At 41.0% G+C, this 55,775-nt stretch overlaps 1 protein-coding gene across 1 annotated transcript; it reads left to right on the top strand.

Moving 5' to 3' along the window:
- The first annotated feature begins 13,362 nt into the window (after positions 1-13,362).
- On the top strand, positions 13,363-52,515 carry SLC26A3 (solute carrier family 26 member 3). The gene is given in 21 exon segments (XM_006161142.2): positions 13,363-13,563; positions 14,071-14,210; positions 16,569-16,679; positions 17,195-17,367; positions 20,158-20,322; positions 21,640-21,792; positions 23,663-23,745; positions 27,328-27,475; positions 27,589-27,672; positions 27,674-27,730; positions 27,836-27,913; positions 33,322-33,417; positions 34,396-34,502; positions 35,666-35,735; positions 35,828-35,920; positions 38,811-38,906; positions 39,213-39,443; positions 42,380-42,434; positions 49,003-49,145; positions 49,275-49,340; positions 52,492-52,515. Coding segments are annotated over 21 exon segments (2,304 nt in total). The 5' UTR covers positions 13,363-13,432.
- The last annotated feature ends 3,260 nt before the right edge of the window (positions 52,516-55,775 follow it).

Genomic DNA, 55,775 nt, shown 5'->3' on the forward strand with positions numbered 1-55,775 from the left:
TTTTGGGGTGGGACCCAGGCCATATAGCAAAAACCCCTCAAATTAAAAAAAAAAAAAAAGCCAAAGAAGGAAATCCTGCCATTTGCAATAACGTGAATGAACCTGGAGGATAGTATGCTAAGTGAATTAAACCAGACACAGAAACGCGAATACTGCATGATATCATTTATGGTGTGAAACAGAGATCTGTGTTTTATTTGTTCCATGTGGACAGCCAGTTGTCTCAACACCATCTATTGAATTTTTTCCTTTTGCTAATGCCATGTAATCTCTATTATACATCAAGTTTCAATAGCTGTTTCTGGGTCTTTTGTTCTGTTACTTTGGTATATTTATCTCCAATAGCACAAATACAGCACTGTCCCAATTACTGTAGTTTTATAATAACTCTTTATATCTGGCAGAGTAAATCTCTCCATTTTTTTTTCTTCTTCAAAATTGTCTTGACTTTTCTTACCTCTTGGTGCTTCTGCACAATTTTTCAGTGAAATTTGTCTAATTCTATATATGTAAAAAAATTTTAGTCTTTTTTATTTCAATAGCATTTAAATATTAGATTGATTTGAGGAAAATATCCTTACAATATTGAGTTTTCACATTCATGAAGAATTATGGCTTGGGGCCAACAGGTTGCATGGTGGTTAGGGTACTGAACTCCCACAAGTTCAACTATGGTTTGATTTCCAGAAGTAGTGGCTTGCTTTCTCACTTTCTTGCTCTCTATCTCTCCTTAGTGAATGCACACACTCTATAGCAAATTACAGAATAATAATTAATGAGAAGAAATAAAATAAAATTAAATAATTTTAAAATAATTGTTTAATTTCTTTTTTAAAATTTTGATCAGAGTGAGACTGAGAGAGAGGGAAAGTAAGAAAGCAAGTCACTAAGTCTGGGACTTGAACTATGGTTGGCCAGGCGGGAGTCCAGAGCCTTAACCATTATGCCAACTGTTGGCCCCAGATAGATAATTCTTTAGAAAAAAAAGAAGTATGGCTTTATATTTTTCTTAGGTTTTCTTCTTGTCCCTTAATCATGCTTTGCAGTCTTATCCATAAAGTTCTTATATATTTTTAGATAAATTTTATTCCTACTAATCTTTGTAACTTTTGTTGCTGTCATCAATAGTATCTTTAATCCTATAACATTTTCTATTTGGCTATTATTAGAATATGACATGCAATTAACTTGTCTTTCTTCAGCTTGCATTTATCAACCTTGAAAATCTCCCTTAGTTACTCTAAAATAAATCATTTTCAGTCTGCTCAGTGGTTCTGAGAATCTATATTTATATATAATACAATATTTTTCAGTTCTTTTAGTGACCAAAACTATGTATACAATTTGATCAATGTACAATGATTCTGAAAAAAATGTACTGCACATTTGTTAAAATAATCGAAAGCAATATAATATGATAAAGACATGATAATAAAAGTTAAACTTCTGGGGCTCTAATTGGCTCCACCACTTAAAGCAATATTTGCATTTGTAGTCTAGGAATAAAATTCTTATGCTACATATGGTTCTTGTGAGCATTAGCACTGCATTAAAAGGAGCTATTACTGGCCAAGCAGGCAGTATAGCACCACTGAGAGATCCACATGTGAGGCCTGCGTCCATATTCTGGATCAACCTGAGTATGCCATGTACCAATTATCTTGGCTAACTGGGAGGCTGGGGGAGGGGCTGTCTCTCATTCTTTCTCAAAAGTAATAAAATGAATTTGGTTATGACTAATTAAAGCATAAGATAAATAAAACCTTATCTATTTTAATCATATTGATAGTATATGTGTGAGCCAGATTTTAAAACCTAAGTGAGATTACTTTAGAAAAAAGTCTGGTGACCAGTCCAAATTCTTCTGGAATTGTGTTATATCAAATACAATTCATTCACATAGTTGTCATTCAATCACTATTTGTTGAATGATTCTTCTGTGTTAAATTTATTCTAGGTACTGAGGATACGATAGCAAATAAAAGTTCCTGCCTGCATGGAACTTTCATTCCAATGAGGGAGCTAAACATTAAATATGTATATAATCATGCATTTTAAAATTATGATGTGGGCCAGCAGGTGGCATGGTGGTTAAGGCACTGGACTCTTACATAGCCAATATAGCTCAATTCCTGGGCCCAGTGGCTTGAGAATCACACTAGGTATGTGTGTGTGTGTGTGTGTGTGTGTGTGTGTGTGTTCCCCAAATCCTGAGAGAAGAATGGAGAAGGGACTGCAACAATCTCCCCTGGACAATCTCCCTGGCAATCTCCCCTGGGGGGTGATTTCTCACTTTCTCTTTCTGTCTCTGACTCTCTCCAGAGAGCACATGCACCCTATGGAAAAAAAAAATAAAAAAAAAAAAAAAGAATTTGAGTCAGCTCCTGACCTGGTGGTTAAGGCAGCTGGATCCCACATGGTCAACCTTACAGTTTGAGTCTTGGATCAGGCAGCTTGGGAAACACACAGGGTACAAGTGCATGTGTGTCCATAATCCCAAAAAGAGGGGAGAGATGGAGAGAAGGGATTGTGGTGTGGCCATTCCCCATGAGGGATGCCATCTCACTTTCTCTCTCTCTCCCTCTCTCTCTCTGTCTCTGTCCCATGAGCATGTGTGCGTGCATGCCCCAAATTTCAAGAGAATAGAAGAGAAGGGATTGCAGCAAGACCATCCCCACTAGGGGGTGATTTCACACTTTCCCTCTCTCTCCTCTCTCTCTGTCCTGTAGAAACTGGACTTCTCTCTGATGAGCATGTGAGCCCTACAGCAAAATTAGAAAAAAAATAGAAAAAGAAATTTAAAGAACAGTAGTCAGCAGGATCAAAGCTAAGAGATTAAGTCACATGAGGATTGAAAGCATTTACTGGCTTTAGCAATTTAGGGATTATTGCTTTTAGCAAGAGCAGTGGAGGGGTCAGAAATTCGAGTGCAAATAGAGGTTTGTTGCTGGAGTTGAGAGGGCGTTCCCAAAGAGGGCCTTTATCATACTAAGAGTTAACCTGTACACCACTCTTTTGCAGCTCATAAGAATTCTGTAGTCATCCAGTCAAAAAACAACACCTCTGAACTCTCATCTAGATAGGTAGGTAAAATGTCAGAGAGACAATCTCTGCAAAGATTTTTGTCTTGTTTCATCTTCACGTGCATAGCTGCTGTGTAAATCTCTGCAAACCAATGAAATACACACACACAAGTGCCACGGGTGGCTCCATCTTACAAGGAACTTGAGGAAGCTGTTGTCATCATCACTTCTGCAGATCAAAGTCTCAAAGGTCAAGACCACATTGGAGCCTTTCCATTGTTGTAAAAGTTAATGAAAGTTAATTATTAAAACTGACAGAAAGGTAATTTGCTCAGTGCATCATATAGCCTATATATAAACATCCCTATACATATGGACACACACCGAACCTACAGACCCAACTTGATGGACACTGTCTCTTACAACTGGGCTGCTTTACCTCAAATTTTTCCTACTGTTGCAGAACCTTCTCACTGAGTGTGGCTCAGGTAGGAACCAAATTTATTATCATTTCACTCAAATTGGCTTTCTATTTCTTGAAAATGGTCATTTTTCTGATCAAAGCTGATTTAGAAGTTATTGTATTCTTGAGTTTATTCAATGAGCATGAATATGTTGAGTGATTCTACTAATATGCTAAAAATTTATGTCTGGAACACTAACAATATGAAATCAATATTTGAGCAGCTTTAACTCATCAAGTAAATTATTATATGCAGTAAGGCTTAAATAACTGTTTCAAACATAGCAGTGGTTTTTGCCTTAATTATTTACATAATTCCTTGAATTTTCCACCCAACTTTGACTTTATAGGTAGATCATATCCTCTGAAGGTTAGTAAATAAAGCAAACTTTTAGGAAAAGCTTTCTCCAAGAGATAGAAGCATCTGTTAGAAGGAATTTAGAAAGGCCCTCTGGTCCAGATATGAGGATTTATCTGCCAGACACTCCAAAAAGACCATGACTAAGGGAAGGAGGTGAGAAAAGGCAATAGAAGCAAGAAGGATAGAGAGAAAAAAATTAATTTTCCTTTACTGTAGGGTTTTCCGAGCCTTTACTGGAGGAAAAAAGAAGAAGAAAGAGAAAAGAAAAAAGATACAAAAATGATTGCCAATAAAGTAACAAGTACAAAAATAGAACGAAAGGAAGAGAGAGAGGAAAAAATTGTCATTGGGAGTAGCCAAATGTCCTATGCTATAAGTAGTAATACATGCTATACAGGGACACCCAACCTTATCAAGATAAAATCTGTTTTACTATTTAAAATGTCAAGAAAAGGACCAGCTGGTGGTATGGTGGTTGAGGCAGCTGGATCCCACATGACCCACTGCATGGTTTTAGCCCCAAATTGGTGCTTTCAAAAACACTCTAGGCATGTCTGTGCACGTGCCCAAAATCCTGAGAATGGAAGAGAAGGGTCTGCAGAGTGGCTATCCCTGCCGCCCCCCAGCCCTCTGCCAGCTCACACACCCTATGGCAACTTAAAAAACATAATAATAATAAAGTGAGTATACAACATTCTTTACAGATGTTAGTGAGAAACAACTTACTAAATCATTGGACCAAATAATCCTCTTCTCTGAAGTAAATTTATCATTTGGAGAAACAGTGTAATGAGCATTAGGCACAGGAAGATAATTTTTACTAAGAAATTAGAAAGCAACTGTTTGATTTTAGAAACAAGTCATTTATAATGAGTTAATACATACTTTGCCTCTTCCTACCAGATAAATGAATAAGTAAATCTATAAATGCACAATAGCTACTAAATAGCTCGTATTTATCTAAGACGCAAAACAGTTCACAAAATGAGAAAGGGTATTTTGAAATTACCGAAATAAGTAATGACATTGTCAAGCTCTTCTCCACAATGAAGATCTTCAAGAAGAGCCCCCTCCAGCCTCTGTTTCACTTCATTGAGGAACAAAGGGGAGAATAAAGCAGGTCACTTAAAGGAGCCTGAGCCCCGGGCTTCCCAGGCTTGCATTATGTGTGTATGTGAGTGGTGTCCCGAGCAGAGGCAAGGGGTGAGGGGCTCTTAAGCTCATGGGCGAGGAGACCAAGGGTGCCTCCACTGGAGCGTTGTTCTCTTGCCCTGTCTTTCATGGCGATAGAGGCTAATGGGGCCCTGGTCGACATGTCAGAATGTGCTAGAGAAGAACACGTAGTGGAGAACCAGCTGTTCGCCAGACCTGGCTTCTCATTCTGGCTCTGTCACTTGCTAGCTGTGAGAATGGGGAGAGTTACTTATCCTCTTCAACCTCATCTTTTTTTTTGGAGAGATTTTTGCTATAGGGCGCGTGCGCTCGCCAGACAGACAGAGAGAGACAGAGAGACAGAAAGCGAGAAATCACCCCCCACCCAGGGGGGATGGCCACGCTGCAATCCCTTCTCCTCCGTTCTCCTCTCGGGATCTTGGGCACACACGCACACGCGCCCACCGTGAGTTTTAAGCCACGGGGTTCGGATGCGAACTGCGGTCGACTACGTGGGAGTCCAGCGACATAGCCATTACGCTAATTGCTGGTCCCCTCTCAATTTCTTCTTCTGTAATACCAATCTTCTCTGCCTACCTCTCAGGATCATGCTCAAGGAAGAAAAGTGAAAGTGCTCAGAGAACCACCAATCCTTCTTGAAATGCCAGGGGTTCTCTTTATTCTTCAGACAGTGATCCTACAGTCTGAAATCCTTGCTGTGGTGCATCTAACATCTCTCTAACAGTCCAGCCCTGTAGCCAACCGTCTTCTGCTGAGTTTTGGGGGCTCTCACAATCCTTTGGACATCATTCACTCATTTCCTGTTTTTTTCTCATTATCCCTCCCAAACTCATCAGCATTTTAAAATCTAAGATAAGACCGACAGCTCTTCCCTGAAACCTTCCTAAACTCCAGCATACATTCATGCCCCTCCTTTTTTTTTCTAATTTATTATCTGTACCAACCATTTTGGGCACTCCTGCTATGTATGTATACTTTGGAGTTCAGGATTACATCACCGTCATTTATAAACCTTTAGTTCATCGTTGAACTTACTTCAGCAAGCCTTTCTGTGCAATCACAATGTGACAGGACCGATGCAGAAAGGGGGAAGTGTTAAGATTTGGACCTTGCCCTGGAGAAACTCAGTTTTATGGGGGAAAGGAACATAAATAATGACAATACAGTACGATATGGAATGGAAATATGTACCAGGTACTTACAAGAAAGAAATGATTAACTCTGTCTAGGGGATTCTGTGCAGATTTACGGGGCCTTCTTATCTTATACAACTATCTTAGGAACTGAGTTCCTGACAAACAATAGGCTGATAAATGTTTGTAAAAGAATGAAGAAACAAATCAATGGTCAGGGACAGCTGAGTATTTTTAAGGATGAATTAGAATTTACCCGGCATAGAAGGAGAAGAATACAGATAAAGGAAACAATGCACAAAGATGTAGGGATGTGAATTATCATGAGGTATTAAGAACTTACTCTAATTGTGAAGAAGGAATTTGAGGAAGCTTCTGAGACAGGTAAGAGCCAAAATATGAAAGGCCATGTTACCATGAGAGCAAGCTCGGATAGACAGATAGATGCCTAAAAAGGATGTCAAAATAAACATAGCGGAGGCCGGTTCTATGGCACAGCAATAATACAGTATTCTGGAGAAACTGGGTTTCACATGGCAATTGCAGCTTGAATCCCTGGCCCAGTTGGCCTGAAACATGCCAGGTACAGATGCAAGTCCCCAAAATCTGACAAGTTAGAGGACTAGAAGAAGGGAATTGCTGTATGACCAGCCTGACCAGGCCCTGTGGAGGGTATCTCTCTCTCTCTTCCTCTCTCCTTCTCTGTCTTTCTCACACATATGCACATGAGCTTTATCCTGAATCAAATTTTAAAAATCTAATAATATACTGAGACAAAGAATGGAAAACTATTACTTTTGGAGATAAGCTCAGTATTAACAAGAAGTCCTAGGAAAGTTGATTGGACCCTACATTTTCTGACAGGTGTCAGCTGACTTTTGGCATATAGGCGTAGTTATAAATTGAGCCAATACAGACATTATTCACTTCAGCCCTGAGACTGTTACGTATGAAATTAAGGCTAAGAAGTCCTCTTCACATGCCTTGCCTTCAGTCTTGCCAGTGACTCCATGAGGAAGACTATCACCTGTAGCTGCTGCTGTGAGAAAAACTAAGGCTTGGGTCGGTCCTGTGATCTAGTGGTTATGGGAACCAGATCCCACATGGTGACCTCATAGTTCAAATCCCATCCTTGGTTGCTTGAAAAACATGACAGGCCTGTGTGCGTGCATGCCCAAAATCCAGACTGGATTATGAAATGGAAGAGAAGAGATTACAGCATGATTGTGCTCCATAGGGGGATGCCCTTCTCCTTTTTCCCCTATCTGTCTCTCTGGCAGAAGAAAGAAAAACTAAATCTTGAATCACTTGCTTATAGAAAACACAGTTAAGCAATGGCAAAGCAAGAATTTGAAGTCAGGTCTTTTTAGTTTCCAAATTCTCACTTCTTTCTGCTGCACTTTCTAACTAAACTAGATTTGACTTAGTTTTTTAGCATGGGCAATGTGATAATAGAATTGACTAAAAATAATCACATTGGTTCATTGGGAAAGTCAGGACACATTTTTGCACAGGTAAATATGTCATGACTTTCCCGACAACCCAATAAGTTTAGCGCCTGAACTGAAATTAAAGTAAAACTGAGCTAAGTTCCTAGAACATGTTATAAGACCACTATAAATTAAATAAGACAGAAAAACAGCCTTTGGAATCAGCAGAGCAATATGTTATATTCTTGCCCACTAGGGACACCAACTAGTGTTGAATTGTGTGAATTATCTACATAATTTTAGCCAAAACAACACACACACACACATCAACAAGAACTTTTTGCTTTAGCTATCTTGCCTTAGAAATCTGGAGGCACTATCTCCATACCTTCAGGATCCTCATTGCAGTCCCAACCTTCTGTAAGAGTGTATCCCCTTTTTGTTTTTGGCTTCAAAACCAATCTGGAAAAGTTTGTGAGATGCTAATAACTCTCAACCTATTATCACTAAATGGTGGGAAAAAGTATTTTTCATGGTCTAAATGACAATGGACCCATTTCTTTATCCCAAAGAAATAGCTTAAGTCCGTAACTATAACATAGCTTAATTCTTAGGTCATTGGGAAAGTCATGATGCCTGTTCACATAGTAAAACATCGAGACTCTCTAGACAGCCTACTAATTCCCCTCCTGTGTTTCAAAAATGATTGGTGCACACAAGACGCACGGCAGCCCATCTGGACTCCTCACCAGCATCAGTGCTGAGCTGCCCTCCTCTGCCCCACCAATTACTCCTAACCAGCACTCTGGTTCTCTGTGATTCTGACACCCTCATCTCCTTGCTGCCACCCAGTTTGAACCAACCCGAATGTGGGGCTCTTTGTGTCCTTGTATCTGGCTCCTCTTGGCTGGTTTGGATCCGTCTCAAGGTGGTCACTGAGCAATCGCTCTGCTTGTTCTCCCATCTCTCAGCCACACCCCCAGTGGTTATCAGGACACTGCTGTTTCCCATTGTCCAAGGACAAATTCTGAAACAGGACTGGCTTACCTCTGGTTTTCACTGACTGGCCTAGGGGTATTTTGAGATCCATGAAGGAGTAGTGTTTTCTGCAGATTTCAGCATAGTACGGCATTTGCGGTGGTATCTGTGAAGACGCTCCTCGTGTAGTATTGAGGGGTGGTGTCATTGAGAGTTGCTTGTGCAAGAGTTGAAGCCTCTGATGTGATTAAGGAGGGACTGGGAAATGCTCCACACACCTGTCTCTCTCCTAGTTGGTTTCAAAATACCACTATTTAGGGACCAGCAGTTAGCGTAATGGCTATGTCGCTGGACTCCCACGTAGCCTACCGCGGTTTGCGTCCGGATCGGGTGGCTTAAAACTCATGCCAGGCGCGTGTGCGTGTGTGCCCAAGATCCCGAAAGGAGAATGGAGGAGAAGGGATTGCTGCGTGGCCATCCCCCCTGGGGGGGGTGGTGGTGGGGGGTGATTTCTCGCTTTCTGTCTCTGTCTGGCGAGGGCATGCGCCCGATAGCGAAAACCTCTCCAAAAAAAAAAAAAAAACAACCACTATTTAAAGACAAATCCTAGCACTGCTTGTGAGCATCTGGTTCAAATTACTTCTTTCCCAGCAGAAAGAACAGACCCTAAAGGATTAGAACGTGTAGTCGATGAATGATAAGGGGTGGAAAATTCAAGGTCATCAGACACTTCTCAGTGCAGTGGGATCAGTGGGGTAGAGGATCCCAGAAACCGGAGGCCAGGGGTGACACTCAGTGTGTAGGTTACAGATTCAAAATGAACGAAACTTGGAGGGGCGTGAGAGGGGTGAGTGCATGACAAGCCCTAGAATTATCCAAAAGATATTAATAAACCAGAATAGTTAAATTGAGAAACTAGAGGCCAGACGGTGGCAAGGCTGGCTTTTTAGTGATTTCCCTCGTACCTCTGATTGGATCAAGAGGCTGACTCTGGCCATCCTGCTGCCAACTGAGAAAGCCTCCTGCTCACACCAAGTACTGCTTACAAGGGGCATGCTCAAGGGCAGGAAGTAGGACAGCTTAAGAAATCTTTGCAGAAGTTAGAGAAAGATCTGGAGGGCCACAGTCTAGTCTGTCTTCTCTTGCTCCCATCCCTACCTAGAACAGCTAAAGGAAGAAAAGTGCCTTTAGGAGCCAGCCCTGTGACCTAGTGGTCAAGAGAGTCAGATCCCCTTTAGCTGACCAGGTCATTTGTATCCTGATGCCAGGAACTTGAAACACACACTGACTGTGTGTGAGCAAATGCCCAAGATCCCAACCAGGTGATCAAATGCAGGGGAAAGGACAGTGGCAAGATCATGCTTTCTCCCTCTCCCTCTCTGTCTCTCTGTTCTTTCTCTGGAGAACGTATGCTCTCTCTGGCAAGTTATTATTTTTAAAAAAGACTTCTTAGGGTCTTTTTCTGAGGAAAAAACTAATGAGTGTTTGTGAACTCTTTGTTGAAAATGTGAGTACAGCAACTGAATAACAGAATTTTTTAATTTCCTATCCATGACACCATCTGACAAAAGTAAAAATATGTAACACTTGAGTCTTTTGTATCCTAAAATTGGCAAGGCTGGATTGTTCACAGGATTAAAGCTGTTCTTGAAAGACACTCCAGACAGTCTTTGCAAGAAATCCATGATGTCAGGAGTTACTGACCATGCATTTGATCTTAAAGGCTAATGCCCCAACCACATTGCTGATCATTGACAATAAATAAAATAATTAATTAATTAATAAAAATAGGCAAAAGGCTATGCTATGCACACCAATGAGAATGAGCTCCTCTTCATGAGCATACGCCGAAAATGAGAAAAATTACATAGCGGGTGGGGCATGACACCAGGAACTGCAGGTAGAGAGCCAAGGGCATACAGAAAGGAGGCAGAGGGGAGGGTGGGGAGACTCAAAAACAATAGCAAAGGAAGATCTGAAAGTCAGAACCAAGCTCAAAGATACTCAAATTCTAGGACTATGCCAGACGGTGGTACAGGAGCATCGGGGCCAGAGGAGGCTAGTACGAAGGACGTTAGAGGAGATGAGGCAGTGTGGTGAGGAGAGAAATAGGTGCTCAAAGAGAGTCCAGGTAAGGCCCAGAATTTTTAGCCAGCATCTGATTCTTGGTAATAACTTGAGCTCTTCTCATACATGGTGGAAAAAAAAAAAAAGTGGGGGCTTAGTGGCACAGGGGTAAGGTGCTACTCAAGAGACCCTGGGTCCATATGGAATACTGCAGGCTCTGTTTCCCTGTGGACTTGTCCACATCAAGTACATGATCCTGGTGGCTGGAAAGGTTGGGGCCAGATCACAGTGTAAGACCCTGTTGAAGATGCTTGTCTCTCTCTCTTCCTCCCTCTCACTCTCATGAAAGAAATTCTTTTTTAATTGCTGAACATCACTTTGAGGTATGAAAAAACACCATGTCACAAGATAAAGACACAGGCTAAAATAAGAAAATTTAATTAATCGCTATGATTAAAATCAGGGAACAAATTCAGGGCACTATGGTAATTACAGAACCAAGACTGGAAGGGAAAATGCTAGCAACTGAGACATTCTTTAATTATGTTCATATTGGACAATAGTGATGCTGTATTTAATAGAAGAAATAACAAAGAAGTTTGAAAATGGCAGTCCCATTTTTGACACTCTACCGGCTTTATGACCTGAGAAATAGAATGTCAATTTTGGCAGGGGTTGGAGTACACACTCCTTGTGATGTGTACAACTATTTTCTCATTTGGAAGAAGAGAAAAATAAAAGTAATAATAATGACAATGATAATGGTGAGAACCTGAAAGAATTGTGAAGATTAAACTGGTAATGTACATAAAAATATTTTGTCAAGTGACCAGCAGATGGCGGAATGGTTACATTGCTGGACTCCCACGTAGCCAACCAAGGTCCGAGTCCCAAACCCGGTAGCTTAAAACTCACACTGGGTGCATGTGTGTTGTGCATGCCCAAAATCCCAAGAACAGAATGGAGGAGAATGGATTGAGGCCTGGCCATCCTCTCTTGAGGGTGATTTCTCACTTTCTGTCTCTGTTTCTCTCTGTGTCTCTGGCGAGCACACACCCAAATTGATTAAAGTATGAGATATAAAATTGAGATAAGAATAAAAAAATTAAACAACTTGTGTAGAAAATGCTAATAGTTAAAATAATAACTACCATTTAGTGAATGACTATCATGTGCAGGCATAATGCCAGATACTGGGAACACATTCTCATTCCGTCTTCACAGTCTGAAACTTGGCATTGTTATCCCAGTTAGAGCAGGGAGGTTCCAAAAGATTCAATTACCTTGCCCAATATCTTTCCTTAAGAAAGACTTCATCAGCCTAGCTGTGCTGGAACAGGGTGTGGAGCACAGCTGCACAAGGCTGGGGCTACTTGGGAGACCAGTGTTTGGGTCCTAGATCAACTTAAACAGGCTGGGCATGGGAGCATGCACCTGTTTTTTTGTTTGTTTGTTTGTTTTTGGAGAAGTTTTTGCTATAGGGCGCGTGCGCTCGCCAGACAGACAGAGACAGAGAGATAGAAAGCGAGAAATCACCCCCCAGGGGGGATGACCACGCTGCAATCCCTTCTCCTCCATTCTCTTGGGATCTTAGGCACTCAAGCACACGCGCCCGGCGTGAGTTTTTTAAGCCACTGGGTTCGGGACGCGAACCGCGGTCGACTACATAGGAGTCCAGCGACATAGCTATTACGCTAACTGCTGGTCCTAGGGAGCATGCACCTGTAATCGTAGCTAACAGGGAAAGGTCGTCAAAATTGGGAGAACTTGTCAAAAATATCTATTTCAGCACACCTTCATAGCAGTCAGTAGTGGTGGTAGTATTGGTACAGGTGGTTGGGGTACCATGGCATGATGCTGGGGGGGGGGGGGAAATAAGAAGGGGCCCCGGGTCACGGGGGGGTCATATAGAAGGGCTCCTGGTTCACTTCCCAGGTATACCTGAACACATGGGATGGAGTGGGCACATTGGTGATCTTCGGCTGGGAGGAGGATTATTACAGCCGGAAGACCTGTCAACAATACCTGTCTCTCTCTCTTTTACTCTCTCTCTCTCTCACTCACTCACTCACTCAATAAATAAATAAATACTGTAAAGGTGGAGAATACTTTTTTTTTTAAAAAAAAGAGCTTATTACTCATGAACTAAATAACCTAACAATGATTCATTTGTGCCGTAGATTCTTCAACTAAAAACAATAAAACTCTAAGCCCAGAAAAAAACTAGAGAATAACTTAAATGGGCAATGTCCTGCACTTCACAAATTAAAAGCATTTTATTAGGTCATATAGAAAGTCTAATGGGTAAATTGGAACAGCTTTGACTGGAGGTTGGGGCAAAAAAATCTCTTAGTACTGCCGTGCCATACCTTTGGAAATATTTCTAGGGGAAAAAAAAAAAAAACTGATGAGAAACTTTCACTTTACAAGTGAAAAATGGCTTTACTGGTTAGTAAACAGAGTCCATTTTTATTGCTTTGTGGCAATCTTGAAAAAGAAATCAAATAAAAGCTCTTGTTTACCTACCCCAAGGAGGCACGTTTGACTCATTGAAGTTTAAAAGTGATAGATAGCACTGTCGCAAAACCCAATCTAGGTCCCTGAATCCTGCCTCTTTTGATCTCAAAAGGTGGTAACATTCAGTTCGGAGCTCACTCATCTGTAAATTGCATCACATTATCTCTGAGTTATTTAAGAAGCAAGCTCTGTTCGGTTTCAGGCATTTTTACCCTGCTAAAAGCAAGAAGTGCTCTACACCTAGTTCCAAAGGTCTTCCACTTGCCTCAGCCACCAGAGGAGGCAACATGATTGAACCCATCGGGAATCAGTACGTTGTGGCCCGGCCAGTGTATTCTGTGAATACTTTTGCAGAAGAACATAAGAAGAAAGACAGATATCACAAGACATTTCTGGATCATCTCAAGCACTGTTGTCGGTAAGATATCTTTTAAGGTTCTGGCAATAGGAATAAAGGAAGCACTTTCTCTTAAATATTCGAACTTTCAAGCTCTTCTTTCTGGCTCTAGTCCATAAGTTACGGCGTCTTTTCATCTAGAGTTTCCAAACCTCCTCCTACTCCCTGCCAGAGTCAGAAGGCAGTGTCTAAAATGAACCCCATTGCAGCGATCAACATAGTCTAAGTCACACAACAAACAGATGGGGGCAGAGGCAGGTTCTTAACTGAAATGCTGCATAGGCAAGCTGTGGGTGACACATGGGCTCTGTTACGGCTAAAGATGAGCAGGAACTTTTCTATAAAAATAATATTTGGGTGGTGGCCAGGGGGCAATAATTATGGGTAAAGAGATGAATGTTAATGAAAATGCAGTTGCTAGGTGATTTTGTAATATGTTGCCACCTTTACCAATTTCCCACCTACAATTAGGTACTACATTTAAAATTTGATATTAATTGACTGACCTGTGTCTTTCCATGTTTTTAGCTGCTCCCCACAAAAGGCCAAGAAAATTGCCCTGTCTCTATTCCCCATAGCATCTTGGTTACCAGCATATCAGCTACAGAAATGGCTGCTCAGTGACATTGTTTCTGGTATCAGCACAGGGCTGGTGGCTGTACTGCAAGGTAACTTTTTCAAAAGACAATTCACATATCATAAAATTCACCCTTTCAATGTGTACAGTTGGCTGGGTTTTAGTATATTCACTGATTGTATGTCTTATCATCACTACCTGATTCCAGAATGTTTTCACTATGGCTACTCCCCCGAATCGATAATGCATTAAGAGTCATTTCAGTCTCCACTTCTCCCACCCCTTTGGCAATAACTTTCTGTCTGTGCATTTGCCTGGAAGCTGGGTATTTCATATTAATGAAATTATACAACTTGTGGCACTTTGTACTTGTTTTCTCTCACTTAGCATACTGTTTTCAGGGTTTGTCTATATTGTAGCATGTAATAGCATCTCACTGCATTTTACAGACAAAAAAATTCTATCATAGGGCTATACCACAATTTGTTTATCCAGTCATCAGTTGATGGACATTTAAGTTGTTTCCACTTTGAGGCTATTACAAATAATGCTATCCTCCACATTTGTGCACAGGGTTTTTTATTTTCTTTTTCTTTTTAGCTTTGTCATAGGGCATGTGTACTTGCCAGAGAGAGAGAAAGAGATGGAAAGTGAGAGTTAATCTCTTAGGTGAGATGGGCATGCCACAATCCCTCTTCCTTCACTCTGCTCTCAGATTTTTGGCTATGTATGCAGACACACCTACTGTGATTTTCAAGCCACCGGATACAAGACTCAACTCACAGAATCAGCCATAAAGGATCCAGTTGCCTTAACAACTCCACACAACCTGCTAGTCCTGTGTACATGTTGTTGTGTAAACATATATTTTAATTTTATTGAGTCTATCCCTAAAAGCACAATTTCTGGGCTATATGGTAACTCTATGTTTAATCATTTGTAGAATGCCAAATTCTTTTCTTTATAAAAAGGTTTTTGCCATAGGGCATATGCACTCTCTGGAGAGAAACAGAGAGAGACAGTGAGAAAGTGAGAAATCACCACCCTCCGGGGAGGGGCATAGCCACTCCACAATCTCTTCTCCTCCATGCTTGTCCTGGAATTTAGGCACACATGCACATATGCCTGGTATGAGTTTCAAGTCACCAGGTTCAGGACCGGAATGGCCATCAGTCATATGAGAGTCCAGCGTTTTAATCACTACGCCAAGTGCTGGCCCTACTGAATTATTTTCTAATGTAGCTGCAGCAGTTTGCATTCCCACTGGCAGTGCATGAGGATTCTAATTTTTTCACATCCTCAACACCTGTTTTTGCTCACCTTTTATTTACCTGTTTTGATGGTGTGACACTTCTCATTGTGACTTTGATTTGTATTTGTCTAATGACTAAGGATGTTAAGCAACTTCTTTCGTGCTTGATGGCCATTTGTATATCTTTGAAGAATTGTCAACTCAAATCCTTTGTTCATGTTTGAACTGAATTATTTGTCTTTAATTATTTGACTGCAAATGTTATTATATATTTTAAATTTTAGATCTTTTTCTGAAATAAAATTTGCAAATAATTTCTTTCATTCTTTGAATTGTCATTTTGCTGAAGTTTTTAATTTTCTTTTTTTTAAAGAGGTCTTTGCTATAGGGAGCATTTGCTCTCCAGAAAGACAGGGAAAGACAGAGAGACAGAAAGCAAGAAATCGCCCCCCAGAGGGGATGGCCACATCACAATCCCTTCTCCTCCATTCTCCTCTCGGGATCTTGGGCACTCACACACATGTGCCCGGCATGAGTTTAAGCCGCTGGGTCCAGGACTCGAACTGCGGTCAACTACGTGAGAGTCCAGCGACATAGTCATTACACCAACTGCTGGTGCCAATTTTTAATTTTTTTAAAGAGAGATTTTTTTGCTATAGGGCACATGAGCTCGCCAAAGAGACAGAAAGGGAGAAATCGCCCCCCCAGGAGGGGATGGCCACATCACAATCCCTTCTCCTCCATTCTCCTCTCAGGATTTTGGGCAGGCATGTACATTTGCCTAGCATGAGTTTTAAGACACTGGGTCTGGGACTTGAACCACAGTCAATTATGTGGAAGTACAGCCATGTAACCATTCTGCCATCCGCTGGTCCTGAAGTAAATACTTTTTAATTTTGAAGAATTGAATGATAAAGTCCAATTTATCTGTGTTTTCTTTTCTTTTCTTTCTTTTTAGATTGCTTATACCATAGGTGTCATTTCTAAGAGACAATGCCCTAATCCAAGGTCACAGAGATTTATACTTACGTTTTCTTCAGAGTTTTATAGTTTTAGTTTTCACATTTACATTTTTGATATATTTTGGGTTAATAAGGTAACTCGTTTTTAAGGGATCTTTCACTCCAGAAGAACCTAATGAGAACATCTATGACTCTTCTTGCACAAAACAAGAACACTGCTGTTATGTGCTTACAGGTTTGGCGTTTGCTCTCCTGGTCAACATTCCCCCAAGCTATGGCTTGTATGCAGCCTTTTTCCCAGTTATTGTGTACCTTTTCTTTGGCACTTCTAGACACATATCTGTGGGTAAGTTTGTTTCTGGGCTACTTAATGTTCACATTGCTTTTTCTTTATGAATTATATTAAAAAGGAGGAAGCCTGACCGTGAACCAGCAAAGTGCAACAGTCTATCAAACTGACCCATCGGGGAATGTCTAGGTTCAAATCTGGAGACCTCCTTCGCTAAGTATGCAGGAGCATGTATGCCCAGATCAGGGGTTAGCTGAGGTTTGGGGTGGATTGCTGAATCGAGACCCTTTCAGGGGTGCTATCTCTCTGACTCATTCATAGAAGAAAGAAAGAAAAAGAAAAAGAAAGAAAGAAAGAAAGAAAGAAAGAAAGAAAGAAAGAAAAAGAAAGAAAGAGAGAGAGAAAGAGAAAGAAAGAATTCTTTAAAGAAAGACTTAAAAAAATATTTAGGCCTGGGATTTGGGAAGAAGGGTAAAGTGACAGATGGTTTTTTTCTACACTGCCCTGTGGTTGAAAGACCATTATATACCAGGAAGACACGTAGTGACCACAATTCACCCTCTGCTAATCAGGTCCATTTCCAGTCCTGAGTATGATGTTGGGACTAGCAGTTGAAAATGTAGCCAGCACACTCCATGTCACTACCACCAACTCCTCTGACAGCACAGTGAGTAATGCTTCAGTGTCGATGGAGGAGAAGGTGACGGTGGCTGCGACAATCACGATCCTTTGTGGGCTCATCCAGGTGAGCACTTACTTATTCCTGTAAGCTACCAGCTTGCTTGTCTGACTGGCAAGCATTTTTCTGGTTTTTCTCTTATCTTGCCTCTCTTTCCTTTGATTTGTATCCCTCCATGGGCGGCCCATAAAAAATCATCTAAGAAGGATCACACATCACAACTCAAGGTGGAGGGCAGATCCATGTTGCAAAACTGAATGAATGTGAGTCTAGCTGGAAGGAAAAATGAGAACAGGGAGGCACCAGTGGTGAGGAGTGAAATGCTTAATTCAAATAAATTCCTGGGAGGGCCAGCCATTGCATGGTGGTTAAGGCAACTGGATCCCATGTGGCCAAGTCCTGAACTGTGTGTGTTTGAAAAACACACAGTGTGTGCGTGTGTGTGTGTGTGTGTGTGTGTGTATGTGTGTGTATGTGTATGCTTGAAATCCCAAAAGGAGGGAGAAATGGAGGAGGATTGCAGCATGAACATTCTCTCTAGGAGATAACTTTCTCACTTTCGCGCTCTCTCTCTCATGTTCCCCTGGTGAGCACATGTGCCCTCAGGCAAATTAGAAACAAATACTTAGGAACTACTACAATCGAGTAACTATGGTCACAAGCCACATAATGATGTTTCAGTGGACAGCAGACAACTTATGTGATGCTAGCCTCTTAAAATTATTATAGACCAGAGTCAGCTCATGGTCTATGACCATGCCCCATGGAGGGATCTTTTTCACTTTCCCACTCTCGCTGTCTCTTTGTCTCTCTCGGGTAAGTATATTCAACCTCTGGCAAATTAAAAAAAAAAATAGTACAAGTGGCCATATTGTATAGCCTAGGTGTATAGTAGGCTATACCTTCCAGATTTGTGTAAACACAATCTGTGATGCTCACACAATGACAGTCAATTGCGTAATGATGCATTTCTCAGAAGGAGCCCTAGTAAGTGACACATAACTGTCTATTAAAGTAACAGTGACACTTGTGGCTTTGGAACTTTTTTTTCTTTCTAATTCGTCAGCAACTATAATATAGTTGGAAGGGATGGAGACTTTACACTTTGAACTGTTCATATCGAAGATTGGGGAAGAGCTGAAGAGGATTATCATGGAGTCTAAATCCTCACTCCCAAGCCATACCCCTGACACTGCTGCTGAACAGTGAAAATGTAATGGACTTTTCACATCACAGCATTGCCTAAGTTTATTGTCAGTGATATCATTGGTGAAGATAATTTATTGAAGAGAGAAAAAGTTTCTACAAGAACATAAGTGTGTGTTCTAATGACAACGTGGTCAGTTGTTTCTAATACATTTCTGAATGTGGTACAGAAGTGGAATACAACTGGACTTTGTGTACCTACAGGTCTGGCTGCATTCTGGAGACATGAATAGGAAGACAGGCCACATGTAAAAGAGATTAATAATCTATCCAATTCTCTCTTGGTTTTTTAGGTTTTTGCCATTGGGTATATGCATTTCCCAGAGAGAGAGAGGGAAATCACCCCCCAGGGTGATGGCCATGACACAATCCCTTGTCTTCCAGTCTCCTCTTGGAATTTTGGGCACATGTGCACACACATCTGTGTGATTTTCAAGCCACTGGGTCCTGAACTCAAACCATGATCAGCTATGTACCTTAACTACAATGCCACCTGCTGGCCCTCCAATTCACTTTATTACAAAATGCTTGGGGAGGTGGGTGGTAATTAAACACCCTGATCCTCCAGGTAAAACCAAGTACTTATGATATTCAAGTACATAGTGGTTGTATACTTTCTTTTTTTTTTTTTTTTTTTTAGAGACAGATTTTTCTCTATATGGCATGCATGCTCTCACCTTAGAGACAAAGAGAGACAGAGACAGAAAGCAAGAAATCACCTCCCAGGGGGATAGCCACACCAAAATGCCTTCTCCTCCATTCTGCTCTCAGGATTTGGATTTTAGGCATGCATGCACATACACCCAGAATGAGTTTTAAGCCACCGGGTCCAGGACTGGAACCACAGTTGACTACATGGGAGTCCAACAACGTAACCATTACGCCAACTGCTGGCACCAATAGTTACATATTTCTTAAGGAAGGTGAACAACTCATTTGAAGGAATATGGATACTCACCCATGCATGCTATAGAAGCTAGAAAACATAGCTTAGAATTACATCAACCTGGGCCAACTGGTGGTGTGATGGTTGAAGCATCTGGATCCCAATGGTGGACTGTGCAGTTCAAGTCCCAGCCCCGGTGACTTGGGAGACACGCTCAGTGCATGTTGTGCATGCCAAAATCCTGCGAAGAAAATAGAGAAGTGATTGCCATGTGGCCATCTCCCTGGGAGGTGCTTTGTCACTTTGCCTCTCTCTAGATATGTATATATCTCTCTCCAAAGAGCACCTGCAGCCTGTAGCAAATTTTAAAAGTAATTTAAAATTTAAGAAAAAATTTTAAAAAATAATTGCATCAGTAAATTTATGAGGTCTAATGTTAGATAAGATTCTGCTATGAAAGGTGTATACGTGAGCCTTCTGAAGGCACCACACCTAAAAATAAAGGAGGAGAGGGATTATGCCTGCTACTTCTTTGGGTATACTAGACTTGCATCCTATTTGAACACCACATAAGGGGTAGAATGGGAGGGAAGGGGAAGATGAACCCTGCGTGGAAGGTTCTCCAGATGGCAGAAGCTCTGCCTTGCTGAGGTATGTATGTGCAGACGGAACCTTTGTACTGGAATCATTTCAGTTGCTGATCCTTGAGCTTGCTGTGGTGCATTCCTAATCTGCACTAACAAAGGCTTTTGTCCTCTTTCCAGTTGATTATGGGAGTTCTGCAGATTGGATTTGTAGTGATCTATCTATCTGAGTCCCTGATCAGTGGCTTTACCACTGCAGCTGCTGTTCACGTTTTGGTTTCCCAACTCAAATTCATGCTTCAGCTCACAGTCCCACCACACACGGATCCATTTTCCATTTTCAAAGTAAGTATTCCTTTCATTTAAAAAGTATTAAACTACATGAACTCACTGTTGTGTTTCTTGGGGAGCTTCCTTTTAATGCCCTCATGGCAAGGCTTACCTACAATTTCCAAGAAATCAGTGAGTTATAAAATGTATTCACATCAAGAAAAAGTTAGTAGAAAAGAGAGCACTGAATACCAATCACCCCTACCACACAGCTAATGTGAACAGAAATGAAGTAACACTTCTCTTAGATTTGACTATTAAATATTTAGGGGAAAAAAAGTCCAGTGCAAAGGGACTTCAAAAACTTGTGGAAAGTAGAATTAAAGTTTATTTTGATGTAAAAAAAGTGATTGAACTTCACGCATAATTTTTTAAGCATATGTATTTTTCCATGAACTATTTGAAGACTTCTCCCTCATTGATTATCAAAAGTCTTACTATTTTTTCCTCAAGTTTTACAACTTTTCTCAACATCCTTTTTTAAAATTTACTTATTTCTCCCAAGAGCAAGAGAAAGACAGAGAGACAGTTCTCCACAGGGTCTCGACGCAGTGATCCACCCCAGGTCTGTCAGCCTGTATCATGAGAAACTGGCTTAGCCAAGAAACTGCTTTTCCAAAAGTGCCCTGGGGAGTCAGCTCAGAAACATGAGGGAGCTGAACCTAAACAAGCCCAGGGCTTACAACTAACCAAAACTACCTGGGGTTAGAAATTACTCCCTGGACAGAAAAGTAGGGATGACTGTGAAATAAGAAAGGAGGCCAAAGAGAAGAGAAATCAGTTATAAATGTAAAAAACTAGGAGCCAGCAGGTGGTGTGGTGGTTAAGGTGTTGTATTCCTACACGGTTGACCATGGTTCAAGTCCCAGACCTGGCTGCCTGAGAATCACACCAGGTATGTGTGCATTTGTACCCAAAATCTGAGGAGGTGAATGGAGAAAAAGGAATTACTGCATGGCCACTACCTCCCACCCCCAGGGTAATTTCTCACTTTTCCTTTCTGTCTCTCTCCAGGGAGTGCACATGCCCTATAGCAAAGACAAAAAAAAAAAGTAAGATATACAAGAAAACTTGACAATAGCCAAATAGATTTCCAGAAAAAATGCTGGAAGCATCCCTAAGCCAGCGCATTATCTTCACTTTGCTCACTTATCCTCGAACCTCAGAACTAGTCTATAATTTCACAGCCATGGTTAAGACAAGCAGAACAGAGAATCTCTATCAATCCATGTCAGTTCTGTGGCTTCCACGTTTGTTTTCATCTATTTGGAGATACGTATTGTCCCTAAATTATACATTAATGTAGGACTTCGGTGTTTTTTGTTCTTCTAGGTTCTACAGTCCATAGTCACACAAATAAAGGACACTAATATTCCAGACCTGGTGACATCCCTGATTATACTAGTGATTGTGTCTGCGGTTAAAGAAGTGAATCAGCGCTTCAAAGCCAAACTTCCAGTGCCTATCCCAATTGAATTCATCATGGTAAATGATCATCCTAAGCCTTTATTTCATAGTTAAGTTAGCATTTTTATGGGGGTGGGGATAAAAAGCCCTTTGCCATCTGTAGATCAGGAGGTTTTAGTGAGTAGGTACCATCTCTACAGTTTCTGGGTATCGCGTTTAACGTAGTTTCCTCTTCATTCAGAAGTTAATAACTTGAGCTTACGATGTAGGGTTTATTCTTCCCATGTAAGACAAGGGGAGCAAGACCTAGGGCAACGTGATGATAGACCCATTTAAAGTAAACTATGCTTCTCAGCCCTGCCACTGCATTGGAATTGTCATAGGACTTCTTAAGAAGTAACAAAATCTGAGCAGAAGTGGGGACTTAGACATAGAGGTGGCAGGCCCTGGACTGGGGAGGCCACCTCTGGTCTCGAGGTTGCAAGATCCATGGCCAATTGGCTTTTCCTGGTTAAAGGTGGAATTTTCCGGTTGCTGCTGCAGGAATCCTATAGCTGGATTTGTTACAACATTATCATTGGCTAACAAGAAAAACCCTGAATGGTTCAATAAGGGAGGTAAGGTGGGACCAGCAGTTGGCGTAATGGCTATGTCGCTGGACTCCCATGTAGTCGACCGTAGTTCGAGTCCCGGACCCGGTGCCTTAAAGCTCACGCCAGGTGTGTGCATTGCATGCCCAAGATCTCAAGAGGAGAATGGAGGAAAAGGGATTGCAGAGTGGCCATTCCCTCTGGGGGGTGATTTCTCACTTTCTGTCTCTCTCTCTGTCTGTCTGTCTGGCAAGCGCACGCGCCCTATAGCAAAAACCTCTCCAAAGAAAACACAAACAAACAAAGAAAACAAAACAAAACAAAAGTAAGAGAAATAAGGCCACAGCCGCCTTACCAGAAAGTGGGTCTTCCCCTGGCCTTGTGAGCTCCGGTCTGGGATTCCCATTATGTGTGGTATGGAGTTGGTGTGAGCAGCTTCACAGTCTGGAAAGCTTTAGGCACTCACAGTATAAAAGATTTTTGAAGTAAAATGCAATCGATATTTCCAACAATTCCCAGGAACACTGAGGCGACTGTTGAGTGGGAGGAAGTATTAAAATCCAAATGAGATGTGCACGAAGGCATTGCAAAACAATTGTTACAGAAAGGGTAGCTTTGGAGACACCAGGACCACAGAGGGACCGGGGCCGGGTTTTCCTGGGAACATGTGCAGACCATGAGGGAATCCACAAGCATCGGCGGACTTCTGGCATCCTCAGTGGCTGACATGAGGAGGGTGAAGTTTTCCCAAAGTTAAGAAAACTATTTAAAAATAATAATGACAGAGATACCTTTCCTGTGTGAAGGAGACCCTGGAGGAAATACTTCTGTTTGTTTCTATACAGAGGAAACCCAGTTTTGTACCTGAACAAAAAAGTTTAATGAAAGTATGATAGGAATTTTTTTTAAGAGAGATTCTTGCTTATAGGGCTCGTGCACTTGCTAGAGAGACAGACAGAAAGCAAGAAATCACTCCCCGGGGAGATGGCCATGCCATAATCCCTTCTCCTCCAGTCTCCTCTTGGGATTTTGGGCATGCACGCACTCACGCACTCATGCACACACGCTGGTATGAGTTTAAACTGCTGGGTTCCCGGTGTGAGTTTAAGCCACAGGGTCCAGGACTCGAATCGTGGCCAACTACATGGGAGCCCAGCGACATTACCATTATGCCATCTGCTAGTCCCAAGGTAGGAAATCTTAATTAAACAGACCCCTAACAGCAAAGGTAAAAAATCTGAACTGGAGATTCTTATTTAACAGGCTCAAAGGTGAGTTTTGGTCATTTTTTTTTTTTTCAAAGCAAAACTTGTAGTTGCAGCTCACAATTCTAACTTTGGCAATTTGCAACGTTGCAGACGGTGATTGCAACGGGTGTGTCCTATGGCTTTGACTTCCAACACAGGTTTAACGTGTCTGTAGTCGGGACTATGCAAAAGGGGTAAGTACATCTTCTATGACGGCATCTCCAAGCCCTGGACAGAGTAGGTGGTAGTTACAGTAGATATACGGCAGAAATGTACTATCCCTTGTCAGAGCCCTCCCTGCACCTCATCTTTCAGGAAAGCTTCCTGTTCTTCTTCTAGGAAGAAGTGACAAAGAACACCAGGATTCACAGTTCTTAATATCAGAAAGTTTCTCCTGGGACCAGCATGTGGCATAGTGGTTAAGGCACTGGACTCCCACATAGTCGACTGCAGTTCCAGTCCTGGACCTGGCAACTTAAAATAACAGCAGGTGCATGTGCATGCATGCCCAAAATCTCAAGAGGAGAATGGAGTAGAAAGGATTGCGGTATTGCCATCTGTCCTGGGGGGTTATTTCTTGCTTTCTATTTCTCTCTTGTGAGTTTACGAGTCCTATAACAAAAAAAAAAAAAGAAAAGAAAAGAAAGTGTCTCCTTGTGGAAAGAAAGACTAGACAAGCAAGGCTTCAGACCAGGATTCACACAAAAGTAAAAGTTTAGTAAGGTAGTGAAAGTCTAAAAATAGGCAAAATGGGCCCAGCTGCAGAGGTACATACTGATAATTGTTGCTGGCTGAGGCCACATGAGAGGACTGAGTTCGATCCTTACCTAACCTGAGGGCCAGGCACAGTGGTGTGTACAGGTGGTCCCAGCTTCTTAGGAGGTTGAAGCAAGAGGATTGTGACATAGTGAGACTCCATCTTTAAAAAAAAAAAAAAAAAGGCAAAATAAACCTCTTTTCCTCGTAAAAAAAAAAGCACCAAGTAAAACGAGATTTCCTTGTCTATAAATTACTATAAACACTATGTACTGCTTTGTTTAAGATTACTGGAGCCAAGTTCTGAAAGTTCAAAAGGGACTCTGAAGGAATAGCCACACAGCGCCTGAACCACCCAAACAGGCACACCCTGTCCTTTCTCATGATCAGATTCAAAACAAGGCCAGGGCAACTTTTCCTACCACAAGAAGAGGGGAAGCCCAGTTTGTACAAGGAATTTGAAAAATCTATCCCATCACATGTAGTGAATTGAGAAAGGAAATCCAATTTTCCTTTTTTTTTTTTTTTTTTTTTTTAGGATTTCTTTCTCCCTATGCTATTTTGCTTATGCCTTAAAATGCCAGAGGGTATATATACAATCCCATAACGGGGGAGAGAGAGACGGAGAGAAACACCCTACAACAGGGCCCAGTCACATCACAATCCCATCAGGATCCTGGGCAAATGAGCCAATGGGATTGAGACTCAAAGGGTTTGACCACCAGAGATCGGCTTCCTCTGCACAATGTGTAACCACTGCACTACTGGGTCAGTCCAGTCCCCAGTCTGCATCAGCTTCTCCCAACTTCCCAAAGAAAGGTAGTTTTCCCATTGACAGAGCTCTTTCCCCTATGCTTACCAACTATCTGAGAATTTCAGAAATCAGCATTTAGCAGTATTATTTACTTAAAAATAGATAAATTAGTAGTAGTAGGTTTTTGCTATAGGGTGCATGCACTTGCCAGAGAGAGAGAGACAGAAAGGGAAAGTGAGAGATCACCCCCCAGGGGAGATGGCCATGCCACAATCCCTTCTCCTACATTCTCTTCTTAGGATTTTGGGCACAACACGCATACACACCAAGTGTGATTTTCAAGCTGCCAGGTTCAAGGCTCAAACCACAGTTTAGCACCTTAACCACCATGCCACCTGCTGCTCCTATACTTCCACTTTTTTCTTGATAATGATAGAGTGGACATTCTAAATTGCAATCTGCTGATTGCAAATGGATTATAACTAGAAGGTAAAGATTAGTCATTATGGTTAATCTTTTGTTAATGAGGATGTCACCTTAGAAGTTATTTCGTGAATTCACACACTAAATGCAAATAGTTTGGCTGAAAAGAAGAGGCCATTAATACAGTAAAGGAAACACAAAACATACATTGAGATTCCAGAGGTGTCCAATATTGAAAGCTAACAGGCAAGCCAGCAGGTGGCAACACTTTTAGAATATAAATCTCCAATACACCTCTCTATGATGTTCAGAGGTCAGGACAACAGAATAAACATAGAGTCTGGTTATGATGGTACAGAATGCAAAATGTAATTTATATCACTGGTATTAGATTTTTTTTAAAAAAAAGAAGCAGTGTACCAAACTAACTTTCCAATTTATGGTGGCAGGAGAGTATAGGATAATAAAACTTCAAAATTAGGGTGGAAAATGTATTACCATATATATTCACATAACATGGAACAGCAATTCGGAAAGAGTTGGTTCAGTCCATCAACTCACTTCCAATAAGTTTTACGTCAGAGATACATGTTTATAGGAGCTGAGTATTTTAGTAAATTGATGTTGAGTAGGAGATACATGCATCTTATATAATACAGTTAGTAAATATAATTGAACTATTGTAAGTTCATTATGCATGATCACACAATTATCCCATGTAAATTGAAAGTTTCTCAGATACTATAGCACTTTTTCTTTTTCTTTCTTTCTTTCTTTCTTTTTTTTTTTTTTTTAGTTTTGCTATAGGGCACATGTGCCCACAGAGACAGACAGAAAGAGGGAAATGAGAAATTACCCCCCAAGGGAGGATGGCCACACTGCAATTCACTCTCTTTCATTCTCCTCTTGGGATTTTGGGCATACATGCACATAGGCCTGGTGTATTTCTCAAGCTGTAGGTTTGGAACTCAAACTACAAAGTTGGCCATGTGGGAATTCCACTGCCTTAACCACCAGGCCACCAGCTGGCCCCTTCAATAGCACTTTAAATGGAAACTTTTGGGGCCCTCGTTGATTCTAGCAGTTTTATGGTATGCAGGGCAGAGTCCAAGGCCCATCTATTGTCAGGGGCTTTCCATGAACAGTTATTGTTATCAAGGGAGAGAAGACTTTTCTTTTTTTAACTTTTCTTGTCTCAGAATTATTTGCTCAAAGAGCCTTTATCCATGGATAACTGTTGAAAGCATTGTGGATGATGCTTTGCAATAACACAGTGCAATAATACAAATGGAATCTAAGACATTTTTCATGGGGCCATCCAGGTAGCATGGAGGTTAAAAGAGCTAGATCCTACATGACCAGCTTCATGGTTTGAGTCCAGACTCAGCAGCTTAAAAAACACACCAGGTGCGTGTGCATGCATACCCAAAAATCCCAAGAGGAGAGTGGAGAAGAGATTATGATAGACATCCCCCCTGGAGGGTGATTTCTCACTTTCTCTGTGTCTCAAACATATGCACTCTATAGCAAAACAACAACAAAAAAGACATTTCACAGTGAGCTCATAAAGATATACCTGTATATTATAATGTAATTTTGTTACACTGACAATATCATATTCAATTTACCACTACCACTGGATTTACAAGCTTGTCAAATTCAGGCCACATTGCTTTCCCACAATAAGATAGCAGATTCCGAAGTTTTTAGAGGGATGAAACTCTCATAAGGCATCTCCAAAGTGAGGCACAACTAGATTGCGTTCATCCGTGGACTCACTCAACAATTGTCTAAGTTTACAAGAGGGTAGGTGGCATTCAAACTTGCTTAATTTCTATTTTAGATTTCAGCCCCCTATTGAACCTAACGTGATGATTTTCACGCGCGCCATAGGAGATTCCTTCGGCATTGCAATCGTTGGCTTTGCCGTGGCCTTTTCCGTTGCCAGCGTCTATTCCCTCAAACACGACTATCCAATTAATGGCAATCAGGTAAGCACATAATCTATGCTGGGTCTATTTAAAACAATTTTAAATACTATTTTGTGTGCAATACTCCCAACAATGCCACTTCTAAAAAAGATTTTTCCTTATTCTCCTGTCAGGAGTTGCTAGCCTTTGGACTGTGTAACATAGTCACTGGAGCTTTCAGAGGATTTGCAGGCAGTACCGCCCTCTCCAGATCAGCGGCTCCGGAGAGGAACAGGGGGAAAAAAAATTCAGGAGAGTACAGGGGGCAAAACGCAGGTATTTTAAGAACTCCCCTGCAATGGCTCTTCTAGCATTGATAACTGAGAAATCCAAGCTGGGGCGAAAGTCAAGTGTGTGATGCGTGTTGTTTGACCTCCACAGATTGCTAGCTTTTTCTCTGCTCTCATCGTGCTGATTGTCATCGTAGGCATTGGATTTCTTCTGGAGCCACTACAAAAGGTAACCCCCTTCTCCCTTTGGGTAACATCTCTCTCCTTTGATTGACAAATCGAGGTCTCTGGTTCTTAACCTCTGAAAGCACAAACTGAACTAGGGAAGATGAGGTGTTGTCAGGAAAGTCACCATGCGTTTTTGCACAGAAAAACACAGAAAAATACATTGTGGCTTTCTCGATGACTTATTACAAACTCTCAAGTACCCTTCTTAGCCAATACTCTATGAGCCCCAAATACTTATTCACCCCTGCAGCATTTTATGAATGTTAGGAATGTAGATGCCCAAACTACCTTATCTGCTCTGCTCTTTGCGTGTGTGTACCCCTGAATATAATTAATGCTTAAACAGACAAGCACCATGGAACCACACACAGTTCAGCATGCACTGATTGAAGTGCAGATTTTCCTAAAGGTTGAGGTAATCAGGGTCTCTATCTAATTCAGGGCATGGCTCTACCAGTCACACAATCTGTTCTTGGGAATACGCCCCGCAGCTCCTAGAGATTTGGTTTGACTCCAAGACCCACGCTGTCAGATTGCAAGATGGGTGTGAACAGCCAGGCATACACCTCATGCTCTTCTGTCTGGAATTCTGTGGGGTTAGTTTCATGTTTTGTAAAGCGCTGCAGCGCTGGGGTTTTAAGTTCCACCAGACCCTGGAAAACATAAGATTTCGAGGAAATCAGATGATGGTGATTCATTGTTTTTCGTGACTTTAATATGAATTAGACGTGGCTCCGGAGCCCTATAGACCTATTTCTAATCACGGCTATGCCACTTAGAGTCTGTGTGTTTTGGAGTAAATTACTTAACCTTTCTGAACCTCAAGTTCCCTGTTTGTAAAATAGAGAAATCGTACCCAACACACAGAGATGCTGCAAAAATTAAAGGAGATAATGCATGTGAAGTACTTAGGTCAAGGCTTGGCACATGTTAAGTACTTGATAAAGGATAGTAGTTATTGTTATTAATATCGTTATTTATTTGTAAATATTCTATCACACTTCTGACTACAGAGGACATAGAGATATGATACGGTCCAGTTTGTGGGTTGTTATCTAGGCCTTTTTTCTGTTTGGTTGGTAGCCGAAATATACATTTGGTCTCAGGTTTCCTTTTTCTTTCTTTTTACCTTTTTCTTTTTCTTTATTTATATATTTATTTTTAGTTTTCTTTGTTTTAGTTTTTTTGCCATAGGGCACGAGTGCTCACCAGAGAGAAAGAAAACAAGAAATCATGGGACCAACAGTTAGTGTAATGGCTTTCTTGCTGGACTCCCATGTAGTCGACCACAGTTCGAGTCCCAGACACGATAGCTTAAACTCACACCGGGCACATGTGCGTGCGTGCCCAAGATCCCCAGAGGAGAATGGAGGAGAAGGGATTGTGGTGCGGCCATCCCCCCAGGGGGTGATTTCTCGCTTTCTGTCTCTCTGTCTCTCTCTGTCTTTCTGGCGAGCACATGTGCCCTATAGCAAAAACCTCTCCAAAAAAAAAAAAGAGAGAGAGAAATCAAGAAATCACTCTCCAGGGGCATTGTCTTGCCACAATCTCTTCTCTTCTAGTCTCTTGGGATTTGGGGCATGTGTGCACACACACCTCGTGTGATTTTTAAGCTGCTGGGTCCAGTCTTGAATCGCTCTGCCTTAACTTCCATGCCACCTGCTGGCCTCAGGTGTCTTGACTCCCATTACGGTTATCCCAATGAGCCTCATGGGCCATCTATGTCTTCAAGCAGAATACAGGGTACTATTTGCCAAAAATATGTGCTCCTCATATGCCTAACTACTGATTTCAAATGTATGGCATGAAAGGAATCAGCAATCAGCACTAAACAAATAGAAGATTATCCATCTGAATAAAAATAAATGCACATGCACTCTCCCCTACACAGAGAAAACTTCTGCCCTATTGTACTTCTTGACAAGTGTAAAATTGGGTTCTACCTCAACCACATTCATTTGGAGACACTAAATAAAAATTATCGTTTAAAATTCTACTCTCTTGAATAAAGGGGGTTGTCCAACATGTTAACCGAAGTTCCTTCCATTTTAAAATATCCACAGATAACTTCTTTTTCAACTACTGTGTCACAAATGTCTTTGTTTCACCTGAGTAGCTACATGGCTTATTTTTACCATATGATGGCAAAATAACTCATAAGGATAGCTAATAATGAATATTTGCTGACTGCTTACTAGGCATCAGCAGAATTCTAAGCATTTTGTATGTATTTAATCCCTTACTATAGTGTGATAACAAATTCTTGGTAAAATTATTTCTTTCTTTTCTATGGTTCCTCAATGCTCTGTATGTTTTACTTTCAAAAAGTAAGCTATTTTTACTCATGCCAGGCATGTGTGCGTGTGTGCCCAAGATCCTCAGAGGAGAATGGAGGAGAATGGATTGCAGCATGGCCATTCCACCTGAGGGGGCAGGGGGTGACTTCTTGCTTTCTGTCTCTCTGATGAGCACATGTGTCCTATAGGAAGTAAACTATTTTCTGTGTATTGTATTACAGATTATTTCAAGTTATATTTCCATGAAGTATTGATCACATGGGAATACCTCATTTCAATGTAAAAACTCTTTTTTTTTTTTTTGGAGAGGTTTTCGCTATAGGGCGCGTGCGCTCACCAGACAGACAGAGAGAGACATAGAGATATAAAGCGAGAAATCACCCCCCGGGGGGATGGTCACGCCGCAATCCCTTCTCCTCCATTCTCCTCTCAGAATCTTGGGCACACATGCACACGCGCCCGGCGTGAGTTTTAAGCCACCGGGTCTGGGACGCGAACCGCAGTCGACTACGTGGGAGTCCAGCAACATAGCCATTATGCTAACTGCTGGTTCCCAATGTAAAAACTCTTCTAACAGGGGGCATTTGATATATTTTATGCTTACCCTAAAGTCCCACAAAAGGGGGAGGCCTATTGTTCTGAAATCTGTGAACCCTTCGCCCAGCTACTGCTATGATGTCATTGCATATACCTGAATTACCTTACCAAAACCAGTACACTGGAGCCAGCAGGTGGTTAGTGATTATGGTGCTGGACTCCCATGTAGCCAACTGTGGTTCAGGTCCTGAACCTGGAGGCTTGAAACATGCCAGGCACGTGTATGTGTGTGTATGTGTGTACTCAAAATCCTAAGAGGAGAACAGATGAGAAGGGATTACAGCATGGCTATCCTCTCTGGTAAGTGCATGCACCCCATAGCAAAAAAGAAAAAAGAAGAAGAAAAGAAGAAGAAGAAGAAGAAGAAGAAGAAGAAGAAGAAGAAGAAGAAAACAAAAGACCTCAAAATCAGTATACTGAAGTCAACAGGTGGTGTGGCGTGCTGGTTATGGCATTGGACTCCCACATGGCCAGCCATGGTTAGAGTCCTAGGCCTGGGGGCTTGAAAAATCACACCAAGTGCATGTGTATGTATGCCCAAAATCCGGAGAGGAGACCTGGAGGAGAAGGGATTGCAGCGTGGCCATCCACTTTAGGGGGTGATATCTCACTTTATTTCTGACTCTCTGGTGAGTGGACATGCCATAGGCAAATAAACAAACAAACAAAAACAAACAAACAAAAAAAAATATTGACTATGAGTAGATTACAGGCCTTATTCTGTTTTCACCATTTTTTTTAAACTGGCATTCATTTATGTGTAATTTTCTTTTTAGAGTCACTTAGATGGTTTTTCTTCTAAAGAATTATTTTTATTCTCATTGTAAGTAAAATGATCTGCTTAGAATTATTAAATTTAAAGTTACTTTTGAAAATGAAAAATACTTGCTTGGATCAGGAGTCAGCAGGTGGTATGTTGATTAAGATGCTGGACTCTCACATGGCCGGCCATGGTTTAGGTCCCAGACCTAGAGGCTTGTTTTGTTCACTTTCCCTCTCTCTTACTCTCTTTGGTCAAATTAAAAAAATAATAAATAATAAATTAAATAAATAATTCTTTAAAAAATACTAGGGTCAGTTAAGCTATCTTCAAGATATTAAAATAAAAACCATTTTCTTTTTCTTTTTTTTTGGAGAGATTTTCACTTTAGGGCGCGTGCGCTCGCCAGCCAGACAGAGACATAGAGACAGAAAGCGAGAAATCACCCCCCAGGGGGGATGGTCACGCCACAATCCCTTCTCTTCCATTCTCCTCTCGGGATCTTGGGCACGCACGCACACGCGCCCGGCATGAGTTTTAAGCCACTGGGTCCGGGACACAAACCGCGGTCGACTACGTGGGAGTCCAGCAACATAGCCATTATGCTAACTGCTGGTTCCCCCATTTTCTTTTTCTTCATACACTAGGCTTTTGTATGAAAGTAGTCTCTATGCAAATTCCGTATTCCATTCACCACACAAATTCCATATTCCATTCAGAATGGAACAGTTTGAATTGGGAAAGAGGAGGAAGGAGGATGTTCCTTCTTTCCATTGCATTGAAATCCAAATAAGGAAGAGCTTATATTTAGCTATTCAGCACTTTTCACTTTAACTACCATAATTCCTGCAGGACAAATTAGTGCATTATGACATGTAAGGAGTTGGGAGTCTGAAGTATTGCTGTGGTAGACCTGTGATTACAACCCAGAACACTGAGTGAATCCACCATTCAATGGTGTCAACATCAGGGCTTCTAAAAAGAGGCTGTGTACTATTGGGTTGTCAGAAAAGTCATGACACAATTTTGCATAGAAAAACAGAAAAAAATACATCATGATCTTTCCTATAACCCAATAGAGGGTTAAGACTGTCTTGAGAAATACTAATTCATTAGCTCACCCACTCATTCATTCATTAAATAATTATGAAGCCCCTCCTGTATGTATTCACCATAGTAAGTTCTGGGGACAGAGCAGGGAACAAGACAGATCTGGTTCATGGCATCTCAGAGAGTCACTGTTAACCTGTGGTCTTTAGCTTCTCTTACAAAGCATTCATCCCTGCTGGTCATCATCAAAGATTTGAATTTTCATTACAGACGCTCAAGTTCTCCCAAACCATTTATTTATAAAGAGCAACTTCCATTTCTTCAACTCTAATAAACTGTCACACAGTAGACTATCTCCTCTTGGGAAGAATTTATTCCAGGCCTTATCTGTCAGAGGTCTTAAGAGCTGCCTTCTCTGTCCCCAGGTGGAGGCTATTAAGTGTCATCAGATTATTTATGGCATAATCACAAAGAGCAGATCAGCCCTTGTTACTGTGGTGGGGACAAAGTCACACATAGGGACAGGTCGGAGTCCCAGTTCTGGTGTGTCTTGCATAGCATCGCACACCAAAAAAGGGTGTATCCTTTGATATGCTTTAAGGTTCTTTAAGGAACTCACTTATCTATAGCCTTCACCTTTGCTTCTATTAATATATGGTTTATTTGATTAACTTAAAGTATATCTGGTGTTTATGTTTTTCACAGTCTGTCTTGGCAGCTTTAGCACTTGGAAACTTAAAGGGAATGCTGATGCAGTTTTCTGAAATAGGCAGATTGTGGCGCAAGGATAAATATGATTGTGTAAGTAGTGGCCATGGTATTGGAAAGAGATAAATCAATATGGCATTTTAATACTGATGTAAACTGTATATTTATATTATAATCTAAACTACAATTGTAATCTAAACACAATGTTAACTTTGCTCCCATATATACATTCAAAACAACCTTAGTGTATTTTATTTGTTATCTTACATTGCATACGCTAATGATCGTTTTCTGAGATTTTAATATAAAAGAATGGGCTGCTTGCAAGCAGGAAATACTCCATGAAACACTAGTGCAGAACTTATATCTGTTCTAAAAATTCCTGCGGTCATCCTGAATGCCATAGAAATTCTCTGGATTTTAGGGTATGCATTTCGTCTGCTTTTCATTTCATAACATATGAGCTTAAATTTCTGGGTCTCAGAGAGCCATGCCATGAGAAGCAGAGTCCATCATGTTATCAGGGTCAAAGTCTGTGGTGTAAAAACACTGGTTGACATACCATATGGTACAGGAAAATCGTGAAGTAGTAGCTTGGTGGACTTTTTTTCGTAACAGATAATTGTGGGCAATTTAACATCCTTTAGCATGCTACAAGTCTTGTAGGTATAGTTGCCGTTGAGTAAATCAACAGACCAAGAGTGAGAGATTACTATAGGTTTTACCACAATGAATTTGCTCATTTTAATCATCAGCAGCTGGTTCTAGAATTTCCACTATGACTGATAGACTCAATCTCATATCCTTAACTGGTTCAGGAATGGAAATAGAAATGGATACTCTCTCTCTCTCTTTGGATCCTCTTATATTTGCTTGTGTTTCTGTGGCTCAGAACCTGAGTCAGCAAAAATGACCTCTTGAGACAGGTGTCCTGTGCACTTTGCTCCCTCACCCAAAATGACAACTTCCCGTCCCTGCATTTGATCCCAGAAGTGTATGATGTTGCATAGCTCTGGTTATTGTCCTTTAATCAAAGTAAATTATGGTGTATGTATTGCTTTCTTTTTCTAGTTAATTTGGATCATGACCTTCATCTTTGCCATTGTCCTGGGGCTCGGGTTAGGACTAGCAGCCAGCGTGGCTTTCCAACTGCTGACCATTGTGTTCAGGACCCAGTTGTGAGTACTCCTTGTGCTCTGCACCTGACAGGCTTTGGCCTGCCCAAACAAAAGAGAAAAAAATTGTCCCTAGTTAAGAGAAAAGTTGTTTGATTGGTAGGCACGCATATCCATCAGGACTGGCCAGTGTATCCTTTCTCATGTTGCTTCCCTCAAGGGCGAAGGACAATAGAAGGACAATAGAATGACTCAGCCTTGGAGCTTCAGCCCAGGGGGAAGGCCTGCCACTGGTCTGCTCCTGCTTCAATGCCATTTCAAGGAAATCATACAAATATCTGAATCTGTTTGCCCAGCTGTAAACCAGAAGTATTTCTTTTCTAAGTAGGTTTAGTGTCTTTGCCTTAGACTCGTTAAACGTGGGAAGGTGTGACAGAACATTGTGAGATTCTCCATATCTAGCAGAGGGCTCTCTCTCTCTTAAGTTGTTAGATCATACTCCTACCTTAAAGACATGGGGCTTGATTACAGAATTTCTTGAAGGCCCCTCCCTCTCTTCCTAAAATTCCACAAAATCCACTTAGAATTCTTTTTGGTAAGGAGTTATTCAGTCCAAGTATCTTTTTTATATTTAAATCTCTGCCATAGACTATGACCCCCACGTGAGCACTAAGCCCTAGGTTGGATTTATGTGGTGTGACAGAGAAATAAGGCTCCTTAAAACCTAAACAGATCTAGAGCAGAATTTTTTGATCTTACAGTTAAAGTTCATTCTTGACTGATAGAATACGTTGGCATTTCATTGTTCCTCCACTTGTTTATTCATTTGTATTTTCATTCCATTTTTGACTGGCGCCTCATCATAGAGAAAACCTGATTGGTCAGAGGCAAGTCATTTTACCTGTCCATGTCCTCACCCGTACAGCTGGATAATCATATCTGCCTCTCTTCAGTGAGGAACTGATATTCAGAAGCAAGTGCGAAAGCATGTGGAAGTGCTTGGTAAAATGTAACAGGGTAGAAGGGAGGTACTGTTTTAGGAGCTGTGGGAGGACACAAAGATAAGTAAAACAGGGTGCGAACCCTCCAGGGGGCCAGGGTGATTCCTCAACCTTTCAAATTTAGAAACGTGAGCCTGCTTCAGTAAGCTCAAAAGAAAATCACTGCTAGCTCTATAGGCCTAACAAACTTGCATGAATGATTTACTTGGTGTTTTCTCCCTACAGTCCAAAATGCAGCACTCTAGCTAATGTTGGGAGGAGCAACATCTATAAGAATAAAAAAGACTATTCTGATGTAAGAGACATTCCTATTTTTTCATTGACTTGCTCAATGGTATTAACAGGAATTGAATGGGCACCATCTAATATTGCTTCTCTGCCTTACAGATGTATGAGCCAGAAGGAGTGAAAATTTTCAGATGTCCATCTCCTATCTACTTTGCAAATATTCGTTTCTTTAAGCAGAAACTTATTGATGCTGTAAGGTTTGGGGTCATTTCATTTTTTTTTTCTTTTTTGTAGTGCTGCTTAATAGCTGGTAATCAAGTGTTTTTTAATAAGAAGGAAATTGCCTTCACATATGTTGAGGTTAAGTTTGTCATTGTTTTGTGTTCCATGTCCCAGAGCAGGTAAAACTACCTTATAAGGAGTCCTCTACTAGGTTGTGAAATAAGCCTCTTGAAATGAAGTCTAATATAGAATCCTTGCTGTAAGGTTTGGGGTCATTTCATTTTTTTTTTCTTTTTTGTAGTGCTGCTTAATAGCTGGTAATCAAGTGTTTTTTAATAAGAAGGAAATTGCCTTCACATATGTTGAGGTTAAGTTTGTCATTGTTTTGTGTTCCATGTCCCAGAGCAGGTAAAACTACCTTATAAGGATCCTCTACTAGGTTGTGAAATAAGCCTCTTGAAATGAAGTCTAATATAGAATCCTTTTATCAAGTTCTGACATATAGTAAAAAGAGTTACCACAAGATTTTGGATGCTTGGGCTTTTTTTTTTCTTTTTCCTGAAAAATTTTTGCTATAGGATACCTGTGCTCCCCTAAGACACGGAGAGACAGAAAGTGATAAATCCGCAGGGTGGATTGTCACAGCACAATCCCTTCTCCTTTATTCTCCTTTCAGGATTTTGGGCACGCGTGCACACACACACACACACACACACACACACACACACACTTGCCCAGCATGAGTTTGGAGCTGCTGGGTCTAGAATTCAAACAACAGTCGGCCATGTGGGAGTCTAACACCTTAACCACTGTGCCACTGGGCTGCTGGTTTTTAATAGATATTATCCTACATATTTTCTCTGAGTAACAACTTCAGAAACAGCAAAGGAGCAATTACCATTTTACATTTAATATTTATAACAGTAAATATTGATGTCCCTGCTAAACTAAAGCCCGATGTGATTTTCAAGTCACCAGGTCCAGAACTCAAACCGTAGTCAGCCAAGCGGAATTCAACACATTAACCACCAAGCCACCTGCGAGCCCAAGACAGCAGTCTTAGAGGTGAAGGAACAAAAGCTCATAGGACCAGCAGATGGCATAATGGTTATGTTGCTGGATTTCCCCATAGTTAACCGCAGTTTGGGTCACAATTCGGCAGCTTAAAACTCAAGCAGGCACGTGTGTGTCCAAAATCCCAAGAAGAAACTGGAGGAAAAGGACTTGGAGGAAAAGGAACTGCAGTGTGGCCATCCTCCCTGGGAGGTGATTTCTCAATTCCTGCCCATCTCTCTTTCTGGCGAGTGCACACATCCTATAGCAAAAATCTCTCTAAATGGAAAAAGAAAAGAAACAAAAGCTCAATATTCACTCGGAAAACATGCCTGTTGGACATCTCTATTCCTTGAATAGAGCTTTTGCCTTAAGCCCCATTATTAAGTGTTGGTATCCATCAAATATTTTCTATTCAATTATTATTTTTTTATTAAGTCTCTTAAATGGGGGGAAAAGGAGGTGTATTTATTTCATCCATGAGCAAGTGGGAAACATAGATCAGTACCCCCAACAGGGTCCCAATGCCATGGTCCCCCTCCAGTCTAAGCCAGGCTGAGTTCGTGGGCACAGATATGCCTACCATACTCAGGGAGGTCTCCACATGTAATCCAGATGTGACCCGGATGGGTCAGCCTCACATAGTGTCATATGTTACTGCTTTGCCACTATTTGGCCCTAAATATAGGAATTTTTGACAGGGTCTTGCCATGTCAGTACCCTCCTGCCCCAGCCCCTCAGTTAGCTAGGATTACAGGCCTATATTTTTGGTTTTGTTTACAAAAATAGGATTATATTGTATGTATGGGTTTTTTTAAATTATTTATTTATTTTATTTATTGGATCATCAGAAAAGTCATGACTCAATTTTACAAAGAAAATACATCATGATTTTTCTGATGACCCAACATTAGTATTATTATTTTCTAAATTTGCTATAGGGCACATGTGCTCACCAGAAAGCAATGGAGAGACAAAGAGAAGCAAAGTGAGAAAGTGAGCCACCGAGTCTGGGACTCAAAGCCAAAGTCAGCAATGTGGGAGTCCAGTGCCTTAACCCCTGTGCCACCTGCATGTGTGACTTTCTGTACTGCCTTTTTTACTTAATCTTGTATCTCATCAAATTACACTTTTTGTTAAGAAATTTTTATTACATAAGTTACTGTGGAGATAAGTATTGCAGCAATAACAACACGTTTGTGTTGAAAAAAGGAAAATGAAGATTAGCCCCAAATTAATTCTAAAGTTATAAAATAATGTAACAAAGAGTATTATAAAATATAATCATCTCAATTTTAGTAGAATAAAAATGATATAGAAGCAGAATATAAATTAAGTGCCATTCATACTCAACAAGTAGAAAATAAATTCAATAAAATTCTCTAAGAGTTGTGTAGGCCTAAACCACAAACAAATTTAAATAGGGTTTAGATCAGGGCCAGCAGATGGCATAGTGGTTAAGGCACTGGACTCCCACATGGCCAACTTCAGTTCAAGTCCCTGACCTGGTGACTTGCTTTCTCACTTTCCCTCTCTCGGTGTCTCTTTGTCTCTCTAGTCAAATCGAAAATAATAGTAGTAAATAAAATAAAATAATACTTTAAAAAATAGGGTTTAGATCTATTTGTGGATAATGTATGGATAAATCCTCGACTGTACGGATGTCTGAATGTTGGTAACTGACAGACTAAGCACACCATAGGTCTGACCCAATGTTGTCTTGATGATGTTCAAATCACTTTACAGTTTTATCACAAATATTTAGTGTATGTCCTAACCCCTCAACCCATTTCAGTTAAAGTATTGGAATTATGCTATATAAATAGCAGAATATTCAGCATTTGTAACACAGCAATTGGTTTTCCAGGTTGGCTTTAGTCCACTTCGAATTCTACGCAAGCGCAATAAAACTTTGAAGAAAATCAAAAAACTGCTGAATGAAGGCCTGCTACAAGTGACCCCAGTAAGTTTCTTGACTACATTGCTATGCACCACAGCTGAAAGCTTAATAAAATATAATGTAAGGTGTTAGGTCTGTTTCTTTAAATGGAACGCCAGAGAAACCAGGTATTTCATGTGTCGATATTTTTAAATAGCATTTTTTATTTGCCTGAGAAAATTGCCAAAGGCAAGTGTATATAGTCCCATTGCTTAACCTAACTTTGGATCTGTGCATTAGGATCTCACTAATTAACTGCGACACGCATGATTTTCATGGTCAGTTTTTTTTAGTCATTTACCTGACTGGGCTGGTTGCCTTCTTTTGCAGGAAGGATTTTTATGTATTGCTGATGGCATTAAAGATTCCGACAGTGAAGAGGTAGACAACAACCAGGTAGAAGAACTGCATCAGCCAATCACCACGGACTTGCCCTTCCAGATAGACTGGAATACTTATCCTCTCAAAGTCTTAGTTCCCCAAGTCACTCTCCACAGCCTGATTCTTGATTTTTCAGCAGTGTCCTTCCTTGATGTTTCTTCAATGAGGGGTCTCAAAACGGTAATTTATTTTTCTAAGCTATTAGTGACTAAAGGTTAAAAAAAATGTATTTGTGGAAGAACGTTCCTCAATGATGAGTAAATTATAATCTTGGACTATTTCATGGGGGCATTGAAGGTGGGAATGTTCAGTGGACACTTTGGAAGAGTCCCATTTGCCATGATATTGCATATAATTTTTAAGGTACCCAAATCTGAAATTGTAATGTATGTTGAATCTGCTGATAGAGAACTGCAGTCACACCAATCAAATTTCAATTCTTTGGTTTTCAAATCCTTCTGAATGTGGAATCTAAATTATCCTGAAATCAGAGAAGATCCAGAAAGGTCCTGGGAAAAAAATGAAATAGTAGATTCTTTTGTTTTTCATTCATTATAAGCTGATAAAATTTCATTTGGCTACTTAAAAATAGGTCTAAAAAAAAAAAAAAACCCAAAGCTGTAGATACATGAAAAAATAAATCTCACATGCAACATAAAAACAGAACAGAAACAATCAGGCTGTGATCTGTTTTTCCATAGTTTGCCAGTATTTTAAAAACGAATCAATTTCAGGACCAGTAGATGGCATAATGGTTATGTCGCTGGACTCCCATATACTCAACCGCTGTTCAAGTCCCAGACCTAGCAGTTTAAAACTCATGCCAGATACATGTGCATGCATGCCCAAGATCCTGAGAGGAGAATAAAGAAGGGATTGCAGTGTGGCCATCCCCCCTTGGGGGGGGTGGTGGTTTCTTGCTTTCTGTCTCTCTGTCTCTCTGATGTGCCCTATCACAAAAATCTCTCTAAAAAATAAATCAGTTTCTAACAAAACATATGTAAAAAAGAAGAAATTCTATGTTTCCCTTTCTTTTTCTTGAGCATCACAGAAATATAAGAACTAACCTAAAAGTAAACTCTATTAAGAATTGGTGAACCAGGGGCCAGCAGGTGCTGTGGTGGCTGGGATGCTGGGCTCCCACATGGCCGACTGCTATTCGAGTCCCAGACCTAGTGGCTTGCTTTCTTACTTTCCCTCTCTCTCTTTCTGTCTCTCCTGTCAAATTAAAAAAAAAAAAATGATGATGAATAATTTTTTTTAATTGGGGAACTGGATGTAGAATTAGATAATTGAATCAATTTAAGTCCTTCAAACTCACCTTTAAAAAAATAATAACATTACATAACACTTAAGGCTCCTTGATTTTTCTTTCCTGTCTTGGTTTTTGTTCATTTCAGCTTTGGAGAGAAGAAATACACATGTAATATTTAATTTTTTGATCCTAGTACTATAGAGTAAAAAATAGAGACTAGGATTTAGGTTTCTTTAAAGCTTTAATTTTTAGTTTGGTGCCTAACAGAGATTCTAAAAGTATTTATTGGTATTTATTGATGATGGTGAGAACACCGTTATTCCTTTTTTTTTTTTTTTTAGATTTTTGCCATAAGGCACATACACTGGCTAGAAAGAGACAGAAAGACAGAGAATTGAAAAGTGAGAAATCACCCACCCTGGGGGATGGCCACACTGCAATTCCTTCTCCATTCTCCTCTCAGGATTTTGGGCATGCACACACTCATGCCCAGCGCGTATTTCAAGCCACTGGGTCCAGTACTTGAACCCCAGAGTTGGCCATATGGGATCCAGTGCCTTAACGATGTAGATACATGTAAATACATCCCATTATTGCATTCTTATAGAAATACCTGGGACTGGGTGAATTTAAGAGGAATTTATGTTCACTCACAGTTTTGGTGGCTCTGAAAGACAGAACTTTTAGCAGAGCAAAGTATGGTCTGTATCCATGTGGGTGCTGTCTGCTTCATTTCTCTTTCTATATACATTCAGAATTCAATCTTGAGGACTCCACCCTAATTACCACACCCAAAAGTCCCGTCCCACCCTGGGACACTGTGAAAGAATTAAGTTTTCACTTAACAACGCAATCAAGTTCCAACGCATGGATTTTTTGTGGAGACATCCAAATTCCAAAACACAAAACCTTGGGGGACCGAAACTATTGTTCAAACCCTAACATGTTGGAACTTCAAAAGTTTCATAGAAAGATTGAATTAAAGTATCAGTTTCTTTTGGTGCCAAAAATAATTGAAATCCAGGCATTTTCTTGTGATACTCATTTTCCATGACCTTTATAAAGATCCCTTATATTAATTATTTAATGACCATCTAACCTGATCCACAACATATTACCTTATATAATTTTAGTCATGCACCTATGGTATTTGTTCTGAGCCTTGAGACTACAAAAATGGATAAAGATCAATTGGCACTAGATAAATCCAGTCACTGTGGGCAGGCATGATGAAAAAGTTATGGGCCTTAGGTTTCTTTTTTACGTTTTTGTAGTTAGAATGTTCTAGTTGAAATCACTCCATAGAAGCTACTATTTTTAAATTAAATCCAAGTTGATCTTGTGAGTTTGGGGCAGAACATGTCCCCATAATCCTTTCCTCAAAAATGACTTTTTTAAAAAAGGTTTTTCACTCACCAGACAGTGAGAGAGAAAGTGAGGAATCACTCCCCCTGATACCCCCAGGGGACATGGCCATGCCTCAATCCCTCTCCTCCATTCTCCTCCTAGGATCTTCAGCACGCATGCACATGCACCTGGTGTGAGTTTCAAGCTACCAGGTCCAGGACACAAACCACGGTCAGCCATGTGAGAACCCAGTAACATAACCACTACACCACCTGCTGGTCTCCCATTTTTAACCTTGTACTGAGGAGCAATCTTTTCTTTCGGCATATTTCTTCTTGTTATAGAGCTTTGTTTTTAACTTTAGTTTCTCCTTGTACTATTAGAGCTTTTCAAAATGTAAATGTAAAAGGTTCTAAAAACAACACATCACCCATAAGATAAAATTATGATTGTTTTCTTTTTGTTTCTGACAAGTGAAACTGTTCCCTAAGGAAGACATACTTTCTTTTAACAGATTTTGCAAGAATTCATCAGAATCGAGGTAGATGTGTATATTGTTGGAACTGATGGTAAGTTGTTTTATTTTTATTTTATATGTCAACCACTTCAGGTTCACTGCCTACTCTCAATCTAAACATCCTCTCCGAAGAACAGGTATTTTATATGATCAAGAGGAAATTGAATTTGTAGTCAAGTGAATAGAAATCCTATGACAGGACCAGCAGATGGCATAATGGTTACATCACTGGACTCCCACATAGTCGACTATGGTTCAAGTACCGGACCCAGTGACTTAAACTCACACCAGGCACATGTGCGTGCATGCCTAAAATCCCAAGAGGAGAATGAAGAAATTGTGGCATGGCCATTCCCCTGGGGGGTGATTTTTCGCTGTCTCTGCTTTTCTCTGTTTCTCCAGCAAGCACATGTGCCCTTTAGCAAAAACCTCTCATTAAAAGGAAAAGAAAGAAATCCCTCTGGCAATGCCATCTATTTATTTTAGTTTGTTGGTATGTAATTTAATAGGTACTACTATTTGAATCCTAATTTAATCAGCAGCAAGCGTCCATTAACCAGTTTTTACTCTCTATTTCCTGCTTTCTGTCTCTCTTCTCCCTCTCCCTTGCATTCCTCAGCCCACAGCAACTTGGCTTTTGCATTGCACAATGATAAGGTGGCCCTCGCTGAAGTTATCAGTGATGTCCAGATTGTCACGATTAATTGTCTCCCTCTCAGCCTCTTTCTGCTGGAGCACATTTTAGCGTTTGGCCCTTCTTTAGCATGTGCCTTTGAAGTTCTCTCCCTCCCTGACTTCTGCAAGGCCATTCTTCTGATTTGCCTCCTGCCTCTGAGAGCTCCTTAGTTTCTAACATTGGCTGCTCTTTCATTTTTCCCTAGACTTCACTCTAAAACCCCAGAGTTCTAATTTCATCAACTCTACTTTATCTCCTGCATGCTTATGACTCCAAATATATCTACATGTTAATGAACCCCTAAACTATATTTCCAGCCCAGCTCTTTCTTCTGAGCTGCAGGCCCATGTATTTAACTGTCCAGATGTCCATCAGGCACCTCCCATACACACGTTCAGAATGACATATATGACCCTCCTTACCAACACTCTTCCTTCTCTCTGTCTCCATCACTGGATCACTAATTACCCAATTTCTCAAAGTTGAAACTTCCAAACCATCTTTAATTTCTCCACCTGTCCTTCCTGCTTTAGTCAATGAGCCACCAGGTCCTATCAATATTCCCTCTAAAGTCAATCACTTCCTCTCCATTTCCACAATCTTACTCTAGTTTTATCATTTCTCACTAAGGGCCCTCTAGAACTTTCTAGCAGTGTCCATTTCCATGCCTACAATGGTCTGTCACCCCATTTTCTGACCAGAAGATCCTTCAAGAATTGTTCCTATAGTGACCGTGAAAACTCCCTTGCTTCCCCAGGCAGAGCACTGAGTCTTCAGATGTTTGCACCTGCAGAACACACGCATAGCTCAGGACCCTGCTGTTCTGAGTTTGTGTCTCTTCCAGGGCAGGCACTGGGCTTGCTCATCTTCTTATTCTGTTTCTTGTTCATGCCTAGGACATGACAGATATTCAATAGAGACTTACTGAGCAGCTGATATATTCTGGGTTCTGGGGAGACAGCAATTATAGAACAAGTCTCTGCCCTCATGAAGCATATCACCTTGTAGAAAAACCACATAAGCAAAACCCAAAACAACGACAACAAAAAAAGTGAGAAGATCTATGAAAAAGAGACAAAGAGCAATGGGGATGGGCAATTTGGGGTCATCAGGGATGTCCAACAAGGTGTCATTTGGGCAGAGACTGCGATGAAGGGAGAGAGTCCACCTTGAGAGTATCTTAGGGGAGAGCATTTCACTGGAACAACCAGTATACAGGTCTTTAGGCAGGGATAAACTGGACTTTCGGGTTTTTCTTGTCTTTTAGCTTTTTGTTATAGTGTTCACTTGCTAGAGAAAGACAGAGTGAAGCGAATAAGAAATTGCTTCCACCCCCCCCCCCCCGGGGGGGATGGCCACTGGCCACACTGCAATCACTTCTCTTCCATTTCCCTCTGGGGATTTTGGCACACACACATATGTGCCCAGCACGTTTTTTTTTTTTCGGAGAGGTTTTTGCTATAGGGCTCGTGCGCTTGCCAGAGAGATGGAGAGACACAAAGATATAGAAAGTGAGAAATCGCCCCCCAGGAGGGATGGCCACGCCGCAATCCTTTCTCCTCCATTCTCCTCTCAGGATCTGGGGGATGCATGCACAGGTGCCTGGAGGGAGTTTTAAGCCACCGGGTCCGAGACGCAAACCGCAGTCAACTACGCGGGAGTCCAGTGACATAGCCATTACGCTAACTGCTGGTCCAGTGCCCAGCATGTTTTTCGTCACTGGATCTGGGACTCAAACCTTGTTGTCAGCCATGTGGGATCGAGCACCTTAACCACTACACTCACTGCTGGCCCCAAACCAGCATTTTTAGTCTCTCTCTCTCTCTTTTTATTTTAACAATTATTTTATGTAACTTTATTTATTTATTTTAATTTGACCAGAGAAGTGAGAGAGAGAGAGAAAGTGAGAAAGTAAGCCACCAGGTCCAGGACTTGAACTGCAGTTAGCCATGTGGGAGTCCAGCACCCTCAGTCACCATATGCCACCTGCCAGCCCCTTTAAAATCTGAGTTCTGGCTCCTTTCTCTAAAATCTACAGCTATGAGAGGGTCTTCAAAAAATTTATGGAAAATGGCTATTATGAAAAATATGCACAGATTTTAGAAATATTTTGCACTAAACTAAATTTGTAGTTTAAATCCATTTTCCATGAACTTTCTAAAGTCCCCTCATGTATTCTAGTTTTAAGACTTATTTTTAAAGAATTTTTTAAATTTAAATTTATTGACTTATTTTAATTTTGACCAGAGAGAGAGCAAAAAAGAGAGAGAGAGAAAGGGAAAGTGAGAAAGCAAGCCACCAGGTCCAGGACTCAAACTGCAGTTGGCCTTGTGGGAGTCCAGAACCATTAACCACCATGCCACCTGCTGGCCTCTCAAGGCTTTCTTACAATTAAAAATATTCTCTTGGGACCAGCAGTTAGCATAATGGCTATGTCGCTGGACTCCCATGTAGTCGACCGCGGTTCGCATCCTGGACCTGGTGGCTTAAAACTCACGCCGGGCGCATATGCGTGCATGCCCAAGATCCCGAGAGGAGAATGGAGAAGGGATTGCAGTGTGGCCATCCTCCTTGGGGGGGTGATTTCTCGCTTTCTGTCTCTCTGTCTCTCTTTGTCTGGTGAGCACACGCACCTTATAGTGAAAAAACCTCTCAAAAAAAAAATTCTCTTATCCCAGTATCCCCTTAATTTACTAAACAATTTTACTCCTCCCCTATCATCCTGGATCTTTTACATTTTTTTATTTTTTATTATCAGAGGGCACATGTGCTCACCAAAGAGAAACAGAGAGAGGGAGAGGAAGAAAGCATCCCCCAATGGGCATAGTCACACCATAATCCCTTCTCCACTATTTCTCCATCCTGTTGGGATTTTGGGCACCCAGATACACACATCAGCTTGTTTTTTCAAACCATGAGAGGCAGGATTTGAACCTTAGTTGGCTATGTGGGATCCAGCTCCCTTAACCACTAGGTTAGAATGCTGCTCCTCCACCCCCATGCCAGATCTTTTTGAAATTCTGTTCCTGCTGCCTCTTCTGCCCGGCTTTCTTATGAGTCTTTTTCTTTTCCTTTCTTTTTGGAGAGGTTTTTGCTATAGGGCGCATGTGCTTGCCAGACAGAGAGAGACAGAGAGATAGAAAGTGAGAAATTACCCCCCAGGGGGATGGCCACGCCGCAATCCCTTCTCCTCCATTCTCCTCTCGGGATCTTGGGCACGCATGCACACGCGTCCAGCGTGAGTTTAAGCCACTGGGTCCAGGACTCGAACCGCGGTCGGCTACATGGGAGTCCAGAGACATAGCCATTACACTAACTGCTGGTCCCCTTCTGAGTCTTTAACTGAGGTCACTGCCTTCCTTCTCACTGCATGTCACCGGTTTCCATTCCAGGTTCTGGTGACCATCATGCCCTCCCATCTCCCTGGGACCTGTATATGTTTAAAGCTTCCTTGTGAACAGATTTTCCCATCTCTGTCTTTTTCCTGCTCTTTCTCCATCTTACTCCAAATCCCAGGTATCTTTTTTTTTTTTTTTAATTGCCAAAAGGTGCATGCACTTGCCAGAGAGAGACAGGAAGACAGAGAGAGACAGATTTGGAGAGAGTTCCTCCTAATGGGGTGTGGTCACGTACAATCCCTTCTCTTCTATTTCTCTATTCTGTTGGGATTTGGGGCACACTTACACCTGGCATGTTGCTGCGAGACACCAGGGATGGTATTTTAACAGCAGTTGGCCAAATGGGATCTAGCTCCTTTAACCATTAGACCACGGGCCAGTCCAAATCCTAGGCACCTCCCCCCCCCCATAGGGCACATGTACTCACAAGGAGAGAGAGAAAGAGAGGAAAATTGAGAAATAACTCTCCAGGGTGGATGGCCATGCCACTATCCCTTCTCTAGTCTCCTCTTGAGCTTTTGGGCATGCACATGTGTGCCTGGTATGATTTTCAAGATGATAGGTCTGGGACTCAAACCATAGTTTGCTGTGTGGGAGTCCAGCATCTTAACCACCATGCCATCTGCTAGCCCCAATCCTAGGCACTGTTCAGTCACATTCTCCTAGTTACCCATCAAAAAGAAACAATCTTTATCTGCTTTCTCAAAATTTCCAAAGTACATGATCTATACCTCTGTTATTCATCTATAAAAAAATGTGAGGAGCTACTATTTGCAGGACATTATTTTTAAAACAATAAAGCAAAAAACTACATTGCATCGTCTCATCATTATACACTTATCCTTTCAGCACTATGGTTACATATAAATTTCTCTCTTCCTTGTGGACAATATTCAGATCTAATTTGTCTTTTGATCTTTCTAAATATCCAGCCACAGCTTTGCAAACAGTAGATAGGAGGTAATATTTGGTTGAGTGACTTGTGCAAACAAATGTTGGTTAGTGCCTACAAAAATAGGATTTCTCAAAGATTACTGAGAGATAAGTGAGGTGCTAAGGAAGATGTTTTCTTATAAACCCAGTAAGCTTTTGGAAAATGGGCTACCGTTAAGTAAATGGGGTACTGTTAAGTAAATGGGCTACCGTTAAGTAAATGGGGTACTGTTAAGTACCGTTAAGAAGTTTGGCAATCAAGAACCATAGCATATCACTGGTCCTAAGTATATGTTCTATTTTGACAGAATCCCAAATTTTAATTTTACCAGGATTTTACTATAAGGCACATGCACTAGCTAGAGAGATACAGATGCAGTGAGAAGGAAAGTGAGAAATCATCCCCCTCCTCAAGCAGGGATGGTCATACTGCAATTCCTTGTTCTCCAATCTCCTGGGATTTTGGGAACACATGCACATATGCCCAGTGATTTTCAAGTCACAGGGATCAGGAATCAAACCGGTTGGTCATGTGGGAGTCCAGTGCCTTAACCACCACACCACCTGCTGGCCCCCAGAATCCCAATATTTAAAAATAAGCCATACATGAGGCCAGCAGGTGACATGGTGGTTAAGGTGCTAGATACTCCCACATGGCCAACCATGTTTGGTTTGAGTCCCAGACCTTATGGCTTGCTTTCTCACTTTCCCTTTTTCTCTCTCTCTCCCCCTCCCTCCCTCCCTCCCTCCCCCAGGGACCAGCAGTTAGCATAATGGCTATGTCGCTGGACTCCCATGTAGTCGACCGTGGTTTGTATCCCGGACCCGGTAGCTTAAAACTCACACCAGGCGCGTGTGCATGCATGCCCAAGATCCTGAGAGGAGAACAGAGGAGAAGAGATTGCGGTGTGGCCATCCCCCCTGGGGGGTGATTTCTCACTTTCTGTCTCTCTGTCTCTCTCTGTCTGGCAAGTGCACATGCCCTATAGCAAAAACCTCTCCAATAAACAAACAAACCAACCATACTTGGGACCAGCAGATGGCATAGTGGTTGTGTTGCTGGACTCCCACATAGTCAGCAGCAGTTCGAATCCTAGAGCCAGTGGCTTGGGACTCATGCCAGATGCGTGTGTGGATCAGATCTTCCAGGATCCCAAGATAAGAGTGGAGGAGAGAGTATTACTGCAAGGCCATTCCCCTGGGGGGTGATTTCTTGCTTTCTATCTCTGTCTCTCCAACGAGTGCACATACCCTACAGCAAAAAAATCTCTCTAAATAAATAAGCCATATTTAATGTTCTAATCATGAAGTAAGGAGATTACTAGGCTTCTGCCTAAGTGAAAGTAGATTAATTTCCTTCTAGGACCTACTTAAGGTTTTTGCACTGGAAACTTTTCCTTTTTCCTCTATACAAAATTGTTATTTTTTTTTAATACTTTAGTTCCAGAAGACATTGTACTAATGATACACCTGTAGTTTACCACTACAGTCCATAAACATTAACAAAATGTCAATTAAATGAACACTGCAAATATTAATAGTAGTACAAATTAACAAGAAGAAATCTATGACCAATTATTTATTTGAAAGTATTATTTTTTTTCTCTCTTCAGATGATTTTATGGAAAAGCTTGCTCGGTGTGAATTTTTTGACGATGAAGTCAAAGACACAATTTTTTTCTTAACAATCCATGACGCCATTTTGCATATTTTAATGAAGAAAGATTACAGTACTTCAAAGTTTAACTTCAGTCAGGTACTAGCTTTTTTATGACTTTCACATTTGTATAATCCATCACTTGCACTTCTTAAATATCCCTCAAGTTTTTAACATTTTAAAAAAAATTGTCCCTAATCCATATATGTATTCTCTTTTTTTTCTCAGAAAAAAGAGAAAGATTTTGATTTTGCCATAAATACAAATGGAAGTTTACGTCATCGGGAATGTCAGGTAAGAATCTTCAACACTCATCACAAAAAAAAAAAAAAAACTTAAAAGTGGTGAGGCCTCTTCCAGCATACTTCAAGAAGTCCAGGGAACCAGCAGTTAGTGTAATGGCTATGTCGCTGGACTCCCATGTAGTCGACTGCGGTTCGTGTCCCGGACTCGGTGGCTTAAAACTCACGCCGGGCGCGTGTGCGTGCATGCCCAAGATCCCGAGAGGAGAATGGAGGAGAAGGGATTGCGGCGTGACCATCCCCCCGGGGGGTGATTTCTCGCTTTCTGTCTCTGTGTCTCTCTCTGTCTGTCTGGCGAGCGCACACGCCCTACAGTGAAAATCTCTCCAAAAAAAAAAAAAAATAAGTCCAACATTTATTTGAGCCTTTGTGACTCATCCCTAGAAAATTGAAACAATGCCAACCAATCTCATAGGCAATTTCAAGGCAAATAAACTCAGACCAGTACAAAAAAAAAAAGGATAGCAAATAGTGTTAGAAGATCTCTATTAATGCAATTAGAGCATATCTTTTATTTTTCAACAAACTACTTATAACTATGACTTCATTCTGGCCTTGTAATAATTCAGGAGGCAGAGAAGGTATTGCTGTTTCCTTTTCAGATGAATTAGTGATTGAGCTGAGAAGGTAATACATACTTCCTCATACCCAGGAGCACAGGAAGTCCCCACCACAGAGCCTACCCCAGCAATAACTTTCTTTTCTTCCTTGCTAGAATTGAGTTGCCTGTTCATCATTTAACTGGATAGTTCCATTTCATTCTAGAACATGGGATCTTTTAAAGCAAAGTTTCTATCAATAGTTGGGGAACAGCAGAATTACAAATCAAAATGAGTTCCCACTCTAGACATGATAGGTGAACTACATTCACTATCTCAGTCCTGACAACAGTATCCAAAGAAGATATCTTCAGTTTTTTGTTTGTTTGTTTGTTTGTTTTTTGTTTGTTTGTTTGGAGAGGTTTTGGCTATAGGGCGCATGCACTCACCAGAAAGAGAGAGACAGAGAGAAAGCAAGCAAGAAATCACCTTCGGGGGTGGGGGGATGGCCATGCCACAATCTCTTCTCCTCCATTCTCCTCTCGAGATCTTGGGCATGCACATACGCACACGTACCCAGCATGAGTTTAAGCCACCGGGTCCAGGACTCGAACCACAGTTGACTACATGGGAGTCCAGCAATATAGCCATTAAACCAAATGCTGGTCCCGATATCTTTGTTTTATAAACAAGGAAATTAGAAAACAAGCTCAGAGAACTGAACTAATTTGCTTAAGGCCACACACTGAGTGACAATAACAGGACTTGAACAAAGATCTCTCTGATGACAAGATCTGTGTTCTGTCCTCTAGTACACCATCTCTGTCCTTTATGAGCAGACTAATGGATGGAAAATCCTAAGAATCTAATGATTGTCTTCCAGTATGGGAGGTGGTTTGTGGTATTTCTCTTAGTTGAACAAAGGTTTAAGAACAGCAAAAAGGAATATAGATTGTAAATGAGGAAATGCACAGCATAAGATAACCCTGGACCATTTTAGCAAGAGTGATAGCAAGTAGCAAAGGTCAAATTGAAAAGTTCATTTCAGGGTCCAGCAGTTGGCATAATGGCTATGTCACTGGACTCCCATGTAGTTGACCGGAGTTCGAGTCCTGGACCCGGTGACTTAAAACTCACGCCAGGCACATGTGCATGAGTGCCCGAGATCCCGAGAGGAGTATGGAGGAGAAGGGATTGTGGCATGGCCATCCCCCCCCAGAGGGTGATTTCTCGCTTTCCGTCTCTCTGTCTCTTTCTGGCGAGCACACGTGCCCTGTAGCCAAAACCTCTCCCCCCGCCCCCCCAAAAAAAAGAAAAAGAAAAAAACAAAAGAAAAAGGAAAGAAAATTTTATTCTAGAAAGTAAGCTAGATCTGAGGTGATAGGAGAGCCTAGATGATGAGCACCAGCATTTTGTCTCCCAGGGCTGAAATCCAGAGAAATCCAAATCTAACATCTTGCCTGAATCCTCTAAAATGAAAACCTCATAACAGAAACTTCTCCTGAGTAACTGGGTTCAGAACTGGACAAAGCATAGCAACAGAATTTAAACCTGATTTCTGATCCAAGTTTTATGACCAATTGTCTAATAGAATGTACACACTATGCTGGACTTGAGCTTCTAATATGAAAAAAAAAAAGGAAAGAAAAAGAGAGAGAGAAAGAAAGAGAGGAACACTAAACACCAGCTCCTTGTGAAATTCTAATCAACATTTAATTCAAAGGGACTCTCATCTGATTATCACAGAGGAAGATAAACCAACACTTGTGGATAGGCCACTGGGGGGTGACTGGGGTAAAAGCTGAATATGTCTCACCAACACAAAGCCCCTTGGAATTTGTGCGGTCCCTAAAACAAACTGCAACACATTCTACTGTTATTTTGATAGCTATATTAGGCCTTTCAAAGACACACTTACATTACAACACGGTATCACATGACTCTATGTTATGTAAGTAGCAGTGCAAGGTATCTATTATTAAAATTCAAGACACAAAAAATGTGTTGATGACACTGTTAAATTCTTTTTTTAATTTAATTTTCTTTATCTTCTTTTTTGGATAGGCTTTTGCTTTAGGGTGTGTGCGCTCGCCAGAACAACAGAGAGAAACAGAGACAAAAAGCCAGAAATCACCCCCTGGGGGGATGGTCATGCCACAATCCCTTCTCCTCCATTCTCCTCTCGGGATCTTGGGCACACACACACACGCACACCCAGCATAAGTTTAAGCCACCGGGTCCAGGACTTGAACCGCAGTTGACTACGTGGGTGTCCAGCGACATAGCCATTATACCCTCTGCTGGTACTGACACTTTCTAGCTCCTGAAATAGGATTACTGAAAGTGATAGACAGAACTTAACCAACTTTTTATTTTAAAGACTTTTTTATTTAACTTTATTTATTTATATATTTATTTATTTTAATTTGACCAGAGAGGGACAGAGTGAGAGAGAGAGAGGGGGACAATGAGAAAGCAAGCCGCCAGGTCTGGGATTCAAACCACAGTAGACCATGTGGGAGTCCAGTACCCTCAACCACCACACCACCTGCTGGTCCCAGAACTTAACCAAATTTTAAAAAAGAACTTTCTGTCTTCTTCTAGGTACCAGTTGAAACGAAATTCTAATCAACATTTAATTCAGAGGAATTCTCATCTGATTATCACATAAAGAACAACTTTATACCCAGAAAGTTATTGGTAACTTCATACATTGTATGAAGACTATTTTTATTTGAAAGAATTATGTTTCAAACTTTGGAACGAGATTGTCCTAACATGGTATATTTTTCACATATCTAGTATGAAATTGTGTAAATACCCTTAATTTTATACTTTGTAGATTTATCAAAGAAAAAAATTTGTTTGTATGTATTTTTTGTATCACTGATGGATTCTTTCATGTCACTATCTTCATGCATATATGTGAAGGCATTTACACTACTGCTTTGAATTTCATCATTTATACAAGTCATACTAATATATTGCCACTTAAAAAAATTCAGTGGTACAGTGAAGGTGTCATTTTATTAAATTTCTTGTTAGTTTTCTGAAACATCCTTGCTGTGGATGTTTAAAGTGGGCCAGCTGATAACCTGCTATGTGAGAATATTTTAAAAAACAAAACAAAAACCTTCAATTGAACAAGTCAGACTTCTTTGCTCAGATTTTGTGATTATCATTCCAGCTTTTTAAAAGCATCTAAACTCCTATCCAGATTTGGACACAATCCTTTCTAATGCCGTATCTAGAACTATAAATAGCTTTCTAGGTAAATCCTTATGTTCGTTAAAATGAAAATTGTGTCAATTAATGGGAACTATAAAACGACCAAACCAAGGTGAAAAGTAAAGAGAAATCAGGATGGGTAGCCAATTCTACCTGATCTTACCAGGAGGAGAGAAAACAGATGGTCATGAAAAGTACAACTTTTTTTTTTTTGGAGAGGTTTTTCGCTATAGGGCGCGTGTGCTCACCAGAGAGAGAGAGAGACATAGAGACAGAAAGCGAGAAATCACCCCCCAGGGGGGATGGTCACACCACAATCCCTTCTCCTCCATTCTCCTCTAGAGATCTTGGGCATGCACGCACACGCGCCCGGTGTGAGTTTTAAGCCACCGGGTCCGGGACGCGAACCGCGGTTGACTACGTGGGAGTCCAGCGACATAGCCATTATGCTAACTGCTGGTTCCCAAAAGTACAACTTTTTTCCACACTGCTGGTCATTATTTGTAACTCACAGAGAACAAGTCTAGAGCTCAATATAGCTGGAGAATGAGATTCAGAACACACGTCTGTTTTGCTGGCACTGTTCTTGGTGAAAATTCATATTTATCCATGTAATAATTAGGAATTAAGCATCAGCACCAATGGAAAAAGTTAGTGCCTCAATTAAACGTCAAACCACTTTGTCAATGGAAAAAGCTGCCCAGTTGTTTGTGATCTTAGCTCTACACATTTGCTGTCCAAGTACCCTTTCATCCTATTAGTGTCTTTACTGAGAGGGCTTGTCTACTGGACTTAACACCAAACACAGAATGGTAAAATAAAGGTTATTTACCTAGGTAATCTTAAAAAGCAAAGTATCGGGACTCTTTATGGCAGTGTTTCTTTAAACTTTCTGAGTCATAGATACATTGTGAAGTCTCATGGTCCTTACAGACACTAAGGGAAAAAGTATACACACATGTACATTTATCTATGATGCCCTATAAATCTCAGGTTAAAAGCTTTTCCTATATAGGGGGTAGGGAATAAAGACTGAAAACAGGAGCCTACTTAATTGATCATTTGGCTTGGCAGTGGGGCAAACCTTCACATAGGATTGTTGCTGATCACCTCCACTTCCCAAGCAAAGGTGCCCTCTACATCATCTTCTTGCTAACCCAAACAAGGAATGGACACCAGCATATAGAGTCTTCTGTTTTTATATCTTCTTTTTTTTTTTTTTTAAGAAATATTTTTGCTATAAGGGTGCATGCGCTCACCAAAGAGACAAAGAAACAGAAAGCAAGAAATTATCTCCCAGGGGGGATGGCCATGCTGTAATCCCTTCTTCTCCATTCTCCTCTCAGGATTTTCTGCACGCGTGCACACATACCCGGCATGAGTTTCAAGTCATTAGGTCCAGGATGCGAACTGCAGTTGGCCATATGGGAGTCCAGCAATGTATCCCTCACACCATCTGCTGGTCCCAGCATTTATTCTTACGTTCACATTGTAACTTTAAATTTGAGCATCTTAGCAGCTCATTCAGCCTCATTCTTATTTTTTTCCTGCTTGGTCTTTAAAGTAGATATGCTTTGAGTAATGGGAATATGTGGGGCTGAGTCTCTGTACTTGTCTGCCTCAGAGCACACTGGGAAACCGACTAGTACAAAAATCTTGGTGAATCTTTTTCAAAAATCTGATCTCTATGATTTAGGACAATGTGGAGAGACCATGATGAAAGATAAAAATAGATTTACATAAGCAGCAGATTGAAAGAGCAGAGGATGTAACTGGGAGACAGAAGTTGGGAAGAAATAAATACATTACAGAAATTAAGAAAGGTTGAAGGTTGAAGCTAATACATATTGAGCAGTTAATCTTTAAGATAATCTTTTCATTATTTAAGCATTTGATATATTCTTGTCTAAACTCAGTAATTTAGCACTTAGAAATGTAATGGGATGTTTTAAATGCAAGTCTGAACTTACACTACATGAACAAGAATAGAGAAGGCTATTTAATTCCTTTTCTGAGATTTCCATCTGGGTTTCAACATGCCAAAATTGATCTGCTAATCTTCTTCTCCTAATCTGCTCTTCCAGAATCTTTTCCACCTCAGTGAATGACAACTCCTTTTTTTAGGTTGCTCATGTTGAAAAATCTGTCAGAATTGACTTGACCTTTGAAATATAAGATCATTTAATTCTCAAAATAACCCCCATAAAGTAGATACTAAGATTACCTCCATTTTTTGGAAAAGTAAATCAAGACTCAGAGAATAAGTACCCAGTCTAAATGATACAGTTGCGGTTGGTAGGCCCAGAAATTCATCTAGACAGTCTGACTCGAGAGCCCAGGCTTGATCAGGAAATATGACCTCCACGGAAAAAAAAAAAAAAAAAACATTGGGAACCAGCAGTTAGCGTAATGGCTATGTCGCTGGACTCCCACGTAGTCAACCGCGGTTCGCGTCCTGGACCCGGTGGCTTAAAACTCACGCCGGGCGCGTGTGCGTGCGTGCCCAAGATCCCGAGAGGAGAATGGAGAAGGGATTGCGGTGTGACCATCCCCCCTGGGGGGTGATTTCTCGCTTTCTGTCTCTAATGTCTCTCTCTGTCTGTCTGGCGAGCGCACGCGCCCTATAGTGAAAATCTCTCCAAAAAAAAAAAAAATTAAAA

Source organism: Tupaia chinensis, unplaced genomic scaffold (assembly GCF_000334495.1).
Source record: "Tupaia chinensis unplaced genomic scaffold, TupChi_1.0 Scaffold138322_1, whole genome shotgun sequence".
NCBI lineage: Eukaryota > Metazoa > Chordata > Mammalia > Scandentia > Tupaiidae > Tupaia > Tupaia belangeri.